Source organism: Hibiscus syriacus, unplaced genomic scaffold (genome assembly GCF_006381635.1).
Source record: "Hibiscus syriacus cultivar Baekdansim isolate YM2019G1 unplaced genomic scaffold, ASM638163v2 tig00113726_pilon, whole genome shotgun sequence".
Taxonomy (NCBI): Eukaryota; Viridiplantae; Streptophyta; class Magnoliopsida; order Malvales; family Malvaceae; genus Hibiscus; species Hibiscus syriacus.
In genome coordinates this window covers 2,451,169-2,523,257 of record NW_024063472.1, presented here as the reverse complement: position 1 = coordinate 2,523,257, position 72,089 = coordinate 2,451,169, and the positions used below count along the sequence as shown (strand labels likewise).

Sequence of the window (72,089 nt, the reverse complement as noted above, 5' to 3'; positions counted from 1 at the left end):
TTTCAAACCACAAGCCTATAAAAATACCAATTGTTTATGGACATTTTTATAACGCGGATGCAGGTAGGCAGCGTCTCGTATATATCGATCTAGCCATATAATGTCGAAACCACAAGCCTACTGCAGCTCTATCTATATCGATGGGAGGTAGATACTTTATACTTCCTGTGATCAAACGGTCCAACGCCAAGTATACGAGAGGACCACAATCCCCTCTGGGTCCTTTCGTTTGTTGTGGTGCGGTCTCGTCTCTGCTAACTGTAATATTGAGCTTCTTTGGCTTCTTGTTTCCAGAACGAGTCCAATAATTTATCGCATCCAAGAATTTAGCCAAATAAGAGCTCCATCCCTTAATAATATCTCTTAAATAAACCAATGATATGTAATTTATCATGCTTTCATATACTATTGCCTTAAGGGATGGGATCTGAAGCTCGACGAGAAGCCAATGGTTACGTTCCAAAATAGGGATAAACACCTGCAATCATAAGTAATAATTCATTCATTTTCGCACTTATTTATGAATACCTTTAAACTCAATCTAAAATAAACACTAACCTTATCGACCTCCCACCATGCAGGATAAAGTTTAGCTTGTCCATTGCCCAACGCAAATGATTCATCTCGTTGATTCTTCAAGTGAACGGCGTTAAAAAACGTCGGCATAATTGTATATCGTGTATTTCTTTTATTTTCCTTAAGTTTCCTAATTATTAGAAGACGTGACACCCACGCATCGATATGTTGTTTTACAAAAAAAGACATATATTAGTAACATACATAAATTTACAAAAAAATAATCAAATTAAAATATAAGAAAAATATAAGACTTACCCCTCCATCGAAATAGCCATTGTCTTCGACCCTAATAATACGCCCCACCAAGACCGATCAAGCAACAAATAGATATCATCATTGAGCTTGCATATGTCAGTAAAACACCCCTGGCTTCGCTCATGTAGATAAAAATCAACTGCGGTCTTAGCCCAAAGGGTGTTATCCAGAATTGTGTCCGGTAGTTGTTTCCTCTCCACTTCAGATACCGGTATGGTACTGGCCGGTAACTCATACGAGAGCCAACTTGAATCCATCATGTCCGGCACGTCAGAGGGTTTCTCAAGAATCCTACATATGACTCCATGTGAATCGGGCTCTTGAATGGTGGGAGGGACCTCTTCAACGATGACAGTGGCCTCTTAAACGGTGGGAGGGGACTCTCGAGGAATGATAGGGGCCTCTTCAATGATAGGAGTGGACTCTTGAGGGATGACAGTGGCCTCTTGAATGGTGGGAGGGGACTCTCGAGGAATGATAGGGGCCTCTTCAACGATAGGAGTGGACTCTTGAGGGATGACAGGCGAGTCGGGCTTCTTCTTGCGGTGTCTTCGCACTATTGGGGTATACGGAGACTTAATAGCACGTGCACGCCGTCTGATGCGTGAACTCTGTCGTGCAAGAAAAACCCGACGTAAAGCATCCACCTTATCGGTCCGCTAAATAATTAAATAAAAATATCAGTAAATAAACAGACATGATATTTAAACAGTGAAAACAAAGACAATATATTTCAAACTTTCAACCAAAAGACAAAACAAAGACAAATACTAACTTCACAGTGTTAAAGAATACACAGTTTAGCAGAATTGGCAGCAACCGAATAAATTTACTTCAACCAAAAGACAAAACAAAAAGACAAATACTAACTTCACAGTGTTAATAAACAGTTTAGCAGTATTGGCAGCAACCGAATAAATTTACTAAGCAATATAAGTGAAATGGTTAATTTAAGTGAAATTACGAGTAAATTTATCATCAAGTTAAATATGGAAAATCTAAAACTTACCTCGTTGCGTAGAGTATGAACCTCATTCTGTAACGATACTACCATCTCACGTAGAGCGGCAACCTCACCACGTAAAGTAGACACCTCCACACGCCATGCACCATCGTTATCGAGTAGAGTACCGATCTCCCCACGCAAGGCATTGACCTTATCACGTAACTCCCTTGACTCATCCCGTGGAGGTGGAGAACAGGGAGATAGAAGTCGTGGTATCTTTGTCGGTCGCCTATCATGAGGTGATGGTGGAGAAGAGGCTCGATGATGTGATAGGATAGGTGATGGCTCTCGTTGTAGAGGTGTATAGTCGGGTCGATCAGGTGATGGCTCTGGGTGAGGTGATGGCTCTCGAAGTGGAGGAAGTGGAGGCTGCTCATCATTCGTGCCATCAAAAAAATGCTGACTAGCTTGCCACCAATCAGTGGCAAGCTCAGCCTCCGTGGGTGTCAGTCTAATTAATGGAATGTTGGCCTCCTAAAAATATAAAAACTCAAACAAAGTTAAACGTCTACTATTAATAACTTGTTTATATATGATAGTATTTGTGTTAACTTACATTATTTATTGTCGCATATGGTATTAAGTCTTCCCAATCCAACAGACGTTTCCTCTTCCAGGAAATAGCCCTGGGAATATCATTTGAAGTTTTTATTGCATATGTCTTCATGGCGGGAAAGGCCTCGAATATCCAAATCTACAAACAATATAATAACAAACATTAGTAATTGTTAAATAATTAATTATAATTTTGAAAACATTATATAGAAATTCTTACCTTAAAGGCCCAAACAAAGCCTGACAAAGTGTATTTCGACCCATCGCCCCGCAAACTTTTGCGGTCATCAAAGGCATACGACAACTTAGTCCAGGTAGCTTTCCATATATACGAACCCCACGGAAACAGATTCCATGCATTTAGGTCCTCTACCAATAATATTAGCTCCTGAGGAATAGGTTGTCTGGCCTCTCTGCCTAAAAAGCGGCATACAAAAGTAGTAGAAGGCATACTCGGACAACATCGACATCATTCATCCGAGTAAAACCATTTTCTTATTAAACAATTTCTTCATGTCGTCGACGTGTAAGTTCAGCTTCTCTATTGACTCATCAGGAAAAACCCTAGATAACCATGATGGGCGGGTGATATGACGAGTGTACCGGCCTACATCATCGTGTCCGAATCGTAGACCAGTGATTAAGCAGAACTCCTTCCGCCCAAAACAAGTATACGCCGCTGGAAAATGAAACCATATCTCTTCCTCACCACGTTGTATACTGTCGGGTAGATCTCTAGTCATGGTCTGAAGCCACAAATGGGTCAAATTAGCATCTCCACCCGGATGCTGTACTCTCAGCCATGGCCCGAAGCAGGTTTCCTCAAACAATTTTCTTTGTGCAGGTGAAAGCTTCAAAGCAATTGTAGTGGCTAGGCTAACTTTATTCCTTAATGTCAATGAAGCCGAAAAAAATTTCTACAAAAACAATAAACATACCAAGTTAGATATACCAAAAACTACACTGTCAAGATATACCAAAAAGAATAAACATAAATAGTAGTTTATTCTTGAAACTAAAATTTGCAACACTATTTTGTCTTTTGGTTGAAATGAAAATCGCAACGAGATAATGAGAATCGCAACGCGGAAATGACTATCGCAACGAGAGAATCGCAACGCGAAATGACTATCGCAACGAGAGAATCGCAACGCGAAATGAAAATCGCAACGCGAAATGAAAATCGCAACGAGAGAATCGCAACGCGAAATGAAAATCGCAATGCGATTTTGGTTTCGCGTTGCGATAGTTATTTCCGCGTTGCGATTTTCATTCTCGAAACTATTCTTCTTCTGCATTACTTCAACCAAAAGACAAAATAAAGACAAATACTAACTTCACAGGCTAAACAGTTTAGCAGTATTGGCAGCAATCGAATGAATTTAATAAGAAATCTAAGTGAAATGGTTAATCTATTATTGAAATTACCAGTAAACTTATCATCAATCTCAATATGAAAAACCTAAAATAATGCAAAAATTTCAAAATAAAAATAAAACAAAACTAACCCTAGGAGTTTGATTTTCCATTTCTGAATGATTGTGAGGGATTTTTGACTGTGAATGGTTGTGAGGGATTTCGCCGGCGATGGGGATGGAAATCTTCGGAGATGGGGACGGATTTCGCCGTAGAGAGTGAGAGATGGAGATGGGATTGAGTGTTGTGATTTTGGGTTTGAGGTTATGAGTTGCGATTACTGTGGACGGTTCAGTTTCCGATTTATTAAGAAAAAATTAGTGTTTGGAATTTGAAAAAAAAATACGCGTTAATACGAATGGCGCTATGTAAATCGCGTTGCGAAAGTCAGAATCGCGTTGCGAAAGTCAGTATCTCGTTGCGATTTTGTATTATCGCATTGCGTATCGCATTGCGATAGTCAGTATCGCATTGCGATTTTCCCAATTCGCGTTGCGATTTACTTATTCGCATTGCGAATTGGGAAAATCACAACGACACTGTAGACCATCGCAACGCGATTTCCAACTATTGCAACGCGAAATGCAACACGAATTTGCGATAATGGAGATCGCGTTGCGAATTAGCGATCGCATTGCGATTTTGTTGGTCATTTTGGCAAATCCGGAAAAAGTTGGTTAAAATCGTATATTATAAGGCATTTTTGGTCACTGAGGCGATTTTCTCTTAATATAATTAGAATCGAGTCTGATTTAAAATCAATTTGACAATGACTCGCATTCAAGTCGATCTGAATATAATCTAACTCGAGTTAAATCAATATTGACTTGACTTAATATAATCTATATCTGATTTGATTTGACTAACCTAAAACTGGAATGATTATTCGATTTCACGTCTCTACTAAAAATATTAATATTAATATCAATATGCAAGTTGTAGATTCATCAACTTTGTATATTTACAAGCTTAAAATGGATATAGGGAATACAAAAGCAAAATATTTGTACATTTACATTTGACTGTAGATACCTGCGTGAGCGAAATGAGATCGATACTAAGCTTAATCTGAAATAAGGACAAATACAAGATTTTATATTAAGGATATAAATTTTTATATTTAATAAACTTATAATGACATATGTTAGTATAGAATAACAACTGTAGTAACTAGTAAAGGAAATATGCACATCAAATAACATTTTTCTTTATTCTCTTTTTCGTTTCACAAAAAATAATGATTTATAATTTGTACCAATATACTATAATCTTATCGGTTAGAGATGAAGAAAACTTGCTAACTATAAAAATTTGAGTTATAAGATAATTCCTAAAATACTTGGGAACAAAGTACAAATAACTTCCTGGATAATAATTATTAAGTTATAAAATATTACAAAGAGTATCTTCTTACTTGTCAAAAGTAGCCATTTAAAATTGTGTCCAACACTTTTTCCTTAGATCAAAGTCATCAATAAGAGAATCTATTGATAAATCACGTGTAATTTTCTTCTCAATATATGTTATTAAGTAGCTCAACAAAAATTCATACTGTATTTTGTTACGTAAGTGAGTCTTCATTAGTTTCATGGCTGAGAAAACTCGGTCCATGGTCGTGATAGAAACAAGAAGAGTCAAAACAAGACAAACAAGTCGATAAAGAATATGATAAATAATTGACTTTTGGGTCTTTGCTAACACTTGACAAAGTTATGAATTTTTTGATGTCCTTTTCAATTCAAGGCTCCCTTAATTAAAAATGTTCTAATTGAATTTTTAAGTGCAATCTTTCCTGCTCCATGAAGTCTTCCGGATAAATTTATCTGCAAAATATCATCAATGCAAAATAATTTAAAAACATTCATTGAATCGAAAGCATTACTAAGCTTAAGTAACTCCACCATGTCATCTTTGAATATAATGTTCATCTTATGCATTTGAGATTCCATAACAGAGATAAATATATCAACATGGTAATGATGCTCAACTGAGATGGAATCACGTTGAAGATGAGACCTCCCTCTGTCGCCCTAATACAAAGAATTCATATCAAGGATCTCTATATCATGTTTATCACAAAATGATATTGCTTTTTCAAGTAAAGTGTTTTGTTTGGGTTATTATTATTATTATTATTATTATTATTTGTTTTGTTTTAATGTTACAACAAAACCCAAATGGGCCCGAATTACAACCCAAGTCACCCAGCATGCGCATACTCAATTACAAGCAACCCAACCGGCCCAGTACCGAAGCCCAACAGAAAATCAAAGCCCAAACCCAGGCGTAATGCACAAACCTTACCTAATTAGGGTTTTTAAAACCCTAATCTAACACAACCTCTTTGAACCCTCGCCGCTCATGCCAAGGGTTTCTCTCGTTGCCCCCGTACTGACATTTCAACCAACCACAGTAGTCCCGCTACTCCAACGTCATCATCACTCTGCCAAACTTCACTAAATATGCAAGAAGAAAAATGCAACGAATCAGACATAAGGGAAATCATTTCCCTATGGTTCTAGACCCACCAAACACACAAAAATGGAGATAAAGATGTGAAAAAACTAGATCAAAAGGGGAGGGATCATTCGGGTTTTAGAGGGAAAAAAGAAAATATAGAGGGAATTTAAAAAGGGGTCGGTTCTTAAAAAAAGAAGAGAGAAAAAACAAAGATAAAAATCGAAAAGTAAAAATAGGGGAAAAAACCTTCAAAAAATAAAAAAGAGAAAAAGAAAAAGGGGAAACAAACGAAAAAGCTTACCCCTAGGATCTAGTCCCCTTTCGCCTCGCCGAAGATAGGAAAGTCGTCTGAGCACCAAAGGTAGCCTTTTTGTTCTTTTGGTTTTTGTGTTTGGGGAGTGAGAGGGGTCGAAGACGAGGCTTTAGAGGGCTATTTTGGTTCGTGGTTGAAAAGGGGAGTGATAGGGAAGGTCACCGACCTCTTATCGGGGCCACCGGAGAAGGAGGCCAGAGGGAAAACTTTCTCCTCTCTCGGTTGACAAGAGAGAAGAAGAGAGAGTTTTAAGGGGTGAGCAGTTGAAAAGAAATGAAGGGGGTTAGGGCTAAAAAAATATAAAGGGGTATTTAAAACCCTCAAAATGAAGTTGTTTTAAGGGCTCTTAGGGTTTCTGTGTTTCACGTATGGGTAAATTACACAAGGAGGGTCTTTGGGTTTGTTAGGTTTCATTTTAGTCCCTATTTGAAGGTTTTTAAAGATTCTTATTTCACGTGTGTTATAATTCATTCACTTTCAATTATTTACTATTATTTATTTTAATTTTGGGCTTGTAATTCTAGAAACTCCTATTTTGGTCCTTATTTGTATTTTGTTCTTATTAATTTGAGCTATGAATGTCATAATTATTTAAATTTTTCCTTGAATACACTTGTTCATTATGATTTGACTTTATAATTTTAAAATTATTGTATTTTAACTTTATTATTTATTTCTTGTGTTGTTTATCATTCGATAATTGGTTCTTAAATATTTTATTCAATTAATGTATATAATTTCTATTTGTTATTTGCCTTGGATGTTAATATTAAACTTGGTATACTAAGCCTTTAGGTATTCTGCTTTTATTTGGTTAATGTTTTCAATTATATATACATGTGCATGTTTTTAGATCATGTCAGAGCGTATGTGCTCGTAATAAATATGTTTTGCTTGTTGTTTTGTAGAAATAATTATAATTGTGTGTTATATTATTAGTCTCTGCATACTAGATATAATATAGTGTAATAATGAATATTTATATAAATATGTTAATTTTTTATGTATGCTATGTATGTAAGTGTATTATTTGATGCATATCGGTCTAGGTTTTATTTTATTGCATGAAAAATATATGAAACCTCATAAGCATTACTTGACTCGAATCAAAATAATTTGACTAAGGGTAATATTCGTTCATTTTAAGTTTTTTCGCAAAGTGATTGTATTAACATATAAGAAAGTTACTTTCGATAGTTTTAAAATGAAAGTTTATCCCATTAAGTGACATAAATTAAATTGATTTCATTTTTAAAATTTGGGGAGTGAGAAAAAGATCATGTTCTTTTAACTAAGCTCACCGAGAAAAGACTGTTTGATCGAAACTTAGGTCTCATCTCGATGTATTTAAATAATTGAACATCCTTATTCTCATTAAAGGTTGGTAAAATAAATAATTAATTGTACTTTCTGGGTGTATGATTTTAATTTATTTGATTTTTGCATGTATTTTTCAATAGGATTTCAAAATAAATAACACTCGAATTAACATTGAAAGTAGTAATATCTTTTCACTTCGGTCAGAGTAATAAATAACTGTTTTAAGGCGTGAGAGGTTATTTATTATCTATTGGGAATAATTAGATATTATTGTTTTCTCTTGAATCAATATTGATTTTTAAGATGAAATAGTGATAAATTTCATTTCGATTGAAGTAATAAATGACTGCTTTAAGGCATGAGAGGTCATTTATTCTCGATTGGAAATAATTAGATATTATAGTTCTCTCTCGAACCACTATTGAATTTTAAGACGAAATAGTGATATCTCTTCATTCCGGTTGGAGTAATAAATGATTGCTTTAAGGCATGAGAGGTTATTTATTTTCGATTGTAAATAATTAGATATTATCGTTTTCTCTCTTAGAATTATTATGTGTTGTTATTTTGAATTAATAGTGAATTTGGGGATGGAATTGTAATATTCTTTTATTTCGATTGTGGTAGGAAGTGACTGCATTAAGGCATGAAAGGTCAATTCTTCTCGATAGGAAATAATTAAATATTATTGTGTTTCGTCCTAAAATTCAAAGAATATTATTTTGTAGAAGATCTTAAATTAAATTAAAACTCAAATTCGTAAATTTCATTTCAAAGACAACTAATTAATCGACTAGGTACCGATTTAGGGTGCCATGAGGGTGTAACATCCTCAATATCGGGTTAGTGACTAAATTGTAAAGTCTTAGAATTTGGTGATTAAAATAGAATGATTGAATAATATAAAGATTTATATGTAAATTATTAATAGGATTGAATGAAAGGAAGAAGGAATGGAAGGGCAAAGTGGTCATTTACACGAAAATAAGTAAAGAAGGGATATATATTAATCCAAGTGGGTTGAAGAGGGGAGAATACAAAGGCTTATAGAGTTCTCTTCTTCTTCTTTCTTCCTTGTACGTGTGAAGCAAAACAAAGATGAGTTTTATGATTATTGAGTTTCTTGTTAAATTTAAGATTGGTTTTTGATTATTAGATGATAACTAAGCTTAAGGAAAGCTTAAGTTATCTTAAAATCAAAGGATGATGGAGTTAGGAGAGATTAAAGATTAGAGGTTCTTGAATGAAATCTTGAAATAGAGTTCATATCTAGAATTGGAAGTTAAATTTGACTTGTCATCAATCTAGTTAAGACATACTAAGTGTTAGAAGTGGAATTAAATCATGTTGCAAAGTTGGTATAATTCTTGAATTTCATGAGGAGGATAGGATTTTGAGGTTTAAGATGAAATAAATGAGTATAAATTGGTTTAAGTATGTGTACTAGAGTTGAGAATATAAAAGGGGATGAAACATGAAGGATTTAAGCTAAAATTGATGAGTTTTAGGGTTCAAGAAGTGAATTCTGGGCAGAGTGAATCGGTACACATTTACACATTCAATGTGTACCGATGCGTCTATGGTAAAATCCCATAAATTGTTCAAGGTGTATCGATGCACATGAAGTGTATTGATGCACTCCTTTAAAATAAAAACATTGAATGCCATAAGTGTATCGATGCAAGGGTAGTACATCGATGCACCCCCTTAAGATTAAAACATCGAAGGTGATTTGTGTACCGATGCATAGGTAGTGCATCGATGCACACGTTATGGAATGCATCGATAAACTGTAGAGTGCATCGATGCATACCTTCATTAAAAGATGAAAATAGCTTTCTTTTTAGCCTAATGAGTAATAGTTTAGAATATATCAATTAGTATACTAATATGTATCAATGTATTATTATGTAGATATAGAACGTAATCTTGTTTCGGAATAATCGAAGGATTATAATCGAATCAAAGTAAGGCTAGGGTGAGTGCATTTTATTGTTAAAGTGTATAGAGATAAGACTTTTGATAAGTCTATCTCTGATAGTTGAATTCATGATTCTAAACTCATGTACAAGCATACATATATTATTGTTATAGTGATTGCATGCATAATTCATTATGTGTTAATATGATATTAACTGAACGAATGTCATTGCCAGAGAATACAATCCAGTTATGTGGAATAATGGAAATGATTATATGTGTTTATATGAAAAGTGATGAAAAAGATATGAAATGAGAAATGTATTCATATTTAAGCCCATGTTATATGATATGAGAGTCGTAGGTATAGTTGGCATGCCAAGAGTCGAGGGTTATAGTGGTCCTTCAGGACATATCCAGTGGTCCTTCGGGACGTAGTAGTCCTTCGGGACAAATATTCAGTGCCCTTGAGGGAATTATACAAGCTGTGGTGACAATATAGTGCACAACCTCTATGTACTCAATATCTCTGTTCTCAATAATGTACATGGGTAAATGAAAAATAAATTAAAGTGAAAGTGGCACAAGAAAGTGAGTTTTATATGTGCATGAAATGATTATATATGTTTAGTGTAATAGATACATGCATATTGAAATATCATGATAAAATGGTAAGAATGCATATCTATGAATCTATTGTTAGATGTTTATTTATTGCCTCACTAAGTCTATGACTTAGCGTGTAAGTGATTTACACGTATGTACCAAGAAACAAGAAGAGCAGGAATAGAAGTTGCAAGGACAACATCACTACTAATAGATCAGATCAGAAGTAATTGACAAGTATTTTGGTTGTGTATAGAGTGTTGGCGTGTAGTAAGTTGTTAATTACAAATGCTCTGATCGATTTTGTATTTTGTGGTCTCTTTTATATAAATTAACGTATTTTGTTTTAATGAAAGTTTAAAATTTCCCTATTTTTCTTTAAGTGTCAAAGTTTGAAAAGTCAAGGTGACACCTCGGACTCATATTCGGGTCGGATACAGGTTAGGGGTGTTATATTTAATGGTATCAGAGCCAGGTTTAGTTGATTCTCGGCATAAACTAAAGTCTAAAGTGTCTTATAATGTATACATGCCAACAAAATAATGAAAACTTCTGATATGATAGAATAATAAGTATGATGCTTTTCTAATAGAATGATATTATTGTTCTTTAATAGATGTTCGGACATAATAGTTCTAGAAATGAAGCGGGAGATGATAGACCCTCTGAAAGTAGCAATTCACCTGCCTGGCCAGGCATAGTGAGGAACAGACACCCTCTGGAGTGCCTGTAAATGATCAATATGTATTCTTTAGAATATTAGATGCGATATTGATGTGTTTCCAACCTCCTACTACTTCAACTCCAAAAAAGAATGTTGCGAAAAGTTGAAGGGTTTAGGAGCTTTATAATTTAGAGGGGAAGCTGAGTAAGATCCTGTTAAGGCGGATCTTTGGCTTAATGACGTGAAAGTCATGCTTGAGGGACTTCATTGTTCTGATGTTGAGAAGTTAGATGGAGTAATTTCCTTGTTGAGATTAAGCAAGGATCTGGTGGACCAATGTTACATTGAGGATGTCTAGCAATCAAGTAACTTGGTCATTGTTTTTAGAAGAATTCAAGCATAAGTACATCGGAGATCAATTTGTTTGATAGATGAAACAAGATTCATAAATCTAAAATAATGGAATCACACTGTATATGAGTTCGAGTGTGAATTCAATAAGTTGAGCCGCTTTGCTGCTGAGCTTGTTCCTACAGAGAATGATGCTTGTGAGTGGTTCATAGAGGGATTACGTCCTCGGTTGAAGGAAATGTTGATTGTATTAAATCTATCCTCATTTCAAGAAATAGTCAATCGTGTCAAAGCTAGATCAGAGTCAGTGGCATCCTCCTCTAGAGGATCGAATCTGATGAGAGGTAGACAAACTCAGTCAGTGGTATCTGGAGCTGGGAGATCTAATCAGAGTCAAGTCAGACAATGCCCACATTGTGGAAAAATCATTCAGGGATATGTATGATGATTTTTGGAGCTTGCTTTAGATGTGGGGACATCGAACATTTTGTTCGAGATTGTCCTAGGGTAGCCGGTGAATCTGCATAACCAGAGAGGTCTATTTCTTCAGGCCAAAGGGAAAGAGGTAGAGGTAGAGGAAAAAATTAGTCAGAGTCCTCTGCTCAACAGCAGATATACTCCACTGCTTGAGTGTACAATCTCAAGACCAATGAGGATCGGGATGACCCGGAGATTATAATAGGTACCTTTCTATTGTTTGATAAACATGTTATGGTATTGATTGATACGGGGTTTACATATTCATACATTACTAGTAAGTTAGTGAGAGAATTGAACATTCTGTTAGAAACTGCTAGCAATGAGGTAATAGTGATGAATCCATTAGGGCACAGTGCTCGTGTAAATATGGTGAGTCGAGGGTGTCTCATATAGATTCAGGGAATTGAATTCCCTGCTAATCTGATGGAATTACCTTTTGATAAATTTGAGGTGATATTGGGAATGGATTGGTTATATCATTATTACGCTAATGTCGATTGTAGAATGAAAAGAGTAACCTTAAGAAGTTCAGAAGGTGTAGAAGTTATTGTATTTGGTGAAAGATGGAATTTGTTGGTGAATGTAATATCAGTGATGACTACAAAGAAGTTACTGCTACAGGGATGTCAAGGGTTCATTGCTAATATGTTGGATGTAAGAACCAAGGAGAAAGGGATTGAAGAAATTCCTATAGTCAGAGAGTTTCCAGATGTATTTCCTGCAGAGTTGTCGGGTTTACCTTCAGACAGAGAAGTGGAATTTCAGATTGAAATAATGTCTGAAACTGCACCTATTGTCATGGCACCATACAGAATGGCTCCAAAAGAGTTACAAGAATTAAAGATTCAATTACAAGAATTGCTGGATAAAGGTTTTATTAGACCAAGTGTATCGCCTTGGGGAGCTCCAATTTTGTTTGTTAAGAAGAAGGATGACTCAATGCGTCTCTGCATTGACTACAGACAGCTCAATAAAGTAACTATCAAGAATAATTACACACTTCCTCGAATCAATGACTTATTTGATCAATTAAGGGGAGCTTTGGTGTTCTCAAAAATTGATTTACGTTCGGGTTATCACCAATTGAATATTTAAGAGAAAGATGTTCCAAAGACGACGTTTAGAACGAGGTATGGTTACTATGAGTTTATTGTGATGCCGTTTGGAGTTACGAATGCACCAGTTGCTTTCATGGATTTAATGAATAGAATATTCCAACCCTATTTGGATCAATTCATGGTGGTTTTCATTGATGATATTTTAATATATTCAAAGTCAGAGGAAGAACATAGTTCACATTTGAAGATTTTCTTACAGATTTTACGAGATAAGAAGCTTTATGCTAAACTTTCTAAGTGTGAATTCTGGTTGAGTGAAGTGACATTCCTTGGACATGTAATTTCTGCATAAGGAGTTCAAGTGGATCCTCAAAAGATTAAAGGTATTTTGGAGTGGGAAGTTCCAAAGAATGTAACGGAAGTTAGAAGTTTTCTGGGGTTAGCTGGTTATTATCGAAGGTTCGTTAAAAACTTTTCGATTATAGCATTACCCCTAACTAAACTGTTGATGAAGGAAGTAAAATTTGCTTGGACTCAGGGATGCCAGGAGAGTTTTGAAAAGTTAAAGAAGATTTGATAGAAGCTCCAGTGTTAGTCCAACCTGAGTCTGGCAAGGACTTTGTAGTGTATAGTGATGCGTCTTATAATGACTTGGGGATGCGTGTTAATACAAGAAGGCAAAGTGGTGGCTTACGCTTTGAGGCAATTAAAACCGCATGAGAAGAATTATCCGACATACGATCTGGAGATGGTTGTAATAATATTCGCTCTTAAGATTTCGATCAAAGAGTTTAAAGTACTTGATGACTCAGAAAGAGTTGAATTTAAGACAAAGGAGATGGGTGGAATTCTTAAAAGATTACGATGTAGTGATTGATTTCTATCCAGGAAAAGCAAATGTGGTAGTGGATGCTTTGAGTCGAAAGACATTTGCAACCTTGCGAGATCTAGATGATAGATTATCGTTAAGTGGAGATGGTGCGTTATGTGCAGAAATGACTCTCAAGCCATCATGGCTGGACGAATTAAGGAATTGCAAGGAAATGATGAAATGTGTTGGAAGAAATTACAACAATTAGAGCATGAAGAGCTAAATGATTATAAGATCAAGTCTGATGGAAACTTGTATTATCGAGGGAGATTAGTAATTATGGATGATGATGAATTAAAGAATGATTTGTTAACATAAGCTCATTGTAGTCCATTGACAATGCATCTGGGAGGTAAAAAAATGTATATGGATCTCAAGAGTCGATATTGGTGGCCTAGAATGAAAAGAAGCATTACGAAATTTGTATCAAAGTCTTTGACTTGTCAACAAGTCAAAGCTGAGCATCAGGTTCCGTCGGGACTGTTACAATCAGTGTCAATTTCTCAGTGGAAATGGGAGAATATAACAATGGATTTTGTGACTGGATTACCTTTAACTCCGAACAAAAGGAATTCAATCTGGGTGATCGTAGATAGATTGACTAAGTCAGCCCATTTTATCCCGGTACGAACTGATTTATCCTTGGATAAATATGTTGAATTGTATATTAGAGAAATTATACGTTTACATGGTATACCTGTTTCCATAATTTCTGATCGGGATCCTAGATTCACATCACGATTTTGGAAATTATTACATAGAGCGTTGGGGAATTTCATGAGGATGATAGAGTTTTTAGGTTTAAGATGAAATAAATAAGTATAGATTGGTTTAAGTATGTGTACTGGAGTTAAGAATATAAAAGGGGGTGAAACATGAAGGATTTAAGCTAAAATGGATGAGTTTTCGGGTTCAAGAAGTGAATTTTGGTCAGAGTGAATCGGTACACATTCAATGTGTACCGATGCATCTAGGGTAAAATCCCAGAAATTGTTCAAGGTGTATCGATGCACATGAAGTGTATCGATGCACTCCTTTAAAATAAAAACATCGAATGCCATAAGTGTATCGATGCACAAGTAGTGCATCGATGCACCCCCTTAAGATTAAAACATCGAAGGTGATTTGTATACGATGCATAGGTAGTGCACCGATGCAAACGGTATGGAATGCATCGATACACTGTAGAGTGCATCGATGCATACCTTCATTAAAAGATAAAAATAGCTTTCTTTTTAGCCTAAGGAGTAATAGTTTAGAATATATCAATTAGTATACTGATATGTATCAATGTATTACTATATAGATATAGAACGTAATCGTGTTCCAGAACAATCGAATGATTAGAATCGAATCAAAGTAAGGCTAAGGTGAGTGCATTTTATTATTAAAGTGTATAGAGATAAGACTTGTGATAATCTATCTCTGATAGTTGAATTCATTGTTCTATACTCATGTACATTCATACATATATTATTGTTATAGTGATTGCATGCATAATTCATTATGTGTTAATATGATATTAACTGAATGAATGTCATTACCAGATAATACAATCCAGGTATGTGGAATAATGGAAATGATTATATGTGTTTATATGAAAAGTGATGAAAGAGATATGAAATAAGAAATGTATTCATATTTAAACCCATGTTATATGATATGAGAGTTGTAGGTATAGTTGGCATGCCAAGAGTCGAGGGTTATAGTGGTCATTCAGGACATATCTAGTGGTCTTTCGGGATATATCCAATGGTCCTTCAAGATGTAGTGGTCCTTTAAGACAAATATTCAGTGCCCCTTGTGGGAATTATACAGCTGTGGTGACAGCATAGTGCACAACTCTATGGACTCAATACCTCTGTTCTCAATAATGTACATGGGCAAATGAAAAATAAATTAAAGTGAAAGTGGCACAAGAAAGTGAGTTTTATATGTGCATGAAATGATTATATATGTTTAGTGTAATAGATACATGCATATTGAAATATCATGATCAAATGGTAAGAATGCATATCCATGAATCTATTGTTACATGTTTATTTATTTCCTCACTAAGTCTAACACTTAGCGGGTAAGTGATTTACACGTAGGTACCAAGAAACAATAAGAGCAAGAATAGAAGTGGCAAGGACAACATCACTACTAATAGATCAGATCAGAAGTAAATACAAAATAGGTATTTTGGTTGTATATAGAGTGTTGGCATGTAACAAGTTGTTAATTACAAATTCTCTGATCGATTTTATATTTTGTGGTCTCTTTTATGTAAATTAACGTATTTTGTTTTAATGAAAGTTTAAAATTTCCCTGTTTTTCTTTAAGTGTCAAAGTTTGAAAAGTCAAGGTGACACCTCAGACTCATATTCGGGTCGGATACGGGTTAGGGGTGTCACAGAGGGTGCTAATCCTTCCCCACGCATAACCTACTCCCGAACTCAAATTTTGGTGAGATAGACCGCAAATTTGTTGTTATAATTAAAATTAAAATTTTTATTAAAATGAAAAATACATTTTGGTTGCCCAATCACACCTTAATCAAAGATTGGTGACGACTCCTCGAGTCATGTTTTATCATTAAAAGGTCCCCAAATTATTCAAAACGAGCTCCTTCTGAAAAATCGTTTCGACAGCTTGGCGACTCTGGTAGGGACTTTTTTTAAAGAGTTAGATGATTAGTCGATTAATTAATTGTCTTTGCAAATGAAAATAACAAGTTCGTTCTAAGTTGGTTTTTGATCCCTTGTTTTGTTTTGAATAGCTTATAATCTTATTAATCACTAAATAGTTGTACTGATTTATTTGATAATGTTTTTAGATTAAATAAATGTAGAAGATTTTGAGATTTCTGTTTCGTGTTGTTTGTTTTGTTTTTGCTTTTCCTCGCACACTGCACAACTGCATTTGCATAACATGAGCTAAAACCCCGCTGAGTCTTATTTAAGTAGGTATGAGAAACTACTGCCTCGTGTGGTTTTCACCTCTTATAGGATAGTGAATCACTATTGGGGGTCACGCCTTATAGTTCTCGTGATGGTTTTTTCCTCTGTATAAAAATAAGGAGGTGTGTCTCCTCGAATTGAACTAGATCCGATAACATGTGATGGGCTAAGATCGAGGGTTTGGAAGCCCAATGGGGCACCGTCAAGGATAATTAGAGAACCTTTTACTTTAGAGCCAAACCTAGCATACAATAAACCTAGAACCCAGATAGAGCCTTACTCAAACCATAAGAATCCCGTGAGGAGAGTACACAAGGAAAAGCTTTTTTTGAGTCCCATAATTTTTCTAGTTTAATTTTTTTCGAGTAAATGTATTTGAACTAGAGATCATACGGTTAGGTTTATTTTTTTTGAATAAGCATATGAATTAGATGGCACGAGGTTAGGATTTATATGTTAAACAAAGCATGTGGGTAGAAAACATGTCTGGGTAGAATTGTTATAAAAGCATGTCAGGGTAGATAACATGTTGGTAGAATCTTTTCTTTTCATAAATATTTTTCTATTTTTTTGGTTAAATGGTACTAAGAGTTTCTTTTGTTTTGTCTTATTTTTATCTGTCTTTTTTTTTTTGCATTTGCATTTTCACATCATAACCAAACAAGGTATTAATTTGCAAGTAATTGACCAAATTAGAAAGTCTTCATATCGACATAAGAGTTCCATAACTAGGTAGTCAAATCCGTAAGGGCGGCGACCTATAAAAAAAGTTGATCAATAGGGGAAGAGCTCAAAGTCGATCAAAGACTCCTATTAAATGAACAAAGATCGAGATGATATTAAATAGTCAAGATGCTAGTTAAGTCAAGAGTGAGAAGATCCTTCACGAGATATCAAGGTGATTTCCTCTTGGAGAATCCTACAGAAATGGAGATCTAGAGATCCAATAATCACAGTAGGTGAATGAAAATGAAGATAGGCGGGTCAACACTTTGAGAAGTCCAACAATGACTATGAAGATGATATGAGATCCTGGGAAAGGCCTACATCGAGTAAATAAGAAAATGAAGCTCGTCTGTCTAGTTTAAGAAGAACTTATGGTCTGATTAAGGTTGTTCTATGGTGATCGCTTTTGGAAATAACAACTTGTGTATTTGCATTTGCATTCTTGTTTAGCTTATTAATTTATTAATTTTGTTATTATTACTTTTATAATAATTCTTGTCATTTTGTTATCTTATTTGTACTAACTTGTTTTTATGTTGCTTTGCTTGCATCACATGATCATGACATAATCAAAAGGTTTTGATTTGTGAGTGGTCATCAGAGTAAAAGGTTTTTATGATGGATAAAGGGTTTCATGATCAAGTAGACTATAACACAACTAGGGAATGGCATCTTGAGGAAGCTCCGAGAATAGTTGAGAGCTATGCACCCAAAGATCGTATATCCAACGAAGAGCAAAAGGAGATAAAGAGATGAAAGAGCAAATGTCCAAGATGATGGATATAATAGCTGCTTTGGCCAAAGGCAAAGAGAATTCTACAAAAGAAATGAAAGAGTTAGATAAAAACAATTTTGCGATATCAAATACACAAAGGACTACTTTAGAACAAGCTGATCCTAGCCAATCTGAGAAATCAAGCACAATCACCATTCATATCAACAAGTTATCTGGATACCCCAAGATACCCCAAGAAAATGGTGACAACTGTAGAAGTTCAGAAAGATGAAAAGAAGCCATGCAATCAGAACTCGTGGGTATTTGAGAGTTTATTCCCAATATCATGGGAAATAAACCTGAAGACTCAAGTTTAATCTAAGTTGAGAGGTGGCTCTCATTTTGATTATATCCCTATATCATATAAGGAGTTGTATGATAAGCTTTTAGAAACCTGAGAGGTGTCCATGCATTATGTGAAACCTTGGCAACCTCCATATCAGAATTGGTAAGACGTCAATGTTCGTTGTGAATATCATGCCAGAGCTCAAGGACATTCCATTGAGAATTACATCACCTTGAAGCATCGAGCCAACATCTTTTGGATCATGGAGTATTGGAGTTCGAAATGAAAGGTTGACATAGTTTGGTAACGGATCGTCCTGTTAGGATAGAGCCAAAAGTGTTCAAAGGCAAGGGTATTAGTGGGGGCATTCAGGAAGAAGAAGGTTTGTTAAGGTACGAAGCTCAAGTTCTTCATTTGAGTAGTTAAAATGATAAACTGAATAGAGAGATGGAAGCCATGCATGATATTTTTAAAAGATCAGCCAAGCCTTTAAAAATTTTGGTATAGGAAATACCCCAGAGAGTGGGTAACAGGGGTCGCTAAACTGAAAAATGATATTGAACAATGTAGAAAGAATTGAAAGGTGCATGAAGGTCGAGCCAAGAAGTTCTCTCATGACTTACAAATTGCAAAAAAATGCGCAATACAACTATTAATGATTTGGGAAGATGTCAAGCAGAAAAAAACATATATTGAACATGTCATAGCCAATATGGAAGCATCATATCAGCGCCACAAACGTGAGAATGATATTGAGTTAGAAGCCATTAGAGCCAAAATAAGACATTGATGAGGCTTGTAGATGATTATGGAGATATTGCACGAGAACTTCATAACCACAAAAACTTTCTTACAAAGAAAAATGAAGTACCATGTACTCATAAATTATTTTATCAATTCATAGATAATAGAGTCTCTTTAAATATTTTGAAAGATCATCAAGCATAACATTCAGGATCATTAGTCTCACTTAATTACTAATCACTACCTCTCCTTCAAGCACCTCACCATCCTCTCTCCACTCTTAAGTTTAATCATTGTACAACATAATTCATTAAACAAATTAACTCGATCTCGCTATCTTTTTATATATCAACACGTAATTATTTAAGTCGAATAAAATGCAAAGACTAAATATATAGAATTTGGCTTATCTTTGAATGTATAAAAAGCTAAAACTACTATAGGATTCACCATATTAATGAGCTGAACATTGTATAAATATACTCTATTATCTAAGTGTTGGTAATGCTCAATCCCACATAGTTTTGGAAACACTATTGAGAATGGTATTTAAGGTTTGGATTTTGCACTTCCTTGTTGAGTGAAAGAGAACAAGGGGGACTCTCGCGCGCCGCCGCCACCGCTGTCTCTTCTCGTCTCGTCTCGTCTCGGGTCGTGGTCGTGGTAATACGTGTCTTCGACACGTCCGCGCGGATACTATCTTTTTAGAGAAAATTCTTAAGAAACAAATGCAATACCATTTTTAAAACTATAGCAACGCGAAATGGAAAATCACAACGACACTGTAGACTATCGCAACGCGAAATGGAAAATCGCAACGACACTGTAACTATTGCAACGCGAAATGGAAAATCGCAACGCGAAATGGAAAACCGCAACGCGATTTTCAACTATCACAACGCGAAATGGAAAACCGCAACGCGATTTTCAACTATCGCAACGCGAAATGGAAAATCGCAACACGATTTTCAACTATCGCAATGCGAAATGTAGCGCGAATTTGCGATATTGGAGATCGCGTTGCGAATTAGAAATCGCATTGCGATTTTGTTGGTCATTTTGGCAAATCCTAAAAAAATTGGTCAAAATCGTATATTATATGGGATTTTTGGTCACTGAGGTTATTTTCTGTTATATAAATTGAGGGTTGTAGATATATACGTTTAATGTCTATGTACTCATGTTTGATTTGCATATTTAGTTTTATTGATTCATAAAATATATTAAATTTTTTAATCATTTAATTTTGTAAATTTATTGTTCTGATTATTTTTTATCCGCGTGTTATGTATTTCGAGAATCGCAGTGGGATAACGATATTATAAAATGATTTTAGTGGGAGTATCAGAGTATAATATGGATGACTTAAATGGACATGTAAAAATCATGATGTTTATTTAAATAGCTTGGTGTAAATATTTTATTTATTTGATTTTTAAATAAAAAGTTCAACATTTTTAGTTTTGATATATTTTAACCTTTTGAGTAATTTATATTTTATGTTTCTAAAGTTGTGAAGTCTAAAATATTTTTGATAATTGAGTGTGATACTCGTAAATTCGATGATGAATAAAGATGTTATAATCCAAATTTATTATTACAAATTGTCTTTAGTTTTTTCAAATTTGAGTCTAAATTGGATAATGAAAAAAGCAATGTATAATATGTGCCTTCCAAACTACTTCATCCTTTTTTTCTTGTTTATTCATGAGTTTTTATTTTATTTCTTATTTTTTTTTGAAAATAAACATTATTGATGTAACCTAGAAGCAGTGGAGAAATTCGGAGACGAAAGGGGTCATGGCCCCAAAACATTAAAAATTATCATTAAATTTTTTAAAGGTCAATTACAACTTTGGTAACTGAACTTTAATCTCCCTCATATATTTCCTCCTATTTCACTTACTATACTTTAAATATTTTCAATTTCCTCACTCACTGAACTTAATACATTAGGTTTTTGTATCGTCCGGCCGTTAAATAGTTAACGTCATTAAAATGGACAGTTATATAGAAGCAAAACAATATCATTTTTGTGAAAAATTTTGTTTTTTTAAACGGCATCGTGTTTTAGAGACGTTAACTGTTTAACGATGGAGTGACCAAAATAGGAGAGTAAAGTTAATTGACAAAAACAACCCAAAGTATTAAGTTCAATGAGAAAATTGAAAACTTTTAAAGTTCAGTGAGCAAAATAGGAGAGAGAGTAAAATTCAGTGATGAAATTTATAATTTACCCTTAAAATTTTAAAATCTTTTATTTGTTTTTCTGAAAATATTAATATGTATTAATTAAAGTAAATTAATATTTTTAAAATATAAATTTTATATATTCAACTTAATTGTCATGTACAAAAAAACACACATGTGAATTTAAACTTAATTTTTATGGCTCTCTTGGTCTTCCTTTATTTTATAGTATTTTTAAATAAAAAAGTAGAAAATATATCGGAGGAAAACAAAAAATTGATCCAATTTCATTTCTTTAACAATTTCACATAATTTATTTAATGTTTTAGTGTTGAAAACATTTTGATGTTTCGATATAACAAATAAAATACTATTGAATTTTAAGATTTTATATTTGATTTAAAATTATATATTCTATTAAATTATTCAAATATTAAAAATATTACTTCAAGTTTTCAAATGTCAATTTTAATCCTTGCTTATGTGTAAAATTGTGTTTTAGTCTTAAAATATTTTTGAAACAATTTTTACAAAGTATTTCGAACCTTAATCGGGCCAAAAATAATTTTTACAAAGGGACGTACCGATATACTCATGTATGTACCGATACACCCATATTTCGAATGTAATATGGGTACCGATACACTCCTGGCTCCGACAAACATCGAATGTAATTAGTGTACCGATACACCTGGGATGTACCGATATACTAGGTCAACCAACGGTCAAAATATTTGAATTTTACACTGAGTGTACCGATACACCTACGCTCCCAACAGAGTTTTTAAATGGTATTGACACCATAACGGCTCTATTAACTTTACCAATGATCCCCAACATTCAGAAGTGATCCAAGGTGTATTTAAACAAGTTCTGAAGCCATTGATCAACAACAATTAAGAAGAGAAGCTAGAGAATCAAAGAGAGAGCATCAAACCTCAAGTTTTAGCATTTCAAGCCTATTTTCATTCAATATTCATTTTTCTTTCAAGAACACCATTTGTGCTCAATTGTATTCATTCTTGAGTGTTCTTTCTTTGTTCTAGAATTGTGCAAACAATCTACCTTGTGAGGTTTTTCTGTAAGTTTGCGAAATTTGTAAGTTTCTCTTTGGGAGAGAGTGTTCTCAAGAATTTGGAGTATAATTCTTGAGGGAGTTGTAAGGTTACTCTTTGTCCTAAAAAAGACAAATTAGTGAATTTGTAGAAAATCCTTAGTGTGGATAGCTAAGGTAGTAGACATAGACTTTGGTTGAGAAAGTCGAACCACTCTAAATCGATGTGCAAATATTTTTAATTTCTGTAAAAGCTTCAACCGAAATTTTTATTGCCAATTCATCCCCCTCTTGGCCGATTCATCGATCGATTAACTCAACAATTGGTATCATAGCTACACTCATTTGATGGTTTTATCACCTCTTGAGTCGATTCGGGAAGAGTTAAATCGATAAAGATGACTTCCACTTCTGGTTCATTCTCCATGGAAGACTCCAAACCAATTGACGTGCCTCCTTACTTCAATGGAACAAACTATCTTCGTTGGAAGAGGTTAATGACAATATTTATCCCAACACATGATCTTGAAGCATGGATAATGATCAAGAAAGGATATTCTTCTCCTACTAAGAAGGCAAAGAAGTGGAGTGATCAAGAACAGAAGAAAGCTCAACAAAACACTAAGGTTATGCACATGATGAGTTGTGCAATTGATCCAGACATTTGTAAAGGAGTTTCTTCTTGTTGAAATGCTAAGGAGCTGTGGGATAAGCTTGAGGAAATCTATAGAGACGAGAAAGAAGAACAAATTACGGTGATGTCTCTATTAGCTCTAGAAGAGCCCAAGGTATCTTCAAACTCAAATAAATTATATTCATATTCTTTTAATGAGTTATAAGATGCCCATGATGAATTATTTTCAGAGTTTGAGACCATGAACTCCGCATATAAGAAATTGATTTCTAAATTTATATCTAAAAATGATCTTCTTTTGAAAGTTAAAATAGACTTGGAAAATCAAAATGAAATGTTGAAAAAGGAGTCAGAGCTTTCAAAATGAAATCTGAAAACTTTGAAAAAGAAAATTTCAAATTAAACAAACTTCTTCTAGAAACTAAAATGGATTTTGAAAATCAAAATGAAATATTGAAGAAGGATTTAGAGCTCTCAAAAATGAAATTTGAAAGTATTGAAAAAGAAAATTTTGATTTGAAAGTTATGCTTAAACGCTTAACAAAAGAAAAAGATATCATTTTAAATAATTCATCTAGTTCAATAATGACAATATACTCACATTGTCATTATCATGGTCATAAGGAACATACTTGTCCTTTAAAGAAAGGAAAATGATTTAAAATTAGACAAGTATAGGTTCCAAAAGGAACAAGGGGCATTGAAACTAACGTTCTCCAAACCAATTTGGATACCAAAATCTACTTAAATGTCTCTTGTAGGTGTGTGGGAGCAATGGTGATGAAGTTTATGATATTCAAGATGCTTTATCCACACATGAAAAAGGAATGGGTAACCTCTAAACTTAATGTTATTATTATTTGGTTGCTCGTTTAGTCTATGCATGCATGAGGTTTTGCTTTTAAATAATTATGTTTTATTTTTTAAACTCATGTATGTTGAAAAATACCTTATGATGAACATTTTAGATCTTTAGTATTTTTTAACTTAGTTCATCATAATAAATTTTGGTCAAAATTGCTTTTAAATGTAAATGATATCTCTCTAACAATTGATATCAATTTATCAAATAATTTGATTTTACAAATTTTTGACCTTAAATTTTTAATGTTTATGCAAGTAATTCAAGTTATAAATGATACATCTCTAACAATTGATATCAAATTTTTAATGCATAACATTTTTAAACTTTATGCATATGTTCTTACTCTCGATAATCGACATTGCATAATGTTTTATATGTTAATGGGTTAAAGCATAATCTTTTGAAAAAATTGACAAAAGATACAATGTCTTATTTTAAATGATTGCAAAAATGATTGACATTGCATCTTGTTCGATTATGCTTGGTCATAGAATAAGAAACATTTACATGGTGCATTTAGATTTTATAAATATGACTAACTTATGCCTGGTTGCTCAGGATGAATATGAAAGTTGGTTATGGCATAGGAGACTAGGATATATAAGCATGAGTGTTTTACAAAGACTAATTCAAGGAGATTTTAGTAAGAGGATTGTCAAAGCTAAAATTTGATAAAGATAAAATCTGTGATGCTTGTGCTAAAAGAAAACATAAAAGAGCTTCCTTTAAGTCCATTAATGATGAATCAACCAGTAGAGTATTACAATTGATCCATATAGATCTTTTTGGTCCAATTAGGACTACTAGCTTGGGTGGGAAACAATATGCATTTGTCTTGGTAGATGACTATTCTAGATATACTTGGGTTCTATTTTTAAGTACTAAAGATGAAGCATTAGAAAATTTCATCATGTTTTCAAAAGTAATCCAAAACGAAAAAGGTTACTCAATTTCTAGTGTTAGGAGTGATCATGGTACTAAATTTGAAAATCTTGGATTTACTGAGTTTTGTAATTCAAATGGGATTAGCCATAACTTTAGAAGAAATGGCAAGAACCATGCTTTGTGAAAACAATTTGCCAAAATATTTTTGAGCGGAAGCCACAAATACTGCTTGTTATGTTATAAATCGAGTAATGATTAGGCCTATTTTAAAGAAAACTCCACATGAACTTTTCAAAAATAAAAAGCCTAGCATTAGTTATTTTCATCCTTTTGGATGTAAATGTTTTGTTTTAAACAATGGTAAAGACAACCTTGGCAAATTTGATGCTAAAAGTGATGAAGGAATTTTTTTGTGTTATTCCTTAAATTCTAAAGCTTATCGGGTATTTAATAAAAGAAATTTAGTGGTAGAAAAGTCTATACATGTTGTTTTCGATGATAATCCCCTTCCGAGGAAGGATTCTTGTGTTGATGATGACGTAGGTATTGTACATACACATGACGATGGACATGAAGTTGGAGAACCATCATCAAAGGAAGAAATGAAAGATGAGGAAACTCACGATGCTCTCGAGAATCCAACCACTGAAGAAAGGGAAGTCTCTTGCCCAAGAGAATTTAACTATAACAAGGATGGTGAAATTATAGGTGATCCATCCAAAAGGGTAACAACTCAATCTTCTCTTAAAAATGTATGTAATTATGTTGCATTTATCTCATGCATAGAGCCTAAGAATATCCAAGAAGCATTAAATGATGAAAATTAGATTATGGCTATGCAAGAAGAGTTAAATCAATTTGAGAGAAGTATGAACATTAGTTGAAAGGCCTAGTAATAAATCTACTGTAGGTACTAAATGGGTATTAGGATTAAGCTTGATAAAAGTAGTAATATAGTGAGGAACAAGCTAGACTTGTTGCTCAAGGCTATACTCAAGAAGAGGGCATAGACTATGATGAAACATATGCTCCTGTAGCTAGGATGGAAGCAATAAGAATGCTATTAACATTTGCATGTTTCAATGAATTTAAATTGTATCAAATGGATGTTAAAAGTGCATTTTTAAATGGTTTTATAAAATAAGAAGTGTATGTGGAACAACCTCTGGTTTTGAAGATTTAAAATTTCCATATCAAATTTTTAAATTGACAAAAGCTTTATATGGTTTAAAACAAGCTCATAGAGCTTGGTATGAAAGATTGTCAAATTTTTTAATAGAAAAAGGTTTTTCAAAAGGGAAGATTGACACTACAATATTTTTAAAGCAAAAAGGTAAAGATATATTAGTAGTTCAAATTTATGTTGATGATATAATATTTGGTTCTACTAATGATGCTCTTTGCCAAGAATTTTATAAGCTAATGCAAGGTGAATTCGAGATGAGCATGATGGGGGAGCTTTCATTTTTCTTCGGGCTCCAAATCAAGCAAAGAAAAGATGGCATATTCATCAATCAAGCAAAATACATCAAGGATATGCTCAAAAGTTTGGATTGGAAAATGGCAAATCCCAAGCCACTCCAATGAGCTCATCTACAAAGCTTGACAAAGATGAAGGAGGTAAATATGTAGATGTTAAACTTATAGGTATATGATTGGCTCTTTGCTTTATCTAACTGCAAGTAAACTGGACATTATGTTTAGTGTTTGCTTATATGCCAGATTTTAATCATGTCCTAAAGAATCACATCTAAAAGCCATTAAGAGAATCTTTAGATACCTTAAGAACACTTATAGTTTAGGACTTTGGTATCCTAGAGACTCTAGCTTTAGCTTGCATGCATTCTCTGATGCGGATTATGGAGGATGCAAAATAGATAGGAAAAGCACCTTCGATACTTGTCAATTCCTAGGAAATATGTTGATTTCATGATTTTAAAAAAAAATAGTGTTGCAATATCTACCACTGAAGCGGAATACATTTCAGCCGGTAGTTATTGCACATAAGTTTTATGGATGAAACAAAAACTTTTAGATTATGGAATTGAAGTTGGTACCATACCTATCAAGTGTGACATACTAGTGCTATTTTTCTCACTAAAAATCCATCCAATACTCTAGAACTAAGCACATTGAAATTAGACATCATTTCATTAGAGATCATGTCACAAAAGGAGATATAGTTCTAGAATTTGTTGATACTTTGCATCAAATAGATGATATTTTTACCAAAACCTTTAGATAAAGAAAGATTTTGGACACTTATGATAGAATTAGGTTTAACTAACCTACATTGACTTAGTGTTTAAAATAATTTTAGCACTTTTAATTAGAATTAAAAAATGCTTATAAAAATAACACTTTTGATTGCATTCTTTGCTAACAATTAGGGGGAGTTTATGATCTTTAGAGAAAATTAATAATATGTTCAAATAAAATTTTAAGGATAGATTTTATTGATTGAAAATTGTTAATTTTCGAAATATGAGTTGCCAATACCACTAGAGCTGATTAATTTAACATTATAAGTGTTTAGTTCCCTCTCTCATAACCCAAAATCTCGATTTTCACCAAAAAATCAACGATTCAAGTCGGATTTCATTCATTTTTCAACATATAAACCTGCTAGCATCATCAAATTCATGCAAATATCACTACATTCTACTCAATCCCAATTTTTCAAGGTAATTTTTCTAAAATCACTATTTTATTAATTTTTGAACTTAGGACTCATTTTAATTAGTTCTAGGCTGAATTAGATATCGGGCATTGTTCATATTATGATTTTGAACTAAATTCTACAACTAATTTCATCAAAAACAAAATAGTTTTCAAAATTTTTCAAATTAAAAAATTATTTTGTTTATAAAATTGTTGTTTTTGATTTAATTATGTTGGTTTCATGAAAACTATACATAATATGATTTTTCAAACATTGTTTTCAATATAGTTTTCAAAAATTGCCCATTAGGATATTTTTTAGAGAACCTTGAATATTGATGACTCTTATTGAGTTTTGGGAATTGATATTATTGCATACATATATTTTCAAATTGCAGGTATTCCTTTATCCCATTCTGATTTTAACCATGTCTCATTCCAAATGCACTAGGTCATCTTTTAGTCGGTCGAACCAACCTCAAAACCAACCTCCTATTCCAACTCCAAATCCAAACCCAAACATTCCCGATATGACTATCCTTAATTCTTGCTTTAACCAACCTGGTCGTCGAGAAGGTCTCTACCATAGGTTTGTTAACTTATTCGAGTCATATAAAATCCGGGAAGAGTGTATCCCCTCAATCCAAGCCATGATCGATATGAATTTTGAATATCTTCCTACCCTCATATCTTGGAAATTTGATAAACTCTTTCAGCTCAAACTTGTCGTTTATCACCAACTAGTCTGCATTTTCTATTCCAATTAGGTTTGTGTCCAAAATGAGTCTCAAACTGCCACCGTATGTATCTGATCCTATCTCTTAGGTCAATACGTTTATGTTGACTCCGAAACAATCACTAACACCTTTGGTTTAGATAACGAGGGTCTAGATAACAAAAACAAATTGTGGCTACCCGTTATAGAGCTAAGGCAAATACGAGTACCTTGTTAACTCATCACGAGTGTTTTCTTCATTTGATGATCTCTTGGTGGTTTAGACCATCCGGAGGTAGATACTCCACCCTTTGAGCTTTAGATTTATGGTGGATACATTGTATCCAACATAATAAGAAAATAAATTTGCCACAAATCATTTTTACTGAGCTAGTAGAAACCATAAACAATATCCCGTCTAAATACACAGAAACCTTAGTTTACGGTTGTCTTCTTAGTAATTTCTTTATCAAATCCAATCTTAGGGTCCAACTTGATATAGTCATCCCTCTTAAGAACCCAATAAATCTCACAACCTTGAAAAAATTGGGATGGTCCGGGGAAAAAGATCAATGGGTTCGATCAACCCATAAAACATCAGGTGCTAGTTCTTCACGAGTAGCACCGACACCGGCTGCTTATGATCCAGAGCTTGAAGAACTTATACGAGATATCGATGATCACGTACCCGAGGACGAACCGGTCCAGCAAGAAAGTCCAATGCCTCCATACTTTCGATCTTTTATGGAGACATTTGACTTGAGGTTTGCATCCATAGAGTCCCAATTAACCCTATGGGGGTTCAATAATTGGAGATTCAACGGGAGATGTGTGCTAACAACGAAGCTATTAACGAAAGACTACATGTGCTTTCACTCGATATAGCTGCTATGCGATCACATTTTCCTCCTCCCGATCCACCTATGGATGATTTGATCTTTTCTTGCTTAGTTTTCTTTGATTGAGTTTGAACTTATTGTTATAACATTTTGAATGTTTTGGATTTGTTTGTTTTTTTTAATGATTGGATATATTTGTTTGAATGGTTTGAATATTTAATTTGAACTTCATGTTTATATTGACTTCATTAATTTTTACATCATTTACATCTTAGTTAAATATGACCAATTACCATTACATATTGTTTATGAATATTGATTATGGACTAATGGCTAATCTTTCTCTTGATTTTGATCTTAGTAGCTTAAACTATATTTATATAAATATCAATTGGCTAATTTTCTTCAAAACTTATTTAAAAATGTTTTTTTCAAAGAGTCTTTTTGATTTAATAAAAAGGGAGAGAATAAAGTAAGGGGGAGTAATTTTCAAAAATGATTTTCAAAGAAAATCTTAAAATTACTAAAATGATTTGTTATATCAAAAAGGGGAGATTGTTGAAAACATTTTGATGTTTTGACATAACAAATAAAGTACTATTAAACTTTAAGATTTTATATTTTATTTAAAATTATATATTCGATTAAATTATTCGAATATCAAAAATATTACTCCAAGTTTTCAAATGTCAATTTTAATCCTTGTTTAAGTGTAAAATTGTGTTTTAGTCTTAAAATATTTTTGAAACAATTTTTACAAAGTATTTCGAACCTTAATCGGGCCAAAAATAATTTTTACAAAGGGATGTACCGATACACTCATGTATGTACTGATACACCCATATTTCGAATGTAATATGGGTACTGATACACAACTGATGTACCGATATACTCTTGGCTCCGACAAACATCGAATGTAATTAGTGTACCGATACACCAAGGATGTACCGATACACTAGGTCAACCAACAGTCGAAATATTTGAATTTTACACTGAGTGTACCGATACACCTTGATAGTGTACCGATACACCTACGCTCCCAACATATTTTTTAAATGGTATTCACACCATAACAACTCTATTGACTTCACCAATGATCCCCAACGTTCATAAGCGATCCAAGGTGTATTTAAACAAGTTCTGAAGCCATTGATCAACAACAATTAAGAAGAGAAGCTAGAGAATCAAAGAGAGAGCATCAAACCTCAAGTTTGAGCATTTCAAGCCTATTTTCATTCAATATTCATTTTGCTTTCAAGAACACCATTTTTACTCAATTGTATTTATTCTTGAGTGTTCTTTCTTTGTTCTATATTTGTGCAAAAAATCTACCTTGTGAGGTTTTTTTGTAAGCTTGCGAAATTTGTAAGTTTCTCTTTGGGAGAGAGTGTTATCAAGAATTTGGGGTATAATTCTTGAGGGAGTTGTAAGGTTACTCTTTGTCCTCAAAAGAAAGACAAATTAGTGAATTTGTGGAAAATCCTTAGTGTGGATAGCTAAGGTAGTGGACGTAGACTTTGGTTGAGAAAGTCGAAGCACTCTAAATTGTTGTGCAAATATTTTCAATTTTTTGCAAAAGCTTCCACCGAAATTTTTATTGCCAATTCACCCCCTCTTGGCCGATTCATCGATCGATTAACTCAACATTTAGGTTCTTATTTTATTTTATAAATAAAAATACTACTAGTTTCCTTAATATTTAAGAGTTTCTCTTATAAATTAAGTGTAAAAAATATTTTTATAAATTTATTTCATCTTTTAAATAAAAATAAGGGATATATTTGTTAAAAAAATATTATAAGTCTATAATTGTCTCATGAAGTTATATATAAACATAATTCATAAAAAAATAACTATTGATAATACACATAGATGTGGTTATTAAACTCAAAATTTTAAGAGAAAATAATACTTTATTTAATCACTAAAATCATTTAATAAGTTTACATAATTTAATAGATAAAATCATTAATTCTTTATTATTAAATCCAAAATAAAACGTTTAATATCACTGGCGCCTGAAAGAGTGAACGAGGAACGTTTAATAATAAACACTAAAAGCATATTTATCTCTAAATTTATCTAATAGGATCAAGAAGTTTTTGTTATCCATTTGGTCCTTGAGTTTGACCTTAAGTATTTAATTAGTTCATAAACTCTTTTTCAATCCATTTTACCCCTCAACTTGATTTTAGGTATTTAATTTATATTTAAACTTTATAATAATCAAATTCAACTTTATTAAAATGGTTGTTATCAATTCATCACGAGTGTTTTGTGCTTTTAAAAGTTAGATCATGTACAAATAAAACTAACTAAATAACTAAGAGATTTGTTGTTATTCCTTGAAATCTCGAGTTTATGCACCACGTATGCTGAAAGTAAGAGCCTTATTATTAAATGATTAAAAATCTTTTAAACATATACTACCTTATATTAATATTCAGATTTTAAAAAAAAATGGATTGTCAAATTTGACCTAAGTATCGGGTTGTTACTGTTTTTTTCTTTTTATTTATGGGATATATTCTCATGATTAAATTAAATAAATTTAAGAAAAAGAAACAAAGAAAATAGCATTTATAGTTGAAAGTAATTTTTCATTAATATTTTAATTATGGATAATATATGTAAATGTAGTTGTTTCAATCCAAATGTGGAAGAGGAAAAAGAATATTTTTTATATCAAAACCATTTAATAAATTTTAATTGAGATGTAAATGTTGGATGAGGAATTATCACACCATGTAAAGGATGTCTTCGAAGTTTAGGTATAAAGTAAAAAACGAAGAAGAAGAAATCTAGGCGGTGGGCAATGAACGAGAGTAAGTACCAAGTACAAAATATTCGCTGCGTCACATGTTATTCCCGTACCCTGAACCGAAAGTAAGATCCGGTTCAATCCTCAATTTCACCCTAAAACCAGAGTTTTTGTATTCCTCTTGCTTTATTTCCCTGTGAAAATAAAATCCAAATTGAAAAGAAAAAAAGACTTGAAAGAAAGATTTGATTTCTGCAGTAAAACGCAGAGAAGAGAGGTTACTGTACCTTTGAAACGACACTGGAAAAGAGAAAGTTCAGTTTTAAATTTATTTGTGGGTTATGTTTTTTCTCAATTTCAAACTTAACATTCACAAAAGAAATCCCAACTAGCCGGTGCTCCGGAAACAGCTGAGAATCCGATGGACTCCTTGGGTCCGAATCGATTTGACATCTTCGAAATTTATCGGCGATCCTGTGGTATTTTTTCACATTTTTTCTTGAGATTTTATTTCTTTATTCTTTCATTGTTATCTTTAAAAAAATTACTCAATTTTGTTAGATTGCTGTTCAGAAAGAAAGTTTGAGTTTTTAATCTTCGGATAATTCTCGGGTGAAAATATTGAAAATTGGTTTAAGGGTTTTTGAGTTTAGCATTGTTGCTTAATATTTATGGGGAAGAGAGCTGAAAATATTCCGTCACTTTTTGCTTCATTTTTTTTATATTCAGAACTTGCTTTAATTATGGAAAATTTTATATAATTTAGTTCGTTGGTCCCAACGAACTTAATGGAAAAATAGGCAAAAATATAAGTAATGCAATTTTTTTTAATGAATTAACTTCTGAACTGTCTTGCAGAACTTAGAACAGGATTTGGATATGTTTGTGGTGAAGAAGGCTACCGACAAGATGAGGAGTCGCAAAGAGCCAAGTTCTCGAGGGATCCATTGAATCAGCTCTTAAAGATGGTAGAGGCAAGGATGCAGACAAGGTAAGTATACGTGTCTACAATCTGTATGTACAAGTTTACCAATTCTGATTTGCCATTAGGATGACTAGAAAATCTGTTATTGAGTCTTAAGACATTTGAAACTGTTGGCATGAAAGAATAGGTTTGTTATTTTAGGGATGCCATGTGAACTTAGTGTCATTCCTCGGAGGAGTTGTCGAAGATATTTTTAGTTTAGCTTCAAACATGAAATTATTTCATGCTAAATTAGTTTTTTTTTTATAGAATTTAATGTCATTCTTCGGAGGAGTTGTCGCTCTATCTTGAGTTGTTGTGGTCTCATATACCATTTTACACATTGTAAATGTGTAGACTACTACAATTTCATATATGTTTATGTATACACTAGTGAAAACTCTAATCTAATATTTGAGTGAAAAAGTATGGCGTTGAACATAATCATATTTTGTGTATCTAGTCTTCTTTATTGGTTATTTGATCATAATCCTATCACACACTAGTGTTTCTTGCCTTCATTTTAATATTTTATTATGTTTCCTTTGACAGGAATGCATTAGTTTTTTTTATAGAATTTAATGTCATTCTTCGGAGGAGTTGTCGCTCTATCTTGAGTGTTGTGGTCTCATATACCATTTTACACATTGTAAATGTGTAGACTACTACAATTTCATATATGTTATGTATACACTAGTGAAACTCTAATCTAATATTTGAGGTGAAAAGTATGGCGTTGAACATAATCATATTTTGTGTATCTAGTCTTCTTTATTGGTTATTTGATCATAATCCTATCACACACTAGTGTTTCTTGCCTTCATTTTAATATTTTATTATGTTTCCTTTGACAGGAATGCAGTCTTTGACGAACTTCTCAAGCTCATGTTACAGCTGGACTTGATGGTGAGATTCCTCTTCATTGACCTTATTTGAAGTACTTATTTAAATTTTTGAGACTGTACTATGAAGTATGAAGTATATCTTCAGTCATTGATTATATGCTCTGACATTGTGTTGCCGATACTGAATTTGACTTGCTGATTTTTATTTTGTAGGTAGACTTTTCTCAGTTCTCACGCTTCTATGATTTTGTTTTCTTCATATGCCAAGAGAACGGTCAAAAGAATATTAGTAAGTTATTGTATATTACTCAGTTAAATGCAAATGCTTTTATTGATTCATCTTTGTAATAAATATTTCTTTGATCTTGGATTTGAATCACTTCTCTCTCTCTTTTGGCATGATTGATAGCGGTAAGCAGGGCAATTGCTGCTTGGAGATTAGTCTTGACTGGCAGGTTCCGTTTGCTTAACCAATGGTACGACTTCGTTGAGGTATGAGTAATACTGGTACTAACCTACTACCCCTTTTTGTTTATCCTAGAGGCATCACTTGAAACTTTTGGTTATTGTTTTGATATCTAGGTCTACTTCACTTTGTGCATCAACATTTCATTAGAGCTGTGATGTTCGTTGTTAATCATGCATTGTGTTCCATAAGTTCTATCTAGCTCTTCAATTATATCATCTAGGCAGTCATCCATCTGTTTTAGTTTAATTGCCTTACCTTTGAAATTCCTTTGCACGCGGAGTATGTGTATAATGATAGTAGTCATTGCCTGGGCTGGACATATGTTCTGTTACTGCTCTATTAGTTGAAATTGAAAGTATACCTGTGAATGAACTACTGCAATTTCTCAATTAAGATAAGCTACTGGTTTTCATTTTCTTTCAGAAAAATCAGCGGCACAATATTTCTGAGGATACCTGGCAGCAAGTTTTAGCTTTCAATCGGTGTGTACATGAAAATCTAGAAGGGTATGATCCTGAAGGTATTAAGTTTCTCGAAATCTGTATTATGGGTTCTCTCTCTCATGTATTTATGCCCAGTAAATCTTAGTTGTTTGGTTATTTTGCAGGTGCTTGGCCTGTTTTAATTGATGACTTCGTTGAGCATATGTACAGGTTTGTTTTTGTATCTTCGGCACTTTGTATGATGATAAAAGTTTTGATAGCTGTTTCAATATTACCGGGTTTATTTTTAGATGACAATTTAAAACTGTTATTGTAATCATTTTCATATATTGTCATTCTTTGTTCTACTTAACACTTGTATGATCACTTAATCATATTCGTTTTTGCATTGACCGGTAATCAGACCATGTGTTATTTATTCGTTCATTCATGCTCTCCATCTTCCTGAATGCTTTAAGCCAAATAATGTTCCTTTTATGCACACTATGCAATGTCTTAAACTCTGATCTGTTCCCCGCTCTCTTCCCATTGCAGAATTTCAGGGCCGAATAAAGATAGAAATGTTTTCTGTAGCGGTGGTGATCTGGAGTCCCAGTCATGTGCAATTGATGAAACTTTGCCCGGTATGCCGGAATATTCACCTTTTAATACATTTGCTAATATTATGGACTAGAATAGATAATTTATATGTTAATATAATGATATCAAATGACAGGATTAAAAATAGTTCCCGGGTTAGATAAAATGGAGTCCTTGGAACCATTCTTGTCGAACTCTTCAAACCTTAATTGCACATTGAATTCCAAGAGAAATAGGTTGATCTCTAGCCCATCTGTTAACAACAGGTTAGATAATCTTCCCCCGAATTCATCTGATAACTGCATGGAAATCGTTAAACACAGTAATCCGATAGGCTGTTGCGAGTCTCCTTGTGCAGTCCTGTCTAAGGGTTTTGCAGGGCTGTTATGGAGTTGCTCGAATACACAGTTTGATCAGGAAAGAAGAGTTTCGTATACATAGATGCTCCGGCTCGAGGTAAAACCATAGAAAAAGGGAACATGTATCCTTTGCAAGTCTATGAACTAGATATGTTGATGGGGGAGTGTGGCAATATCTTGGGATGATTTCCTTGGTTCGTATTTGGATGTTTGAGGGGTGCTTGCTAATCATTTGTTTTGTGAATCCAGAAATTAATAAAAGATTTTCTCCATCACTTAAATGAAGTATCAAAGCATGAACCACATAGTCTCTCTATCCTTTGCAAGTCTTGCTGTCCCAATGAAGTAATATAGGAAACTTTTAACAGATGGGAGTGTAAACTCTCTCCTCTACTGACATTATCACAAAAATATTTATTATTATTAGTGAATTGAAATTTATTCAGATATAAAATATTTTTACATAATTATGGTATAAATATATGCAAATGAAAGTATAAATTAATGTATCAAAGATAAAAAAAGCAATGGCTGAATATTTGAAAATATCTTATGTATATTTTGACAAACCATAACTTATCTGAGATATTTTGTATTTTTTATTTGTTAATAATTTATACTATACAATTTTTGATTATTTATAGTGATTGTATTGTATTTTTGGTCACCTAACTATATTTTTTCAAATTAGAATTAGCTTTACATTTGATCATTAGTCAGTAAAATAAACATTTGGTCATTTGTCGTTCAAATAAATAGAATTGCTGATGTAACCATTTTTTAAATTATGATTTGATGATGATAATTTGTAACAGTGGGTTAAAAACATAACTTTAGGTATATTTAAAAAATAATAATTAGATGGTCAAAATGAAACCAAAGTAATAATTCGTTGGTTAAATATGTTAATCACATTATTTTAAATCATGTTTGTATTTGTTGTGCTTATTCAGCAAATCACAGCTCTGTTTCAATATCTTTCACAAATAGAATCGTCAAACTTTTATAATTCCTTTTTCTTCGGATAGTTATGATTCTTTGATATGATCATTTGATAAGTTCACATAATTTGTCAGTTAAATTTAATATTTAATAATTATGTTTATCTTATCAATATACAGGTAGTCATCATCACTCTAAACCTGACATTAATGCTAGGAGATGGTATATAATGATTCAGTAAAAAAATTTCAAACAACTCTAATCGATTCTTTAAGAACTGATTGTTTGATAAATCAAAATGTGAAAGACGAGCCTTAATAATTTATTGTAAAGATTAAGTAAACACACTTTTGCAAGATACAAAAATTATTAGCTTGCGAGATAAAAGTCCAAAATGTATTTTATTTGAATAAATCAAAAAGAGATATGCTCACATAGATTTGATATGTATATGTAATTGATACATATCTACTAAAAACATGAAATTTATTTTCTCCTAAAAATATGGAATTTGTCATACGTTTAAGCTTTTCCCTCTAATAATAAAACAAATTATAATTATGATCTTAACACATAATGTACAAACCTAAATTAATTTAAATGACATATACTAGATAAAAATTATTAAAAAATTATAATTATTATAAAATATCGTATTAATTTCATATTAGATTTTCTTTTGTTTACGTTGTCTTACTTAAAATGAACACATCTCGAGATTTAGACATCATATTGACGTATTTTAAGATGTATTGAAAAATTAAAAGATAAATCGATCTTATTGAAAGAAGATATATTGACCCATATGCTAGAAATATTCAAATTTCATTAAAAAAAATCATCACATACCGATGTTTCAACCTTGAAAAATAGCTTCAACTTCTTGTTTAATATTATTAGTTCGACTCTTCTTATCCTCGTATCATTTCCCTACTCTTAAAAAAAATTCATCCTCAAATCTAAATTGTTAAAAGAAGAATGATCATCAATATCATTTAGAATGAAATACATATCCTACATATGCCATTATCTAAGAATTTAAACAAAAAATATTATATTGTTTAGCTCGAGAGTAACCTACAATGCCTAGAATGCAATCCTAAATAATCTCTGAGTTTTATTTGTAACGTCCCAAAAATTCTGAATCAATATTTAGAGTTGGCCCGGACTAGAAAATAACAAACTTAAATGATTGAGTTTGCTAGGCTGAGGTCGGGCCTTGATGGTGGTTTGGTGCCCAACCGGCTAGTTTTGGGGCCGTCTTTGCAGAAGGGAGCAACTAGGGAGGACCTAAGGTTTACTTTTACCCATGGTATAATGAAAATCTGATTTTAAGCCATATAATATTAGGTTTTGCCGTGAGTAGGGATGAACATGGGTTAGATTAGTTTAAGTTTTCGGTTAATTTGATTCGATTTGAAATCTTTCGTTTGATATGTATTCAACTCAAATTAAACTCGTTTTTTGAGATAAAATTTAAATTTGATTTGACTTAATCTGAAATAATATATTTAAAAAATATTATTTTTATTCAATAAAAAATATGAATTTAATTGATAAAATAATATACAGAGAGATATTATTACAATTATTCTAAAATATAAAAGATAAATTATATTTTTTTGAATCGATTCGGATCGAATATTTTTTAACCTAACCCGAATCCGACATGTCCCAAATATGACCTTTAAAAAAGTTGATCTAACCTGAATCAAATTTAAACTTTTTTTTTTAAAAAAAGGAAAAACTCAATCTAATAAAATCAAATAAACTTATCAGATTGTGTTGGTACCCATCCCCAGTAGTGAGTTCTAGGAGAGCCAACAGTGACATTTTTTTTTCCTTATCCACCTTTTCTTTCTTCATCAATTTTCTTTTCCTCATTCGTTTTAACCAGGTCATAGAAAGGTGACGTTCTCCACAACTCAACGCTTACTTAATCATTAAATTTACATTTTTTTTTCTTTCTAACTGGTAAATATAGTGGGATCTAATCTTAAAAGAAATTAATTGTTGAAAAAATTATTTATTAGAATAGATTATTTGGTATAATGTTTTTGAAAAGTGTTGAACTATTTCATTCATGTGTATCAATTGGTGTTTTCTATATTATTACTCTAACACTTAACACTTCAACTATATGCCATATAAAAAAAAGGCTTGATTTAAACATCTTTTCTCATCTAATATATATTTCATTTAATTGAGAAAATAATTTCTCTATTGCGTCGTATAAATCATTTTTCTCTCCATCACATTTACCACTTCCAACTACTAAAACAATAATAATTTTTAAGTATAAACCAAACGACTTCGATGGTAAACAATTGTTGTTATATTTTGAAGTCCCAAATTTAAATATGAAAAATATTAGAGACATGATAATTTATTGTCAAATGATTGAACTCTTTAAATAGATATTATATTGTATTTCGTATGAATTAATTAATAAAATGTAATTTTCAACATTCTTGAGTCATTGTACAAGTGTACATAATTTATACATTATTTTTTTACTTTATACATTGTTCTATGTATAAACTTAATATTTCTTAAATATTATTTCATTTTGAAAACAAATGGCAGTGCCTTCCAAAATTTGTAACGGGAACATCGTTTCGAAAAAGCATAAATGTCTGCTTTTCTTATCGCTTTGTTCTTCGATCAAACATATTTCTCAAATCCACGCCCAAATCGTCATCTCTAATCTACACCAAGATTCTTTTCTTCTCACTGAGCTTGTTAGGTTCTCCTCTCTATCTCCTTTCAAAAACCTCAGTTACTCGCATTCCCTTCTCTTTAACTCACTCAATTCAACTCCGTCTACATGGAATATGCTCATCCGAGGCTATGCTTCGTGTTGTAAAAAGATAGTGGATGCAAAGAAAGTGTTCGATGAAATGTGGGAAAGAACTGTAGTTTCGTGGAACGCCGTGATTACTGCTTGTGTTGAGAATTCCTACTTTGAGGATGCGCTTGGGTATTTTGTTAAGATGAGAGATTGCGGTTTTGATATGGATGAAACAACGATGGTGATCATGCATTCAGCATTTGCAGAGTTGGGGTTCTTAACCTTAGGGAGGTTGTTTCATTTGCAAATTATTCAGAGAGGTTTACTTTTGAATATTCAATTGGGAACTGCACTTGTTGATATGTATGCGAAGAGCGGAGATGTTCGATATGCTAGCCGAGTTTTCAAAAGAATGAAGGAGAAAAATGTGTGGACTTGGAGTGCAATGATTCTGGGATTTGCTCAACATGGTTTTGCTAAGGAAGCCCTTGAACTTTTTACAGAGATGAAGAGAAGTTCTTTTATAAGACCAAATTATGTTACATTCCTTGGAGTTCTTTGTGCTTGTAGCCATGCTGGATTGGTCGACGATGGGTTCCGATATTTTCACGAAATGGAGCATGTTCACGGGATCAAGCCTATGATGAATCATTATGGTGCCATAGTTGATATCTTGGGTCGTGCTGGCCGTTTAAAAGACGCTTATACTTTCATAAACAAAATGCCTATCGAACCAGACCCGGTCTTATGGAGGACACTGTTAAGTGCATGCAGTGTTCATAGTGTTACTGGCACTGATGATGTTGGTGATAACGTGAAAAAGAGGTTGCTCGAGTTGGAGCCAAGGAGGGCTGGGAATCTGGTAATGGTTGCTAACATGTATGCAGAATCTGGAATGTGGGATCGGGCGGCCAGTGTTCGGAGGTTTATGAAAGATGGAGGGTTGAAGAAGATGGCTGGTGAGAGCTGTCTCGAGTTAAATGGTTCAGTCTATTGGTTTTTTTCAGGGTATGATTCTCAATTTCATTTCAATGATATATATTCATTGCTAGATACTCTGATCTTACACATGAAAATGATTAGCTTTTCGTAGTTGAATTACTTGATATGTTACCTTTGTTGGTTCAAGAATATAGAAAATATTCATTGTGCAACCTGCGAAATTTGGTTATGTTTCATTGCCCCATTTAATTTTGCCTTTGTATCTGTTTGTCTGTAAGTAGTTAGGTCCGGTTGCTATTATTTATTTTCCTCGAAGCACTTGAATCTGTCTGTGTTTGATGTATATTCATATTGTAGATATGAAAGTAGGATTTTTCAAAGCTCCAGTTTGATCTGCAGTTGAAGATCAGACTGTTTGATTAGGTTCATTTACAGTAAAAAGTAGGTTAGATTCTGATGCTTGATAATTTATGCCGGGGCTGGAGTTTGCAGTGAAATTATCAATTATAATTACAAAAATATACATTCAAAATAATTTCATGTTATTATTTTGTGCCATTGTATTTCATATATTGGTAACATCTATCCTGTGTCAAGTCCTGTTCGTTGGTAATCATATGTTGACAACCTTAAATGTTAGATTTCCAGGTAGAATATCTACTCGGACACTGACAACGCCATAGATGTTATTAATGCTTATTTTCAATTACATTATTATTATTTTTGTTCATTTATTTATTATTATTTTTATCATTCATAAATGTTTTTTTAAATCTTAAAAAATAGCATACATTACATAAAGGCTTAATACACTTTTTAGTGCCTAATCTATACTTCAAAATACGATTTGGTGCGTAATTTTTTTTTGTTAACAATATATATCTAATGTTTTATCCGTTACAATTTCAGACAACTATATTTTTTAAACTTTTAAGTATCTATCGTTGTATTTTTTGATTTTTTAGTATTTTTAATAATAAAAATATTATTTTTTTTAAATAAAAAGAACAAAAATAACCGGCCCCTGCCACGTCACCCTCCCCCGATCCCTCCCCGTGTTCTCCCTTCTCCCCCCTTCCCTGCAACCTCTTCGTGGTTGAATTCCCCATGAATTCGAAGCCTTTCTCCCACCGTTTAATTCCCATAAACTCCCGGTGCCAAATCACGTTGAATCCCTATGTTATTTAATGTCAAATAGTTGGAAAAGTCCCCAATCTTAGGGTTAGAAATTTGGAGAATTATGTATTTAGGGATTTAGAATAACGATAAGGACGATTGTCGGTCAGTGGGTGGACGACGATATATGGGCAATCATTCGACGATGGAGACGTGGTAAGCCGATGGCCGACGGTGCCTGGAAATGAGATGGGATTTGTGCGATGAGATTAAAATTAATGTTTTAAAAGTTTTGAATTTTTTTAATATTTTTTTAGTTTTTTTTAAACTATATTTTTTATGTTTTATTTCAAATAAAAATTCTCAAAATTATCAGAATGTGACATGTGCACGTAACGATATTTTTTAACGCCAATTATTGTTCGGATACCTAAAATGGTAACGTTGAAACATTAGACACATTTTTAGTAAAAAATTCTTTAAACCAAATCATATTTTAAAGTATAGTTTAGGCACTAAAAAATATATTAAGTATTATACAAAAAGTAACTTTTTAAAGGCAAAAGAGTATGTGAGACCCTCGTACTTTTTAAAAAAAACCAATATAACTCTCGTCATTGTTTTTCATCCAATGTGACCCTCAAACTTAAAAAACAGATCTAATATGAACCTTTGACCAATGGTTTCAGTCGTTGATCGTTAAGGTGCTGACGTGATAATCCACAATGGCGGGTGACATCTTGATGATATGACAGATGGTTAAATTGATTTTTCGGTTGAGTTCGAAGGCCAAATTAATTTTTCTTTAAAAGTTCATGGGCTTATTTATTTTTTAGAAAAAATAAAAACATTTCTAATTTAAAATAGAAAATTAAAAAAATTAATTATAAAAATATAAATTAAATTGCTAAAATTAAAATATGTCATTATTTTATCTCGAATTTAAATTGAATTTTATTTATTTAAACTTTCACTCATCTATCCTATATAAATTTTATTTTTTTATATTTACCTATAATTATCTTAAACTCTAAATATCTTTCTAATTCGATTTTACTAAATTTTTTATAAAATCAAATTAAATAAATATTATAAGATCTTATAAAATTAAAAAATTAAAATTATATAATTAAAATATACATATAAATTATCGTAAAATATATAATTAAAAATAATTATACAATTAAGAGCATTTTAGTGAATATAACATGACGAGAGCCTCATATACCCTTTTTGTCATTTTTTAATTTTTCAAGGAATAAAAATTTGTCTCTACAAAATGAGAAAAAATAAAACTCACATTAAAATTGACATGTACGAAAATAATATGATTATATTGCTAAATAAAATAAAATTCACATTAGATTTTGTCTCTAAATTGAATAAATCATTTAACAATAACGTATTTTCAATCACCCTAGTTAATATAATGTTTTAAAAGTTTTAGTAATTCAATTTTTATTTTAAATATTTATATATTTAATTTTTTTTCTATAGTTTAAAGTTAAAATTTAAAATATAAAATAATTTTTTTTTCTAAAACAAATTTAAATAAGCCCTTGGACTTTTAGAAAAAAAATCAATTTGACTCTCAAACTCAACAAAAAAAAATTTAATTTAGTCTATCTGCCATATCACTTGCTACCATGGATTGTCACGTTAGCACTTGAACAACGGAAACCGATGGTTAAAGAACCACATTAAATATGTTTTCTATGTTTGAGAGTACGATTAGGTCAAAAAAAATGACGAGGGCTGCATTAGTTATTTTCAAAAAGTATGATGGCCTCTCACACCCTTTTACCTTTTTTAAATGAAAAAACACGTGACTTCTAAAAAATGTAGTATTATTATTATTATTTACATTGTAAGGGGTAATCGATTTTCAAATTCAGATTTTACTCTGATTTAAATTTGGACCTTTTAAATTACTAATCTAAATAAATTTTAGAAAATGCTTTATAAACGGTGATATTATATGAGTTTGAACTTATCTAATTAAAAATGTTAGATGATAATTTTATTCTTTTTAAAATAAGTTATTTTCTAAAACATCTAAAATTAGTTTTAAAATTAGGATAGGTAAAATTTTACTCGATTTAAAAAAATTATTTTTTTGACTCAACTCGACGTTAGAAAATTGATTCAAAAATGTAAAATACATTTATGTAATGCATAAAGACTCAAAAATAAAATAAGATTGATAAAATACCGACTCTTATTTGGAGCATGTAAAATTGAACCTTTTGAATATAAATAGATATGATACCACCTTCGGAGTATCAATAACCTCAACTGAAGTGTTCACATAGAAAGCACCAACCTATTTTATGTTTCCTTTATCCACTCTGTTTAGTGTTAGAGGAACAGTAGGTCGCTTAGGGCTTTGCAAGCACGTGAAGAGATGTAAATGTTTTAGCTTTTTTATTGAGTTGTAATTGTATTATGGTTGTTTCACTGCTCTATGGGTTATACAATGCAAAATTATCCAAAAACAAAAACAAAAACAAAAACAAAAACAAAAAACTAAGATGGTACAAATATACATATTAAGAGATAATTGTTATCCCTAAAAATCTCGAGTTGTTTGTAGGAATGTTTACGCAATCATTATTAAATGAATTATAAAGCTGTTAGCCGCTCTTATTTAAAAATTAACTATGATATCTACAACAGTTGTATAAATACCAAATATGACCAGATAAACACCCACTATAATTATAAGGCAAATGCCAATCGGTTCCCCGTTTAACCTCCGATAAATGCCAGAAAATTTCAAGTAGCATAAGCATGGAAGTATGATAGAAGCAGTGATACTTAAAAGGCTCCAACGAGGGACATGAGAGAACCGAAAAACGGAATGGCCAAAGCCACAAAAACGGTGCTGATCTACAAGTTGGTGCCGATGAAGCTGCTGAGAAATCGCCGGCTGTAATGGCAGCATGAAAATCGGGTTTTAATGGCATTGACGAGGGGAGTGACCATCAATGCATATTTGCTATGGGGTTCACCAGGGTGGTGTAGATAGCCACCTTGGAGCAGAGATTGTTTGTTGGAAGATTCAATGTTTCTTGTGATTCAAGTTGTGATCCGAGCATTAAATACCCGAAGATTGCCATCAGGGTTTCAAATAGCGGCAAAATAGCAGTGTTGCGGCCATTATATCGCGGTCGCAGTGGTGTTTGAAACCTCTAATGCGGAAAATAACGGTGTGAAGTGGGATCACACCAATAGCGGCGGATCGCGGCTGCAATTTAACGGACCGTAGCCAATCGTGGCAATAGCAGACCGCTATTCCGCTATTATTTCATTATTTTATTTTTTAAAAAAAGTTTTTTTTATTAAAAAAAATCAGCTTCTTCGAAAAAAATTCACGATCGCGATATCCGCAATGACCGCAATAGCATAGTTATATCTGCAACCGTGATAAACACGACACGACCGAAAACGTGACCGCGAACGCTATGTAAAACCCTAATTACCATTGATGCATAAGTGATTGTACACAATATAAAGCATACAATCATAACCTAAAAGGGAAAATAAAAATGGAACTAGAACGTTAGGAGATAACGAGATGCGTGTTAATAAAACATACATTAAGATTTTAAGTGAATTGTTTTTTGAAAAAAATGAAGCATAAAAGCGGAGAAAATTTCAATAATACGAATGAAGAATAATGCAAGAGTAATCCTCGTGGATAACCTAATCCCGAATAGTTATTTGATTACAAAGAAAATTTGAATAGAAAAAAATCTACTCAAACTTAGTTTTCTACCATTATTCAACTTTAAAAGTAGATATATTTTATACTTTCAATCAAACTAGATTCCTTATTTTTCTCATTTTTCTCTTAATTTATATCTCCATTAATTGAATCAAATTGAATTAGGGCCAAACGCTAAGATATAATTTTACTTAAAAAATATGCAATCCAAATCACTATATAAAACAATAAACTTGGGAGAGTAAATACATACATTGGAGAATTGATGCTTTTTCTTCATTGAAGTGTAAAGTGTAGGGAAAACCGGATGTGCACAATAACAGAAAGCATATAAGCTGACAGCAGTCAACATTCCGTCCCAATTCACCAATATTCCCTTTTGGTGAAACCCAATCCCATCAAACGCACCACTCCATACAATCGAAACAAGTATGATCCCAGAAGATAAAATCCCACTGGCCGACACATACGGAAGAAGGTTCAAGTCATCTAACCAAACCGTAGGCAAAATCACGAGGCTCACGATTACAATAAACCCTGGTTTCCCACTGATTGTTAGTCCTGCAACTTCAAACTCCATGTTTGGGAACAAATTGTGAAGATTATCGCCTTCTAGAATCAAGAATCCTGTGGCAACCAAGTAGAGCTCGGTGTACATGAAAATGGATACTATCAATCTCCCTTTTTTCCCGAATGCGACCTTGCCTATATCGGGATAAGTCCGAATATTGGAATCTGAATCCATGCATCTTTGGATTAATAAACCAGAGAAGAATGCTGCAGTTGCAATGGCGAAAAGGAGGATTAAGCTTAACCATCCTCCTGATGCTAGTGCATATGGGATTGATAATATCCCAACTCCTGGAAATCAGTAACAAAAAATACACTCAGAACAATCAAAACAAGTTCAAAAACTGGAAGTTAAACTGCTGTTCAACATGCCTGAGAGAGCATTAAGCCCATTGAAACAGGCTTTGAAGAAAGAGTTAGTTGCTGAAATGGAGTGAGATGAATTTGATTCTATTTCGTCTACTTTTCTTCCTAGACTTCGTTTATTTTCTTCAGCCTCAATGAGAGGCACAGTCAAGGATGGCTGCTCTTGAGCAATGGCCTCCACTATTGATTAAAAGGAAAGAGAGGAAGGTTCAAAGATAAAAGCTTGAGAAGGGGTATGAATGAGCAAATCTAAAGCTCCAATTTCATGCTTATATTCGCAATTACGTGTTTGAGTTTGTTTGTTGATAAACCAAATTTAAATAATGATTGGTTTATAGAAATGATTGAATTAGCAAAGGGACAAACTTAGATACTTAACAGAAAACTCTTTTTGTTTTGTTTCCGCATCAGAAGAAGTGGATGAAATGATAATGTCTTCCAAGTAAGACAAATTATGATGTGAATCCACCCATACCTCTGTTCTGTCCACATATCATAACACAATGCCCCAAATTATGATAATATTTGGTTTTAATGTGAAATGTTTAAATTTTAAAGCAATTATGTTGTACCAAAAAATAAAAAATAAAAAGCAATTATGTTAATTAATTTTTTAAAGTTATAAGTATTAGACATAACAACAGTTATAATATATATTAGATAATTTTATATATAGTAGTCCATGTGATATTAATCTTTTGTATTTATATTTAATGTAAATAAGAGAATGATTATGTTTAATAACATTAAGTGTTTAAAATTCTATTGAATAATTAATGAAATATATTTTATTCATATTGATGTGATGTAAATGTGAAGAAATATGCATAAAATTCCAATCCAATCAATCTTAACCGATGATACGTTGATTTCATCTGAAAATTTTGAATATAAGATTCTTTTTTAATATTTTGGATTGTTCAGATCAGATATTTAAAAAAATTGGATAATTAGATTAAATACAAATTAATTAAAATTGACTTTCGAATTATTTGAAAACCCGATATAAAAATTAGACCCTTAAGAAAGTTTAGCTAGGTAACCCAACAATCCTAGCCCACCCAGCGCCCTAGCCTGCTAAAATTTTAATCCAATTTTAAAATAATAATTTTTTTAAATTCTCGCCTTCCTCCATTGTCCTGTTCCAGTAGTCCACACCCAGTCTCAAAAAACCAAATCTCACGAGCACACCCCATCAAGTTCAAGCTTCTATTGTTGAGTTGTTCAGTTCACTGCTCCGTCAAGGTTCACTCCTTCGGGCTTCGGTGGGTGATGACCGATTTTAGCTTTCAACGCTCAGTATATGACAAGTCAAAACCCAAGCAACATTCATTCCAATCTCAAGTAATCTTGCATTAAAAATAGAAACCAATGGTGTGTGTGATGAAATCATACTTTTTTTTTATTTTTTTTAAATGAATAATATGTTGAGCCGTTCAATGTAGTGGTAGGCAGTGAGTAACCCTTAGAATTTTGGTAAGATTATATTGGTTCAGGGGTTTCAGGCAACTTGAAATCTTGAGAGTTTCGTTCTTTATGAAAGAGCGACTTTCGGTTCCTATTATTGGTATTGATCTACCCCGTTTAGTGTTGAATGGATTTAAGCTCAATGGTATGAGCACTTTGAAGTAAATGACTACTTTTCAACAAATTTGAAAAGTACCCTCACAAGTTTAGGGGCTTTTGATTAAAGTTAAAAATTTTAATTTTTGTTTTTGATTTAATAGCAAAACAATCGTTTTGACTTTTTTTAAGAACAAGGAAAAAATGTATTTGTAAAGTAGGGGGTCTTATATTTACATAAATAATGTTGAAATCGAATTTTCTTATATTCTGTTTTTATAGATGAGTTTGTAATTAATTTATTTTATGCTATTGAAAACATGATTTTTTTTTAATTGTAACATCCAAATTCGATACGAAAACCAGATGATTTGAATATTACATGTAACCACCGAAATAGCTAACCATTTTGTTTTTAAACATTACTCGTAAACATAAATATCCATCCATAGAGAAAAATATAAACATTTAAGTTTTACAAAATGAGGAGCTCTCAAATAACATTTCAAAAACACCATAGTTGAATAAAAATAGTTACGACTCAATTAATACATAAGATCTATGAAACATGTGCATTATAAAATATCTGAGACATACTTTGCAACTTAACTAAATCTGAAATCCTCAATATGGAGATAAACTCCTTGAAATGACACTTAAGAACCTGCGAACGGAAGCTCATTCCGAATGTTGAGCTACGAGCTCAGTGTCACACAGATAACTCCACTATACTACATACAACCACTAAATATGTATGCTAGCAAGTATAGTCATGAGGTAACGAAATACACCAAGCAAAAATCACCAACCAAATCATCGTGTATATTCAAAATATAATGTATAGTGGCATTACCATCAAATAACTAAAGTAACTTAACACTGGTAAGGAAGTGCGTTAGCACTGATACTAAAGTGCATTAGCATTGATAATAAAGTGCCTTAACAAATGAGAATATATTGAATATCTCACCTATGTAACATTAGACGATCATCAATACATTCAAGTAACTTGGGTGTCCTCGTCATTTCTCGAGTATTAAAATACGGCACAAAACTTATGTATAATTCTTCATACATTCTTATACTTATCACACAATATCATAGGTTTTCACTTTCAGGCTTATTAGAGTAGTCCTAGCGGTTCTGAAACCCCTCCCAAGCCCTTAGCCTAACATTAGTTTTTTCCCCAATTTAGATGATGGTACCGATATTAATCCTTTTAGTATTGACAATGATCCTTTAGTATTGATACCCTCCCTTGATACCAGTATCAAAATCATTTATAGGATTTTGAAAAGGCTTTGGAGTATCGATACCCTTGGGGGTAGTGCTGATACTACTTTATTAAGGTACCAATACCATCCTAGGTATCGATACCAATTTTAACTTCGATATTTTGGTAAATTAATTCAGTACCCAAGTAACAATACCAAAATTGGCTAGTAGAATTTTGCAATATCATGATGATATCGATACCTTATCCTCAGTATTGATACCTTATGAACAAAGTATCAATACTATTGACCAATATCCCTTTATTTTGGCCCTTTAGATGAGCAATATCGATATTGCTCATTTAGTACTGATACCCCAAACCCAAAAAACTCTATTTTCTCATAAGAAAGTCATCTCTCAAAGACCCTCAACCATTATTTAAAGCTTATGAGGGTTTAAGAGGATCATAATATGTTATTTTCATGCACAAGAAACATCAAAACACCATATTTTCCTCATGAACAAAATACACTCGTTATGCATGTAACGCGCTAGATTTCAGGTTAGTAGTTTCGAGCCAACCCGAAAGGGTTTTGGGTAAACCCAATAGTTTGTGAGGAGCCTTGGTCTAAGTATGAGATAGATTAGACTTGAATTGAGCCCAATTAGAATAAAAATAGTATTTTTATTTGGGCACATGAGGAGAAGGACTAGAGAGCAATTAAACGCATAAGTATTTCGAAGACTAATTTCTTTTAATGGTGGAATGAGGTCACGATAGAGGAGAAAAGAAAAAAAAGGGTGACTTCGTCACATCTTATTTCCTCACCTTTTGTCTCATTCCTTATTCAAACTTTCCTTTTTTCTTCTAGGTGATTTGAACAAAGGTGAAGACTTTGTCGATGTTCATCCTTATTCTAAAATTCTATAGGCAAGTTTGAAAATCTGCATCATCTAACCTTCATTTTAAGCCCCTAACCTTAGAGTTTGGATATAGTTGGGTTTAAAGAAGTTTTGTGTTTTAGACCTTGTGGGTGGCTCTAAATCGTTCCTAAACCTTAAGAATCATGTTTTTAATATTTCTAAGTCCCTAAATAAGTTGATAATTAATTATATTGATTTATTTTAGTGAGAGAAGTAGGAGAAAACTCTAAGGTGAAGGGAAAAGAGAATGAGGTACTTGGGTAAGCTTTGGGTTGTTCCTCCAACAACTACCAGTAAGGTAACATACTCCTAACCCTTTTATACCACCTATAGTTCAACATATGTAGACTAGCTAAGTAAGATGTCAATGCTTCGTAACACAAACCTAGCCTATGGTATTGTAAGATATTGATGCTATGTGACTTAGATCTTACCCGAGGTACCTATAGTAATTAAAAAAGGGATGTGAGTTCCGTGATGGTAAGGTGACCTCGAACTACACCATGATACTTTTTTGTAATGTTTTTTGAGTGTGTTCCAATGTTCACAACCATACTTTCAGTATGCTTATATGTTGAATGCATGTAGCACAGTAGGGTTACTTGTGTAACATTGAGTTTGTGAGCTCAACGTATGAAATTTGTTTCCATGCACAAGTTCTTAGGTTCCAGTTCAAGGAGCTTATCACCAGATCCAAGATTTATAGACTTGATTCCCCATCAAAGTACATCTCGAGTATTGTAGTGGGTATGTACTTTCATAGACCCTTATGTAATATCAAGTCGTAAACTCTATTTTAAACTTATCTATTTTAGAGACTATTTTTCAGAGCTCCCCATATTTTGTAAACATATATACTTGGTATTTTATCATGTTTTGAATATTTGAATATGCTAAATGATTTTAAAAATAAGTTTAGCTACTTAGGTGGTTCTATGTGATATTCTAATCCTCTAGATTTTAGGCCAGATTGGATTAGGGTGTTACAATGCACCCATGCACTCATACAAGCAAAAAACAAATCACACTTAGTGATTTACAAGTGGATAAGTGAGTTACAAGTGTGTTACCTTAATTCTAGTTGTTGGGAAACACCTCAAGTCACTCAACCATAAGCTTCTCCTTGTTCTTGCCCTTATAGCTCTCTCCAACTTCTCTCACTAAAAAAAAGTAAGGAAATGAATTACTGACTTGTTTTGGAATTTAAGATGAGTAGAAATATGATTCACAATCCTCATAAATAGACTAGAAACATTCTAAAACCCTAAAACCCAGAATCCCTATAGAACTCCCACCATGGCAAACATAGCCAAAGTTTGAGATGGTGGGCTTGAAATAGGGCTCAAAGAAATGAGATTAAGAGTCTTACCTTCAAATCATCTTAGACTTTTGGAAAACAAAGTTCTCACCTTAGGTCATTCAGAAAAGAAAGAAGAAGAAAGCGAAGAGACGAAGAAGAAGACAAATGGTGTAAACAAAATTTTTATCCCAAACAAAAGATATATCTTTTTAGAGTAGCTTAGTCATAAAAGAAACAATCATTGAGAACCCATTGACAAAGAGGTGATAGTATCTGACAAACCCAAGAAAGTTATTTTCTTTAAACAAATTTCATAGTGGTTTTCGCTCAACCACATCTTGAATTTTCTATGGATCTACTCGAATGCCGTCTGTGGCCACCACATAACCAAATAAGGATACCTTAATTAACCAAACTCACAGTTATTAAACTTGGCATACAATTGGTGCTCCTTGACCATCTTAAGTACGACAAAAAGATGATGGTCATGATCCTCTTCCGACTGAGTAGACCAAGATGTCGTTGATGAACACTACCATAATTGATCCAAGTAAGGGTGGAAGACTCAGTTCATTATTGTTGGTGCATTGGTGAGTCCAAACTGTCATATTTGATACTTTGGTCTCCATAACCTTTAACTGATAGTACCTCGAACTTACATTTATCTTAAAGAATACCCTTTATCCTCTGGTCAAACAAATTGTCAATCCTCCAGAGTGGTTATTGATTCTTAATCGTTAGTTTGTACAATTATTGATAGTCGATATACAACCTCATCGACCCATCCATTTTCTTCATAAATAACACCAGTTCTCCCTACAGTGAAATACTTGTCCGAATAAAACCTCGCTCTAGTAGCTTCTGAATATGGGCCTTAAGCTCTTTTAACTTAGTCGATGTCATGCGATAAGGAGTGATAGACACTAAAGTTGATCCTGATAAGACCTCTATACCAAATTCTAATTCGCAATCCAACTGTAGTCTAGGTAAATCCTCTAGAAACACCTCTAGAAAGTGTTTTACTGTACGAATATCCTTTAGCAACATGCTCAGAACTCTAGTGTCTACAACGTGAGCTAGGAATGCCTCAAACCCTCTATCGATTAACCTTTAAGCCTTTAAGGTTTAGATAATATTTGATGTATCACCAAGTCTCTCACTAGTCATTACAATCTTGGTCCTATCTTCCTTTCTAAACTTAAGTTATCTAGCCTTATATTTTAGACTCATATCGTGCCCCGAAAACCAGTATATACCTAGGATCAAGTCAAACTCTCAGAAAAGTAGTTACATAAGGTCAACAAGAAAGATTTGACCGTAAACCTTATTGGACATATATATTGGACCTTGTCCACAATAACGTCTAACCATAATAAACTCAAAACCCTAACTTTAACTTCAAAGTCTTCGATCAAAATACCCTAATACAATACTAGCTCATAGAAAATATATGAATGAATAGACCCTGGATCTATCAAAGTAGTATCATGAGTGTCAAAAATGGTAAAAATACCTAAAATAACATTAACTAGCTCACACTCCTCATTGGCCTTCACCGCGTACTGTCTCGAGGCAACCCTAACCTCTAGTTCAACTATTAATTTGGCAGTTCTCTAACTACTGACCCTATATTGAGCTATCATCTCTTTAGATAGATCCTCATCCTTTATGAACTAAATGAACTGACCTCTAGCAACTGGTGGTGTCACAATTCCTATCTCGAGATAGTCTTGATAAAGTGGTCTAGAGAGCCATAACTAAAACATGCTTTGGAGACCCAATGAAACTTCTTAGTGTGTCATTTTCCATAATCCCTAACAGAGAAGGCTATAAACCTTAGCCCGGTCGTCTAGTTCTCATCATATATGCTGAAGTAAAAGGCCTCCTACGAGACTCTGACCTTTACCAGCGTTCTGAAATATGCCTCATCCTTTGGGACTATAGTTTTGGTGACCTCCTCGCTCCTTGGGAGTCCCTGACCCTCTTGGTCAAAAATTGGGAGGGTCTAGCTGAATCTAGTATCATCCGACTCTAACCTCCCAAACCTCCCATCAAATGGGTTATCACTGATTACACTCTCTCGCTCACCTTGGCCTGGAGAGTCAGCTATATAAAGACTCTAAGAGGACCAACTGCTAGGTGAGAGAGGATGTCAATGTGTAACCCTTTTTTTAAACCTCTTAAAATGAAAGTCATCTCCACTAGCTCTGGAGCATATAAAATCAAATGAATGAAGTCACACTTATACTCGAATGCCAAACAATCACCTTGAATCAGGTATATAAATTGATCCCTCAGGTTGTTAGTGTGGGCCTCCTCTGTTTTTTTGTTAGAAATCCTCAAAGAAGTACTCCTATATTGGCCTTTCTAGCTCTAGAATTTACTCGCTGTCTCCCACTAATTGATGACATCACCTTTCAGTAATACAATGACACACTCCAATTTACCCTCAGGGATAAGATATAAGTGTTTGAGAGTATGAAATGTATCATAGAGATATTGGTATGTGGTAATGGGATCATCATCCCCCAAACTCAAAAAATCAATAGTCTTATAACAATAGAGTCTCTCCATCAGTGAATCTTGTGGTGCTACGGATGGTAAAATAGAGGTCTAGATGCGACATGTTCTCTTGGGATGGCCCTAATAATATGCCTAAGAGAAATGACGAGGTCCGTAAATAAGGTGGTCTCATCTATTCACGCGTCCTTTGATATGCCCATATCCTTAGAGTTTGGGATAACCTTGTCGTCAATATCTTAAATGAGTGAAGCATGACTCTCATCTTAACCCTCTTGAGTACAAGTAGAATCGTCAGTCATATCCTACAAAATTCAAGGAAAGAGATTCATTTCCTTTCAAGATATTTAAGTATTCTTGACACTCTAGAGGTATGTATTTCACTAACGTTTATCGACTCTAACTCGTGGGTCCTAGGAAAGGCTAAACCTAACTCTCTGATACCACTAAATATAACACCCAAATTTGATCTAACATAAAATGTAAAAGTTTTGAATATTACATGGAACTACCAAAGTGGATAACCATTTTTTAAAACATTATGCGTAATCATAAATATCCATCCATAGATAAAAACGTAAACATTTAAGTTTTACAAAATGGGGAGCTCTTAAATAAGAACTAAATAACATCAAAGTTGAATAAAAGAGTTACAATTCAATTAGCACACAAGGTTTATGAAACACATACCCTTTAAAATAGCGAGACGTACTTTGCAGCTCGATTGAATCTGAAATCCTCAATCTGGTGATAAGCTCCTCGAAATGGTACCTAATAATCTACAAATGAAAACAAATTCTAAAAGCCAAGCTACGAGCTTTGTGCCACACAAATAGCTCTATACTACATGTATCCATTACATGAGTATGTTAACAAGTGTAGTCACGAGGTAATGAAATGCACCAAGAATATATCATCAACCAAATCATCGTGTATATTCAGATATAATGAATAGTGACATTGCCATCAAATAACTAAAGTGACTTAGCATTGGTACAGAGGTAGCACTGATACTAATTTGACTTAGCAGTAATGAGAACATATTTGGATATGTCGCCTACATAACATTAGATGATCATCATATATTCAAGTAGCTCAAGTGTCCTCATCATTTTTTGAGTATCAAAACAAGCATAAGTTTTTGTATTATTTCTTCATACATTCTTATGCTTATCACATAACATTAGGGGGTTTCACTTTCAAGCTAATTAGAGCAATTCTAATGGTTTTGAAACCCCTCCCAAGCCCTTAACTAAACATTAAGCCTTTTTCCCAATTTAGTAGGATTGTACCGATACTGATATTTTTAGTATCGATACCGATTCTTCAGTATCGATACCCTCCTATAATACCAAAACCGATCATTGGACTCTGAAAAGGCTTTGGATTATCAATACCCATAGAGAGAGTACTGATAATACTCTATTATGGTACCGTTACCACCCTAGGTATCGATACAAATTTTAGGTTCGATGTTTTGGGAATTTAACTCAGTATTGATACTACCCAAGTACCGATACCAAAATTGGCTACTTGAATTTTGTAACATCACGATGGTATCGATACCCCAAGAACAATATCGATACCATGTGAATAGAGTATCGACACAACTGTCCAAGATTCTTAATTTTGGCCCTTCAGACGAAAAATATAAGTACTATTCATTAAATATCGATACCCCAAACTTAAAACTCCATTTTTTTTAAAAACGTCATCTATCCCCAACCTAAAGACCTCATAAGGACCTCAAACATTATTTAAAGCTTATGAGTTATTAAGATGATCATAATATGTCATTTTGAATCATGAGAAACATCAAAGCACCCTATTTCCCTTAGGAATACAAATACACTCATTATGAACCCATCCACTCATATATGGAAGCAAATCACACTTAACAATCTACAAGTGGTATAGGTGAGTTATGAGTGTGTTACCTTGATCCTAGTTGCTAGAAAACACCTCAGTCACTCGAACACAAGCTTCTTCTTGTTCTTTCCCTTAGAGTTCTCTCTAACTTCTATCATTAAATAAAAGTAAGGAAATAGATTACTAACTTGTTTTATAACTTAAGAGAAGTAGAAATACGATTCCTAATTCTTATAAATGGATTGGAAATATTTAAGAACCCTAAAACCCACACTATGGTCACCATAGACAAAACTTGAGATGATGACCTTTATATAGAGCTTTAAGGAAGGGGATTAAGAGTCTTACCTTTACAAATTCGACCTAAACTTGTTAGGCAAAAAGGTTTTCACCTTTGGTCACTCACAAAAGGAAGAAGGAGAAAGCAGAGAGAGGAAGAATAAGATAAATGGTGAACAAAATGAGAAGAAAGTTTTCAGCCTTTTTCCATTGACATCACCAAGGTTTTAATGATTTTACTCCTTGGTCCTTCCTTATTTGATCCCAATTTAAAAATATATTTTTTATCATCTTTTGGGCTCAACCAAAGCCCAAACTCATGCCACACTTAACCCAAAAGTTTCATAAAGGCTTACCATAATACTCTAAGCCAAACGGTTTTCTCGAAACTATTAGTCTGATATTTGGGGTGTTACATTAATAAAGTTAAATAACAATAGAATGGATAAAGTTGATATATATATACTAATATACTAATATTTAGTAATACATAAAAAGGATTGTTGAAAACATGATTTTTTTTCTTGATCATATTTCATATATATCAAGTAGAATTTAAAATATATCCATAAAATCATTTTTCTTGTATCATGAAAGCAATTAATGGTGCTTATCACTAAAAAATTAGAAATTGGGTCATCAATATGCAAGAAAATATTAAATAATTTTTTTTATTAAATTAAAGTTTATATTTAACTCGGATATCTGGATATCTGATCTAAAAATCTAGATATTCAGTTTTTCTAATCAAATATTGATCACAATTTTAGTAATATGAAAATTTTAAATATCTGAAATTTTGGATCGGATAATATCCATATTTGAAAATACACCCCTAATAAATATGAAGAGATAAAATTCTTCTATAAAAATTAAATCACTGCCCATAACGCATGACAAAAAAATATTTTCTCCATCAGAAAGTTGTCAAATACTAAATTATCAATAACTTAATATCTTAATTGTGGACTAATTAAATTAAAATTTCATTAATCATGTATTTGATTTAAATAATATAAAAATAAGAATATTTGGCCTCTGTAGGCACCCGTTTTTGTCCGGGTCTACAAAAAAAATATTAATTATGTTATTATTAATTATTATTTACACGTTTTTTGTAGGCTCAAATGGAGCCCAATTATAAGACCAAGACAAGCTTAACCTGGGGCCCAACAAAGAAATAGCCCAACAACCCAAAGTCACTCAGCAAAACAATACAACCCAGTTCACACCCATTACAAATGACCCATCACTCAACCCGACCCAAAGAGATAATCCGACCCAGCCCAATTAGGGTTTTTAAAACCCCAACCCTAGCTAGGTACTTCACCATCGCTCTATGCTACTGCTGCCGATGCTTTAGTCTGCACCAAGTCCATCATTCCATCATCAATAAAAAACCAAATAAAAATTGAAAAGAAATATGTTGATATCCCATGGAAACCTCAGCAAGTCCAAGACGACCATCAGCCACCAATCAACACGGGCAGAGGCAAATAAAAGAGAGGAAAAAAAAGAAAAAGGGGATTCCATTCGGAGGGATAGCTAGAGAAAAAAACGAGATAACTAAAAGCAAAAACAAAAATACCGAAGAAAAAAAAAGAAAATCCTTACCTATTCGAACCTAACCCCAAAAAAATCAAAACAAACCATTCGAACCATTGGAAGTAAACAAGAAAAATAGAGAGAGGGTTCTTATCACTTTCGAAGTATCGGGAATCCTGGGGGTCGCCGTTCCTCTAAGATTTTGAAAGGTATAAAGTTAGATCTAAGGCTCTAGGGATATTTCTAGGATAAACCAGTTAGAGAGGTGAGTTGAGGGTAAGAAGACAAACCTGTTGAGGAGGTCTGCGTTTTTCTCTCCTCCGATGAGAGAATTGAGAGAGTTTTCTCTCTCTCTCTCTCTCTCTCTCTCGGTTTCTAAAGAAGAAAGGAAATGAGAGAATGAGAGGAAAATGCCTTGTTTTTGAGTTTATAACCCTTAATTGAAATAACGCCATTTCAATAGGGGTTTTGTGTTTTTGCATTAGGGGTTAATTATAGTTTAGGTCCCCCTTGTTGTAATATTCTATTTCAGCCAGTTAATGAAGTTTTGTTGTATTCGATTTCGAGCACTTATGTTTCAATCTTTCTATTTTAGTCATGTTTTTACATGTTATGTATGTTTGTTCATGTTTGAATTTGGACACAATATTTGTAAATGTTATATTTTAGTCACTGATTTAATTTTTTTTGTATATTTTCCTTGATGTTTGAATTTGGCCATGACATTTGTCAATCTTTTACTTTGATCACTGTTCTGGCATTTGGTTTAATTATGGTTTGGCCCTTTGTGTTTCTATTTATTTTTTCGGTCCTTTGTATTATTTTATAGGTTAATGTTACTTTTAGTACCTCTATTTGTTTAAAATGTTGAATGTGTTCTGGTTTGTTCATAATATTTCTTTAGCTCCTTCAAGTTTATGTTTTCTTCATTTTGGTCTTTGTAATTTCAAATGCTTACTTTTTGGTCATTATAGTTTGATTTGTAATATTCATTTTTTTTATTTCAATCCCTTATGTATGTACATTTTATATGTTATGTAATCACTTGTATCACATATAAATAAATATGCTTATCTCTATTTATTATAAATATTTTTATTTCGCATTTCCAATCATCATTGTTTTAAAATTTGAAAAATGAAAACATTTCATTGTGAGGGAAATCTACGAAGACATATCCCGACTATAAGGGAATGTATCTTTTCGAGGATTTTTTGCACAAATGGTTTTTTATTTCGATAATTTCCTTTGTTTTTCGCATAAACTGTTATTTAGTTTTATTTTATTTTATCTTTTTGAAAAATTGTAAAATAACGCCTTTTGTGGGGGCTGAATCTATTGGAAAGTCTCATAACTATAAAGGAAGTGCTTTCCCGAAGATTGTCTACACAAAGGGTATTAATTATCCTAAAAGTGACACTTTTTGAATAAAGTCAAATAAATAGAATGATCATAATTTAAATATGTTTTCGAGTTTTTAATTCCCAATATTTAAACAACATATAATCGTTTGGGTACCAAAATTTGGGTGTTGTGGGGGTGCTTATCATTCCCCACACGTAATCGACTCCCAGACTCTTAAAAAATAAATCTTTGGTAAAACGCAGACCATTTTTTGTCGTTCAAGGTTTCTAACCTACCTAACTTAAAGGTTGGTGGTGACTCCAAAATCATACCATTTTCCAAATCATATTTCATCGCTTTCCCGGATCAAATTAATTTTTTAGTCTAACGACTTCCCTGGGGAGACGTTATGACAGTTTGGCGATTCCACTGGGGATTTCGAGAGTCAGGCCATGAACGATTATACATTGTTTTGTATTTGGGAATTAAAATTTAAATTGTATTTAATTTACGATCTTTTTATTTATTTCGAGTTTCAACATACTATGTATATTTTTTAAACTAATGGGTTTTTGATTTTATTGGTCTTCAGAATTGGACACGTTTTTGAGCTTGTGAAAATTATGTCTTCTGTCATGTTTTAAAGGTTTGTAAGTTTCTCCTCACACACAACACGTACATTTACATATCATAAGCTCACTTACGAGCTTTTTCCTTTTTAAGTTGAGGTGAAAGCTTAGCCTACGTGAGATAATTTGTTTCTCTGCATGAGTTTTAGTAAGTAACCTTTGGGGTTCATATACCTTTTGTCTACGTGAGATAAATTGTTTCTCTACATGGACATAAGGGAATATATCATCTCAAATTAAACTCGATCCGCACGAGCCTGTAACGGGCCAGGGTTAAGGGCTTAGCAGCCTAAGGAGGCACTAACATGGACAATTCGAGTACCATTTTTCTTAGAACCCAACACAGCATATAGTGAGCCCTAGTAACCCACCTCGATAAAATTCGTGCCGAACCTCTGTCCATTAGTAGGTACCCAAAATAAGTGTATACAAAGGAGAAACGACTCCAAACCTCTTCTGTTTACTTGTATTATTTTATTTTCTTGATATCTGCTTGATATTTGAATTCTTTTATACTGACACATTTTCTATGTTTGATTTTTTTATTTATTATTGTTTTGTATTGCATGATCATCATAAATAAAAGAAATGTGTTGATTAAACAAGTAATCACCAGAATAGAAGAGCGACCATTAAAATGAAAAAGAGTTTTCATAACAAGGAAGAACACAATCCGGTGGTCCGAGCTTGGTCTGAAGAAACACAAATGGCAAAAAGGAGATAGTTTGTCTAGAGATTACGTATCACAAAACATATTTGTAGATTCATCTCTCTTGTAAAGATGAAAAATCTTTTGGACGAATAGAACTCTTTCTAAGAATGATTACTTTTGGAAATCGATACCTTTTGCATTTACATTCTACAAACCTTTATTTAAACATTTTTACATTTTTCTCTGCATTTGTATATTCGCATTCTGCATGACATTCATTGAAGCATTTTTACATGCATTAATCATGGAATCATGGGTTTATCTTGTGGAGGACTCTGAGGAAGTACTTCTAACTGTGTAACTTCGTTTACACAGTATTGAGAATGGAAGGAAAATCTGAGAAACTAAAGAAATAAATGGAAGAGAATTTGCGATGGATGCAAACATAGTGGGAGGTTAAAATGGAGCAGGCACAAAAAGCCACCATGGATCGTATCTTGCAAAACCAAAGCTACCTAATGGATCAAATTGTAGCACAACTGACTGGGCTCAACCAAGAAAAAGGCAAAGAGAATATTTCCTCGACCCGAAAAGCATCTGAATGTTTGATGGCACATGCTAATCCACAAAGACTCATTTAGCCCAACCAGCTTCTAAGCCACCAAACAAGCTTCTCCGCCACTGTAACGTAGGCAACTATGTCATATCCTCGGGGTAGTTCTACTGATCATATCATATCCTCTCCTGAGGCAATGAGAAGAGCCAAGAATGAGATCACTGATAATTTAAAACAGTGGTGCAGAGAGACCTTCAAAGGAATGAGAGGACAAAGCTCTCACAATGAAATGGATGTAACCGAACTAGTCTTAGTTCCTGACTTGGTGCTTCCACCCAAATTCAAGATGCTCGACTTTGAAAAATACAATAGAACTAGTTGCCCTAATGCCATCTCATGATGTTTTTTTCAAAGAATGACTAGGTACACCAACAACGATTAGATATTGATCTAATGCTTCCAAGACAATTTGATTGGACCCGCTTCAAGGTGGTATAATCAACTGATTCGTACTCAAGTCCTCTTCTGGAAGGATTTGGCTAGTGCCTTTCTGGGCCAATACAAACAATGACTGATATGAGCCCTGATCGAACAACGCTACAAAATATAGAGATGATGAGTGGTGAGAGCTTCCGACAATATGCTCAACGATGGAGGAATGTTGCATCTCAAGTACATCCACCAATGACTGAGAAAGAGTTCATCACTCTATTCATCAATACATTAAAGTCTCCATATATCAACCATATGATAGGGGCTGCAACTAAGAGTTTCTATGACATCGTCATGTGTGGAGAAATGATCGAAAGAGCTGTCAAGAATGGTCAGATAAGAAGCACTAGCAGTACTGACATTGAGAAAAGAGTTGAGATTAACATAGTGGGATCTTATCTAGCTAATCTGGAGACCAAACCTCATAAGGTATTCCTTGAAAGGACTCACATCGATCCAATCCCAATGACGTATGAGGAATTGCTCCCAACGCTAGTTGAAATGAACCTTGTGACTTCAGTTCAATCTAAACCAAGAGAGGCTCCATATCCTAAAGGCCATGATATTAACGCCGCATACAACTATCATATTGGGAGCTCAGGGCACACCACTAAGAATTGTGGGGCATTGAAGCTTAAGGTCCAAGATCTGATCGATTCAGGGGCATTGACATTCAATGTGTGATGGGGCATTCTGATCAGGAGTCGGCTGGGCATCCATCAGGAGTTTTGTTGCATTCTCATGCATGTCATCTTTTTTGAACTTGTTTTTCTATCTATGTTTAAATATTTGTAAATCAATTGAGTTTTGAACATTTTAAATAAAATGCTTCCTTCTTATGAAATGAACAATGAGCAAATTTCAAGTTTGAAATTCTTTAAATATCATAATAATTAAAAGCTCTTTAATAATTGTGGTTGTAAATATATGACAAATGACAAGATTGAACCCCTGTAAAACAAGAAAACCTTGATCCTAATCTAAATATGCACTAGAATTCATACCCTTCTCTTGAAGAAACTGAGCTAACTCTTTCCTCGAATGTACATTCAATCATCTTGGCATTCAGGTATATGTTAGGAGTGGACAAAATATGAAAACTAGCACATGAGATTGTAAGACTGATTGGTTCCTACTTCTGTTGATGACATTCAACGATGATCAAAATCTTCTTAGATGGAATGATCAAGTATATGAATCTAGTTTAGGTCAGTTTCTTGGAAACTGAACTATAACGATGAGATTTTTTGACCTTCAACAAACACTGAGACTATAACAGGTTTTCCTTAGCGAGCTTAGGAAATGGAATTCGTATACCCAGAATATATATATATATATATATATTCAATAAAGCTGAGCTATTCTACTAAAGCAATTGGTTATAGAGGAAGCTCGAAAGCCCTGACTTTATGAATAGATTACATTCAAATCATGACATTGATCGGGTTCTTGGCAATTCAGTGTTTGCTCTATTGTGATTGTCAAGTCGAATACTTTGTGACGACATGAATCCTTCAGCTAGCCATATAAAGGCAATTAAAATATATATGTACAATAAAGCTGAATTCAGCTAGCGAAACAATGGCAAGTTAAATCAAATTTACTAAATAAGGAGTTTCAATGAATATGGACTATGGGAGTTGAGGAACACCTGTTATAGTCAAAATCACACGAGCACTTAGAAATCTCATTTTTAGACCGATTTTTCTGCATTACCTTTTCTAGAGGAGTCTACGAAGCTTGAACAAATGAAAGATTTCAGAGAACTAAAATAGAAGGGTTCTAAAGAATATAGCAATTGACCATGCTAGTTGCGACATTTTTTCCGCCTCCGATCAAAATGCCAAACCAGGAAAGAGGGGCATGCCATGATTTTCACAATAACCTAATCAATAAAACAAACCTGTGAATTTAGGTAGCCCACCTCTAAACCAACCTTTCGATCTTGATATTTGCCAAAGATTTGCAGTTATCAAATATTAAAAGAGTAGTTGATTTTTTTTATATTCAATGAATTCATGTTTTTGTGATTTGCTTCAATTGTGAGGCCTAAGAAGGGGCACTATTTTAATTCATTTGACAACAACAAAAATCACAAATTCTTTCTTCATTAAGTTTTTTTAAAGGAAGAAAAACATTTTCAAATAAGATAAGTTCTCTGGAAATATCTTGGAAGTCAATGAACATCTCTCCAAAGCTCAAGATCGAAAGCTGGGGAAAAGGAAGCCAAATTTTTGGGGTAAGGAAAACAAATTGTCTTAGGTCGAGGTTTGTAAGAGTACACCCTGGTGGAAATGAAGAAAACTAAGTCAGGGATTGAGTGAAGATTGCTCTCGAAACTATTCTCCTTACAGATTGAGAAAAACATACATGCATACACATATACATGACACATGATATTTGCATCTTTGCATTAATCATCATGAGCAATTAAGACTTTGATTTTCCCTCTCTTGAGAACAAATTTAATAATTCATCAAATAAAATAAAAACTTCATCATGACACCCATAAACATCAAAGATTAGACAGTCATAAATACAACATTTCGATTTTTCAGGAAATAAAAGCTTGAAATTAAGCAGACGTCTTCAACCTGAAAGAACGATGACATCAATAGATTTGACTTCCTAAAGTCAACAATCAGATCTCCTAAAGTCAATAATCAGATCTTCTAAAGATGTTTCCTCAACATGCAGGAACCGATAGACAGGACTATGAGCTATTGAGATTATCTTCTTTAAAAAAACAAAGTGTCATCTCGCTAGAGACAATTTTCTTAAAAACAAATTTCGTCTCGCTTGAGATATTTTTTCTCTGAGATACAAATTTTAAATTTATTTCACTTGAAACAACATTAATCTCACTAGAGATTTCAAAACCGATTCGTCTCGCTTGAGACCGTTTCCCTTTAAACACAAATTCTGAAATTATTTCACTGGAAACAAGATTTATAATCTTTGAGTCTATTTCTCTTGAAACAAATCTTATTTTCCTTGAGACTGTTTCTCATGAAACAAAAAACAATCTTTGATATCATTTCCCTTCAAACAAAATTGTCTCTTTTAAGACAGTTTCTCTTAAAACAAAATCATCATTGAGTTGTTTCCATTGAAACGAATTTTGTCTCTCTTGAGACAATTTCTCTTAAAACAAAATCATCTTTTTGTCGTTTCCCTTGAAACGAATTTTGTCTCTTGAGACAGTTTCTCTTAAAAAAAATCATCTTTGAGTCATTTCCCTTGAAACAAGTTTTGTCTATCTTGAGACAGTTTCTATTGAAACAATCATCATTGAGTCTGTTTCCCTTGAAACAATTCCCTAAGGATGGCATGACATCCTCATCACATAGGAACTGTGTCATCCACCGACCATACCTCCTCATCACGTAGGAGCCATGTTACCCATAGACAACCAACTGTCCTGATCACGTAGGAATCATTTTATCATCCCTAAAGATGGCATGTCATCCTCATCACGTAGGAACTGTGTCATCCCCCGACCAAACCTCCTCATCATGTAGGAGCCATGTCACCCCAAGATAACCAGTCATCCTCATCACGTAGGAACCGTGTTATCACCATTCTTATAGATGGCCAGAACTCTTCATCATGTATGAGCCGTGTCATCCACCGATTAGATCTCACCACGTAGGAGCCATGTCAATCCTAGATAACCAACCGTCCTCATCACGTAGGAACTGTGTTATCACCCTTCCTAAAGATGGCCAAACTCTTCATCACGTATGAGTCATGTTATCCGCTGACCAGAACTCCTCATCACGTAGGAGCCATGTCACTCTTAGACGACCATACCTCTTTATCACGTATGAGCCGTGTCGTCTCCAACACAAACATATCAAGTTTCCAAAACCAAAAAAAGAGAACCGGATAAAAATGGTTGTCTTTTTCGTATTTCTCCTATTGTTATTAACACAAGAATGTGCAAAGAGGGGAAGTTGTAGACACCCGTTTTTGTCCGAGACTACAAAAAATATTAATTATGTTATTATAATTACTATTATTAATCATTATTTACACGTTTCTTGTAGGCTCAAATGGAGCCCAATTATAATACAAAGACAAGCTTAACCTGGGGTCCAACAATGACATAACCCAGCAACCCAAAGTCACTCAGCAAAACAGTACAACCCAGTTTAGACCCATCACTCAACTAGACCCAAAGAGATGATCTGACCCAACCCAGTTAGGGTTTTTGAAACCCCAACCCTAGCTAGCTGCTTCACCGCCGTTCTTTGCTACTCCTGTTGATGCTTCATTCTGTACCAAGTCCATCATCATCAAAGAAAAACCAAATAAAAATTGAAAATAAATTTGTTGATATCCCCAGGAAATCTCAGCAAGTCCAAGACGATCCATCAGTCACTAATAAAAACGGGCAGAGGCAAATAAAAGAGAGGAAACACAGAGAAAAGGGGATTCCATTCGAGGGGAGAGCTAAAGAAAAAAAATGAGAGAACTGAAAGAAAAAACAAAAATACTGAAGGAAAAAAAAGAAAATCCTTACCTACTTGAACCTAACCCCGAAAAAACCAAAACAAACCTATTTGAACCATTGAAGTAAATAAGAAAAATAAAGAGAGAGTTCTTACCACCGTTCGAAGCATCGGGAAGACTGTGGGTCGCCGTTCCTCTAAGATTTCGAAAGGTTTAAAGTTAGATCTAAGGGTATAGGGGTATTTCTAGGCTAAACCAGTTAGAGAGGTGAGTTGAGGGTGAGAAGACGAACCTGTTGGGGTGGTTTGGGTTCTCCGGCCGCCGTAAGCCACTGTGAGCTCCGTCGGGAGCTCCACCAACGATAATGTTTTTCTCTCCTCCAATGAGAGAGTTAAGAGAGTTTTCTCTCTCTCTCTCTCTCTCTCTCTCTCTGTTTCTGAAGAAGAAAGTAAATGAGAGAATGAAAGAAAAATGCCTTGTTGTTGGGTTTATAACCCTTAATCGAAATGAAGTCATTTTAATAGGGGGTTATGTGTTTTCACATTAGGGTTAATTACAGTTTAGGTCCCCCTTGTGTTGTAATATTCTATTTCAGCCAGTTAATGAAGTTTTGTTATATTCGATTTCGAGCACTTATGTTTCAATCTTTCTATTTTAGTCATGTTCTTACATGTTATGTATGTTTGTTCATGTTTGAATTTGGACACAATATTTGTAAATGTTATATTTTAGTCACTGATTTAATTTTTTTTGTATATTTTCCTTGATTTTGAATTTGGCCATGACATTTGTCAATCTTTTACTTTGATCACTGTTCTGGCATTTGGTTTAATTATGGTTTGGCCCTTTGTGTTTCTATTTATTTTTTTCGGTCCTTTGTATTATTTTATAGGTTAATGTTACTGTTAGTACCTCTATTTGTTTAAAATGTTGAATGTGTTCTGGTTTGTTCATAATATTTCTTTAGCTCCTTCAAGTTTATGTTTTCTCCATTTTGGTCTTTGTAATTTCAAATGCTTACTTTTTGGTCATTATAGTTTGATTTGTAATATTCATTTGTTTTTATTCAATACCTTATGTATGTACATTTTATATGTTATGTATTCACTTGTATGACATATAAATAAATATGCTTATCTCCATTTATTGTAAATATTTTTATTTCGCATGTTTCCAATCATCATTGTTTTAATATTAGAAAAATGAAAAAATTTCATTGTCAGGGAAATCTACGAAGACATCTCCCAACTATAAGGGAAGGTATATTTTCGAGGATTTTTCGCTCAATTTTTTTATTTGGATAATTTCCTTTGTTTTTCGCACAAACTGTTATTTTGTTTTGTTTTATTTTATATTTTCAAAAAATTGAAAAATAACATCTTTTGTGGGTGGAATCTATGGGAAAGACTCCTAACTATAAAGGAAGTACTTTCCCTAAGATCGTCCACACAAAAGCATTAATTATTAGAAAATTGGCACTTTTTGAATAAAGTCAAATAAATAGAAGGATCATAATTTAAATATATTTTTAAGTTTGTAATTCCCAATATTTAAACAACATATAATCATTTAGGTACCAAAATTTGTGCGTTGTGGGGGTGCTTATCATTCCCCACACGTAATCGACTCCCGGAGTCTTAAAACTAAATCTTTGGTAAAACGCAAACCATTTTTTATCGTTCAAGGTTTCCAACATACCTAATTTAAAGGTTGGTGGCGACTGCAAAATCAAACCGTTTTCCAAATCATATTTCATCGCTTTCCCTGAACAAATTAATTTTTTTAGTCTAACGTACTTCCCCGGGAGACGTTATGACAATTATCATCTTCAGCGGTGGTCATCATCGGCTTGTCACAAGCCTTATCACATATTAATTGGGACCTAATGAGCAGGTCAAAGGCAATCCGTCATCTAAAAATTTTATAAACATTTTATTCTAATCTTATATTATTCGGTAAAATTTATTTCAGAGATGTCAATTATATTTAAAATGATATCAAATTTTTTAATATAATATAATATTATATATATATATAATTTTAAAAAAAATCATCGACACCCCTCAATAAAAAAGGAGAGTGTAAGGAAAGAAAGCCTAATTTAGACTGATGATGCGACAAAAAATGTTATAAAAATCATAATATTTTCTATTGACACAATTTAAAATATTAATTTTTTCTTAATTTTTGGTTAAAAACTTTTTTATAACATTTTCGATTGACATAATATTACCTTCTGCATAATATTTTATGTTTAATCCAAAATGTTAAAAGGTTAACATTTTAAGTTGCGCACAATCGAAATGTTATAATTTTTATAACATTTTTTGTCGTGTCCATTTCCTACCGTTTCTTAACCTTAAATTAAATCTTTGTAGGACATAACTACCCAACGAAAGGTTACCCCATCCTTATAATTACATGATGTGAAAACAATAAAAATATAAGGGTAAACAATGTGAATAGTACATTTATTTAGGGTTTATCTGACTTTGGTCACCAATTTAAAAATTAAGGATAAATGTTCCTAACATTATCGGTAAGTTCGGTTTAAGTCCCTCCATTGTTTACCCTTAATGAATATGTGACATAGCTGAGGGACTAAAATCGAACGAGAGTTAACGGATGAGGGATTAAAATCGAACGGATTATAACGTTAGTGACCATGTACCCTTAATTTTTAATTTGGTGACCAAAGTCGGACAGACAAATAACAAAGGAGACTATTCACATAGTTTATCCAAAATATAAGCATAATACAAATAAATTAGAAATATATAAACATTTTTAATAATATGGGTGATTACAACTTACAAGATAGTATCCGTTCATAATTTTTTAATCAATTGATAATGCACACATTCTATAGACGCAATCGCTCAAACCAAAGACATCTAAAATATTATTATTTTTTATTATTAAAACTACATGAATTCAAAATACATAACTATATGAATATATATAATATAAATTAATAATATCCGAAAAAATCATATAAGTCCAGAATCTGTTAAATACAATAATCATAACTGTGGCATTCAATAAATTGCCACAACTACATCAATCTTTGCCATCGTAATATATTTTGTTAATCTTTTCTTTCGCAACGTCTCTCTTAAATTTCCTACGAGGGAAGGCTAAGGCTAATAACAAATAACACTTGGCTTTACTTAAATCGTTCAAACAAAAGTGGGAAACTATCATTACATCTATTCTTATATTTATGTCGTATTTTAATTTTTATATTTTAATTGAATTATAGTTCTACTTTATTTTAATTTTTAAAATTTAATTTAATTCTAAAGTATTGTAAAATTTAAAATTGTAATGATAATTTGTGTATAATTATTTTTTAAAATATAAAAAAATTTAAATTATAATATCGTATTTTTTAATTTTTACACATTCGTTTTATAGTATTATTAGTTTATGGGTCATGACAAAGTATATTCCCAGTTTCTCTGCCTATTTTCTTGAAATTAAGTGTACATTGCCTAGTCAATTTTGGCTGTAAGATTAACGATTGGGACCTTGACCTAATTTTATTTTTTGTGACTTCATAGTTTAACTCTAACGTAATGATAAATTTAATAAAATTAAAATATTTATATATTTTTATCAATTTAGTTTTTATTTATTACGTGTTAAATTTAATTTTCAATTTGTTTTTACAAAAATATTGATTAAAATATCAAAACTTTGGGATCCGTTTGGTTTTAGAAAATATTTTCTATTTTTATATAGTGTTCTTGTTTTTAGGAAATAATTATCATTTTTAATTTTTTGAAAATTAGAAAAATTGTTTGGTATTATAAACGAAAACTTGACTTAAAAACTAGAACACTAAAAATATATTTGATATCTAATCTTTTTAAATAGAAATAAGAAGAAGAGTCATTAAATAATTAAATGAGATTATAATTATTAAAAATTATTATATCAATTTAACATATGATTTATACAAATATAAAACAATAAAGTTGATAAGAAATTCCATAGCACAAAATTTATTTTAGTTTATAATAAGAATATAATGTTAATGTCTATTGGACATTAATTAAATTTTAAAAATACGCAAAAATACTGTTATAAGTAATAGAACACAAAATTGTCATTAACATAAAAAAATATGTTTAGTGGTAACTGAGACCCTCAACTTTTAAGATAAATAATTAGTGTGTCCCTAAACTTTTTTATGCACCAAATGGGATCGTTAAACTTAGAAAAAATTAATCTAACCCTTTGAACAACGGAATCAAAAGTTGATTCTCACGACGCTTATATGACAGTTCACAAACTTACATGACAATCTACAATAGTGATGTGACTGTAGACAATCATTTTCGTCCCACATATATATATATATATATATATATTATATTTAATATTATTATTATTAAAAAATAATAATTAAATATTATTATAGGCCTAATTACAAAGTAGGAGGCCCAGTTACAAAGCATATCCAGAGGTCACATTTACAAGCAAACCAGACCCAAATACCAAGCAGGTCTAGAACTCGATCCAGGCCCGAATTACCCCAGAAGCCAAAGAAGAAACCCTAGGGTTTCCCACATCTACTCCAGCGTCGCCCGTTGCCCTCAGACGTTGGATCTGTGTGAGATCCAACAATTCAGATGATTTTCCAGAAACCTAGGGTTTCATCATAACCCTATGGCTATGCCAGCCGCCGCCTGGCCAGAGGATAAGCTGCCGCCGCCAGGTGCTCCACTCAGTCGTCACCACGTGAGTCGCCACCGTTGAAGACCACCGGCCAGATCCAGAAGATCTGGGTGCATTAATTGTACCCAGATGGAAATCGGCACCGCCCCTAGTCACCGCCATAGACCGGTAACTCAGAGGGGTTCATCCCTCCAACCAGTCAAAAGGGAGAACCAAAGGGCTTATAAAACCCCTCACCAGCAAAAGAAAAAAACCAGCAAACAAAGGGAGAACGAAACCAAAAAATAGAGAGCAGAAGAGGAGGATATCTATTCGGAAAAAAAAGAAAACACCCAGCAACCATTAAAAAGGATAAAAAAAACCTACCAACACAACCATTTGAAAACAAAAAAGAAAAAGAAATGGAAAATAAGGGCTTACCTGTTCGCTAAAACCTCCATAATGTCGTCGAAACATCAATTTTTGATGGTAAAAACACCTAAATCTAGGTCGATTGAAGGATTTTAAGGATAAGGGAGTTTTGGATCTAGGTTCAAGAGAAAAAGGGATTTGATTTGGGGTTATTTTTTGAACTACGACCACCATGGACGGTGGCCGGCGGTGGTCGTCGACGTCAACATGCGGCGATCGACCTGGTGGCCGGATCTCCCTCCAGTGAGGGAATTTAGAGATGCCAAAGCATTTCACTCTTATCTCTTTTAGAAGAGGGTGAAAATGAAAAAAATGATAGATGAAGGCACTAGGGACCAGTTTAAAGTGTATTTATACCCTCCCCAAATGATGACTTTTTAGGGGGACAATTTCTGTGTATTCAGTGTACGGGTAAATCATTCTCGCGGTCCCTGTACTTTGTAATCTTTACGATTTGGTCACTGAATTTGGTTTCCATGTATTTTAATTTGGTTTTCATATTTTATTTTGTTTATATTTTAGTCACTAACGTATTTATATGTATTTTGTGTAAAATATCGATTTAGTCCTTAGAATTTAATAGTTTTTATTATAATCCTAAAATTTATTTATTATTAAATTACACTTTCATTACCATTTTTGCATGATATTTTTATTTATGGCTATTACTTTCGATGTTTTACAATTTAATCCTAAATTTTAATATTTTTAATTCTACATAATATTATTGGTTTATTTACAATTGTAATGCCAACATATTAATTATTTACATTTGTTTCCTTAAGCTTTTGTTAGTTTTATAATTTTAAATTTTTAAATTTATTATATTATATTATTTTTATATATTTATTGTATTTAAAATTTAAGGTAATACTCTTTTGTACGAGGAATCTTTAAAAATATCCCCTTAATTGATTAGGGAGATATTTTCGAGGATTATTCGTATAAAATAATATCTTTTTTTCTAAAAAAATATCATAATTGAAATATTATTCGAATTTTCCAATTTCAATATTTAGATGACGTATGGTTGTGTAAGTACCAATTTTTGGCATTGTGGGAGTGCTAATCCTTCCTCACACGTAACCGACTATCGAACCTGTTTTCAAATTGAATTTCTGGTCAAACGCAGATCAAGTTTTTATCTTTGAAAATTAATTTTCTTAAAATTATTTTAAAAGGTATTTTTAGGTATTCAACCTAACTAACCCAAAGGTTGATGGAGACTCCAAACTCATGTATTTGATTTATTTCAAAACCCGACATGCCCCAATATTAAGTTGGATCGATCCCCGAGAAAGCCCTAAAAAGCTGTGGGGACCATTTTGACAGCTTGGCGACTCTAGGGGGATTTATTTTAGAGAGTCAAGCTATAATCAATTATATGTCATCTTTTTAGTTGAAAATGGAAAATATGAATGATATTTTTTGTTCGCATCACATCGCATTTTTTATTAGTTATACTAATGTGATTAGTTTTTGTGTTTCAGATTTCTAACCTTTTTTTGGTTGATTGTTCTTCGATCGAGGTAAAAGATTGTGAGTTTCCCCTCACACACTATAGCAATTTGAATTTGAAAGCCTTCTAATTGTTCTCTATCCCTTTAG

At 32.9% G+C, this 72,089-nt stretch overlaps 2 protein-coding genes and 1 pseudogene across 4 annotated transcripts; 2 read left to right on the top strand and 1 right to left on the bottom strand.

The window, feature by feature from the left end:
• The first annotated feature begins 32,062 nt into the window (after positions 1 to 32,062).
• LOC120187844 (DCN1-like protein 3) lies at positions 32,063 to 35,833 on the top strand. 3 transcript variants are annotated; one of them, XM_039191443.1, is made up of 10 exons: positions 32,064 to 32,410; positions 32,790 to 32,922; positions 33,750 to 33,801; positions 33,954 to 34,029; positions 34,150 to 34,232; positions 34,633 to 34,729; positions 34,817 to 34,862; positions 35,187 to 35,275; positions 35,368 to 35,497; positions 35,566 to 35,833. In XM_039191443.1, the coding sequence occupies exons 1-10, from the start codon at positions 32,353 to 32,355 to the stop codon at positions 35,597 to 35,599; spliced, it is 798 nt and encodes a 265-aa protein (XP_039047374.1). In that variant the 5' UTR covers positions 32,064 to 32,352; the 3' UTR covers positions 35,600 to 35,833. The 3 variants fall into 3 exon arrangements, with proteins under 3 accessions (XP_039047373.1, XP_039047374.1, XP_039047375.1); XM_039191444.1 differs by having other exon boundaries at positions 35,590 to 35,680; XM_039191442.1 differs by having other exon boundaries at positions 32,063 to 32,410; positions 35,368 to 35,833.
• A 3,255-nt stretch (positions 35,834 to 39,088) lies between these two features.
• LOC120187845 (pentatricopeptide repeat-containing protein At2g36730) lies at positions 39,089 to 40,442 on the top strand. Its single transcript, XM_039191445.1, has one exon. The coding sequence runs from the start codon at positions 39,112 to 39,114 to the stop codon at positions 40,414 to 40,416; it is 1,305 nt and encodes a 434-aa protein (XP_039047376.1). The 5' UTR covers positions 39,089 to 39,111; the 3' UTR covers positions 40,417 to 40,442.
• Positions 40,443 to 44,028: 3,586 nt separating this feature from the next.
• Positions 44,029 to 70,232, bottom strand: LOC120187824 (annotated as a pseudogene).
• Positions 70,233 to 72,089: the final 1,857 nt, after the last annotated feature.

Excerpts from the sequence above, each read along its gene's own strand:
- LOC120187844 (XM_039191442.1), top strand. The coding sequence starts at position 32,353 with ATGGACTCCTTGGGTCCGAATCGATTTGACATCTTCGAAATTTATCGG. Across the intron at positions 32,411-32,789 it reads AATTTATCGGCGATCCTGTG|AACTTAGAACAGGATTTGGA; the intron begins GTATTTTTTCAC and ends ACTGTCTTGCAG. Across the intron at positions 32,923-33,749 it reads GAGGCAAGGATGCAGACAAG|GAATGCAGTCTTTGACGAAC; the intron begins GTAAGTATACGT and ends TTCCTTTGACAG.
- LOC120187845 (XM_039191445.1), top strand. The coding sequence starts at position 39,112 with ATGGCAGTGCCTTCCAAAATTTGTAACGGGAACATCGTTTCGAAAAAG.